Below are 72,089 nucleotides of genomic sequence, written 5' to 3'. Positions count from 1 at the left end.
CGAACGAGATGTAGAGGGACCACGAGATCCTTTCTTTTTAGTTCTACCCTCCATTTGCAATAAAGAAAGCTAGGAATAAAGAGGTTACAAAAGAGATAAAGTGGGTTTCCAATAGATCGGATTTTTGAGAAGAAAACTCCAAAAACTACTATAAATCAAGAAATAACAAAAACTACTATAAATCAAGAAATAAACCACACAAATGATGAAAAGGAAGTGCAAAGGACTTGAATCTACAAGAAAAATGAAAATAATGCACTAACCTTGAAGAAATCGAAGATAGGTTCGACTAGTCGAGGTAGGGCTCGTTGGAGAAGACAACCCAAATGAAGAAAAAGTGATTTTCTCCCAAATAAAAGGCTAAACCCGTGGTTCATGACTAGTCGAGTATGTACTTGACTGGTCGTACACAGACCAAAATGTACAATTTTTCATAAAATTTAAAATTCTAAAAATTTAAAATAACAAATATATACATTATGATACAGAAAAACATGAATTATCAATTCATATTGCACATACTAAGATCAAATTTCAATTTAGCAAACCTGCTTTTGTCGAATAGTTTTGTGAATATGTCAGCTAGTTGATTCTCGATCAGAATATAATCCAAGGAAATTGTCTTGTCTTCCACTAATTCACAAATGTAGTGATATCTAATGCCAATATGCTTGGTTCGTAAATGCTGGATTGGATTTTTAGAGATATTAATTGCGCTTGAATTATCACAATATAAGACCATAGTATCTTGCGCAATTTCGTAATCGCTTAGCATCTTTTTCATCCATACAAGTTGAATACATGCATTACCAGCAGCAATGTATTTAGCCTCAGCAGTTGAGAGCGATACGGAACTTTGTTTCTTACTTAACCAAGAAACTAAACAGTTCCCTACATAAAAACAACCACCACTAGTTGATTTTCAATCATCAATGTTACCAGCCCAATCAGCATCCATATAACCAGCTAATTGCACACTAGTATCATGTGGATACCAGAGACCAAGATTTGCAGAACTAGAGACATATCGTATAGTCCACTTAACAACAATTAAATGTGACTCTTTAGGGTCAGATTGATATCTAGCGCAAATTCCAATGCTAAATGCAATATCAGGTCAACTCGCAGTTAAATAAAGCAAACTACCTATCATACTACGATACAACTTAAGATCCACACTCTTACCTGTAGAGTCTTTTGAGAGTTTTAAAGTAGTACTCATTGGAGTATCAAAATTTTTCCCACTCTCAGATTTGAACTTTTTAACTAAGTTCAATGCATATTTGGTTTGAGAGATAAAAAAACCATCAGGTTGTTGTTTAACTTGCAACCCTAGAAAATAGTTTAATTCTCCAACCATGCTCATTTCAAATTTAGACTTCATAAGATCTATAAACTCAATAGTCATGTTAGCACAGGTAGATCCATAGATAATATCATCAACATAGATTTGCACTATTAGTATGTGATCATTATGTTTCTTTACAAACAATGTCTTATCAACACTTCCCATTATAAAGTTATGACTTAGAAGAAACTTAGTCAACTTTTTGTACCATGCCCTGGGAGCTTATTTCAAACCGTAGAGGGCCTTTTTTAGGCAATAGACATGATGAACATTCTTAGGGTCTTCAAAACCCGTTGGTTGTTCAACATACACTTCTTCATGTAAATCGCCGTTTAAGAACGCACTATTTACATCCATTTGGTATATTTTGAACTTTCCATAGCAAGCAATGGATATAAATAGTCTAATTGATTCAAGACGAGCTACTGGGGCAAAGGACTCATCATAATTGATCCCTTCAATTTGAGTGTACCCTTGTACAACCAGCCTAGCCTTGTTTCTAATAATATTACCAAGTTCATTAGACTAATTTTTAAAAATCCATTTTGTTCCGATAATGTGTTTATCTTTCGATCTTGGAACTAAGTACCAAACATCATTTCTGACAAATTGATTGAGCTCTTCTTGCATCGCTACAATACAGTTTTCATCAGTAAGAGCTTCTTTTACGTTAGCCGATTTTATTTGAGATGTAAAGCACACTTAGTTACACATATCTTCAAGTTGTTTACGAGTGTGCACACCAGTGAGAGGGTTTCTAAGAATTTGATTAGTTCGATGGTCTTTAACTATCCTCAATTTAGGGTTATTTTGACTTGATGAAGAGTCAGGTTTATCAATTAAAAGAACTTCATCATTTTCTGAACTTGTGACAAGTGTATTCAAGTGATCGTCAATAACCACATTAATGGACTCTTGAATTACACCAGTCCTCTTATTAAGAACCCGATACGCTTGACTATTCAGAGCATACCCTAAAAATATCCCTTCATCACTTTTGGTGTCAAACTTACTTAAATTTTCTCAGTCACGTAAAATGTAGATCCATTGCTAGGGAAATTTCTCTAGACCATATGTAGAAAATGGACCTCGAGATGAGCTCCATTGGCCCGAAACGGATGATTTTTGGCTATAACCTAAGTATAGCATAGCCCTTGGGCCATTGACATCAGTTCTGGGCCTATATAAGGGCCTTAACCCACCCCTCTCTCATTCCATACGAATTTCCTAACCCTAGGAGAGAGAAGAGAGAAAAGAGAAGGAAATAGTGAGGAGAAGAGAGAGAGTGTGTGAGATAGTTGCTGGGATTCATTCCCGCCACTCCATGTGCGGAATCACCTCTTCCATGTCGCTATACTAGAGATTTCAATTCCACTTTTGGGTAAAGAATCCTAACCCTAATCTGTTTTGGGTATCCATATAGGTAGATTGGTGAAATAGCTAACCTATTTCATGATTTAGGTAGCCGTTGTGCCTTAGACAAAGGCGTAGCGTTCGAACTGAGTTTGATACAAGTATACCAACGAAAGGTGCGGAATATAAACATTTAGGTTATGATTTTCAAGGCTTTCAATATCAGTTAATGATTTATGACTAACTTAATTGTTATCACATATGCTTAGATGCGATGTTTTCCACGTACTACATATATATATGGACTATGTTGAAATTAATGCATTCTATGTGTTTATTGAAATGTTTGTATGAATATGGAATTATGATTTGTGCTTGCCTTGATTGTTGTTTGGGAATACATGATTGTTGTACTTGTGGCAACTCCCTTGTGAAAGGATTTGCTATAATTTACGTTATAACTAATTTATTACATGTATGTTCATATGTGTAGTCTAAGTGTTTGATAAAATGCCTGAATGAGAAAATGTTTGTTGAAATGTATTTAATGAGGGTGTTATGATAGGATTCTCAATTACCTTATCTATAGCTACAGTTTCCTTTATGTAACATCTTTTACTATTATGTGATTTATGGATGAAATGCCTATGTATGTTAACATGTACACTATGTGTTTGTTAAAATGATCAAATGAGATTTATATTTGAATTAGTTATTACATGCTATTTTTGGCTAGGACATATGAATGTCTATTGTGTTTGAGTATGATTGGGACCGATACGTAGTCCAGGCAATTAATAAGGGTTTACGACAAGTGGCCGAACTAGTTTCTCCACGACAGATACTTCCGATGAATCCGAGTCGTATGGTGATTATCGATAGTGGTTAGGCCACGAAGAGTACGTATGTGCTCCATGTCGATTAATTTAACGTACGTTCATACTTGTCAAGTAACTTAATTGGCCTAATGTATGTTCACCATATATGGACGCTACTGTTTGAATCTAAGGTACCGCTTACCTTTGAAAAACCTGTTTAGCCTTGGTAATATATGATCCGCTAAGACTCATGAGCTAGGCATGGTGGTATGAGACACCGTGGTCGAGCTGTTGGCCTACGCTGGGGTGACGAGCCTCCCCATAGTGTCTAGTGACAAAACCAAACTCGTGAGCCGAATACGGTGGTATGTGACACTGTATTCAAATTATCGGCCTACGCTAAGGTGATGAGCCTTTCCCTCAGTGACCTCGAGTATAAAATAGGCCTACGATCGGGTGATGAGCCCCTCATAGTGACCTCGAGTATGAATTAAGCCTAAGCTGAGGTGACGAGCCTCCTGTAGCAACCTATAGTGTAAACTCACGAACTTGCCTATCATATGTGATTAACTAAGATTAACATCCCTAGATGGACCATTATTTGGGTAACTGATATAAAAGGAGGTACCTTAGCTTCCCGAATCTGCTGTATAAATAAGTCTAATTAAGAACTTGGCTAACACAACCATGCACCGCATTGCATGTGCCTTTGGCATGGGTGTTGAACACAATGGGAGTTTAGCATACACGACCGTGAGATGTCGCAGAGGGAGTGCAGGCAAGGGCATGCATCATTAATACATATCATCCTTATATTAACCAGAGTACTTAGGAATGTTTATTGTATTGCTTTATCATTACTGCTTGACTGAATTGATAATATGTTAACTGTAATAACCCAAAAAATTTCATGCTGAGACCCAAGTACTACCTCTATTTTCCTTAGAAATTATTTGTGGGTTAATTAGTGCTAAACTCGATTGCCTGTGAAATTAGCATCAATCACTTTATATTTGATCTACAGGGAACCTGTAGAATCGTTAGTGCTATGTTACTCTGAAATCTGGGATTCAACACTAAATCCAGTTGCTCATGAAAATTTTTAGAAGCTTTGGATCGGACCTAGACCGCATGTCGAAAGTCCGATAGCGATGATCTCAAACAATTATGGTCACCATGTTGGACTTGACCATCACCTCAAAAATTAAGTCCAGATGATGTCCTGGGTCAATTTGATTGAGTCCGGAGTAAAGAGTGTGAGAACGGTGAGAAATTAAATATAATTTTATGAAATCTGAGTCGTGTCACTTGCGCGATGATTTTAAGCAATCTGACCGTTGGATTCTGACCCAATTTCACCCTCGGATCAGGGAAGATGGCCCAGGCATGTCATGGTGCTTGTGGACCTGATCCAGTTTCGGTGACTGTTGAATTGAGTGTAGTCCGCCGCGGCTGATCCGTAAATTTGATCGGTACGAAAACTCAGCCTGACCTAGATCCATGGTCAGTGAGCTTAAGTCCGATCGCACGTGGAAAAAGGACCACCAGAACTGTTCTGTTGGATCGGAATAGGCCCGATTTGGTTATAACCTAAGTATACCTTGGCCCTGGGGCTATTTTCATCAATGTTAGGCCTATATAAAGACCTTAAAACCCTCACTCTCTTTTCCATACGAATTTCCTAACCCTAGCTAAGAAAGAGAGAGGAAAAGAGAGAGAAAGTGAGAGAGAAGTTGGTGAATCATCTTAAGATTCTTTCCTGTTACTCTACATCCTTAAACCCTCACTTTTGAATCGTTATTCCGGCGATTCTAAGTTCCTTCTTGGGTAAGTTAATCTAACCCTAATCTATTTTAGAGCTTAGAAGAGTTTATGTGTTGTTGTAGCTCATTTTTATTCTTGCCTTAGGCTATCTTGTCGCCGTTGACGAAGACATATCGTCTAAATCAGTTCGGTGCGCTTTTTTTGGTTTAAGGTGCGGACTATATCCGTATAGGTTATGGTTCTCAAGGCTTTCAATGCCAGCTAATGGTTTATTCTTATTATGGATGAAATTTCAAATGCCAAATGCTATGTTTATCTTGCATTCCTGATATGATGTGTTATATTGAGATTTGTGTATTCTATGTGTATGTAGGAAGTATCGTATACGTATAAAATATGAACATGTACTTGCCACGATTATTTGTCGTGTACTTGTGCTTATTGTATGTGTAACAACTCCTTGGCAAAAGGAATTGTCCAAATGCATGTATTCCAACATACGTCATGTATGTTGACCTATGTAGTCTAAGTGTTTGTAGAAATGTCTGAATGGTTTAAAGTGTAATATATTATCCTAATTGCGAGCATTGAAAAGCGATTCTCCACACTTCTATTAGTGTGTATGATTTCCTATGTGCAAGTCGCATTCTTTGTTGTTTAACTTCAAGTATTTCTTATGTTGAAATCCATGTTAAGTTGATATGCTTCAAATACCCACATACTGTATGATTTGAATTGTTGTTCCATTACTATTTCAAGTATTGATATGAATATCTATCATAATGGAATGTGTTTGGGACTATGAAATAGTCCAGGAAATCGATAATCGGCCTTGAGTTCGTGGCTGAGGTTACTTTCGCCACGAAGGACGTGATTTGACGAACCCGAGTCGTATTAGAGTTGTCAGCAGTGGTTTGGCCATACGGAGTGTTTGCACACTCTATGTCGTTCAACCCAACGTGCGCTCTGCTAGTCGAGTTCATCAAGTAACCCGATTGTCCGATGTATGTTCACCATGTATGGACGCTATTGTTTGAATCTAGGGAACAAAACTTACCGATGAAATCCCGTTAACCGTTGTACCTTGATCCACTAAGACTCATGAGCCAGACATGATGGTATGGGACACCGTGGTCGAGCCATCGGCCTACGCTGGGGTGACGAGCCTCCCCGTAGTGACCAGTGAGCACACCAGACTCGTGAGCCGATTATGGTGGTATGGGACACTATATTCGTGCTGTCGGCCTACGTTGATTGGTGACGAGCCCTTTGTAGTGACCTCGAGCATACCTTGATATTGCATTAAGGCGACGAGCCTTAGAGTAGTAACAGAGGTATGATAGGCGTGCACTGATTGGTGACGAGCCCTTTACAGCGACCTAAAATCATATGATCATATGAGATGGCATAGGACTGACGACCCTAGAATGGATCACTGTGTAAAAATTGATATGAGGAAGGTACCTTAGCTTCCCAATCCTGCTGTATGAAAAGGACTAATAACAACTTGTAATCATGTTCATGCACCGTATTTGCATGTGCGTGGAAGTCATTGGCACTGCGGGAGGATGTCATGTGTAACGTGAGATGAAGACGCCGAGGGAGTAAGGCGAGGGCATACATCATTTATACATACATCCTTGTACTAACAAGAGTAATTAGGACATGTTTGTTTGTTCTACTTTATCATTACTGCTTGATTGAATTGATAACATGTTAACCTTTGCTTTATTGTTCCACTGAGTTGATCACTCACTCCCACGTTCTGGGGCGGTGTTTAAGCACCAACCAGACTCTGTCTTAGATGCAGATCTTGATGCGACCCCTGAGGCAGAGCAGGAGTTCGAGGATGTTGAGGCTGCATTTTCTTTTATGTAGTTTACAGGAGGGTTCTTGTGAGCCATGTCATGATGTGTGGAAATTCTAGATTTTCTTTTAGAATAGATAATTTCATTTTGATACTTGTAATTTGAATATAAACACTTGTAAGTATGACCTGGCATGTATACGTATTTCAGGGACTTACACATGTACACTTATGTTTCTTTAAGTCTTCCGCTTGCGTCCTTCACTTATCCCTGAATTATGTTTGCAGTTTGGCTTAATCTATTCCATGTTTTATGTACTCATACACACAACATACATCCATCATTAAATATGTTACATAAGTGATGTTTTGAAACTCGGGAGCTGAGTTATGCTCAACCCCCAAATTTCAGGGCGTTACAAGTTGGTATCAGAGCATGAATTAGATTAAACCGGACCTAGGTTATGGTCACACACCACACGCTGTCACCACCTTAGTGTAGGAGGGTGCGAGTTTATTGTAGAATTTGTGTATGTGTTTTCGTTGTTTCTATCGGCGAAAGTTTACTGAAAACGATCGCCGAGATCGAGTCTGTGCGCACTCCTGATCACACACAACGACCCAAAATCTCTTCTAGATCATCTATTAATGAGTTTAGATGGTTTATCTTCCCATCTCAGCCCTTAAAATGTCAGTAAACCTATGTTTGTATCAGATTTTAACCCGAGTGGCCCGATATGCATCGAATCGGACTAAGGGGCCGATCGGGGCATTTTCAGGGGGACCCCGGGGGGCCCACATCATTTTACACTTAGGGGGCCAGGAGGACCTCGTCCAAATGGCGAGTCATCGCCGGATGGTCTAGAGACCGGCGATGACCTCGCCGGTTCAGCGAGCCCTCGCCACCCAGCGGGTCAGGCCGGCTTGGGCCGACGCCGTTGAGGTCTAGTGTGACCCACTCCTCCATGGTTGCACGATATTAGGTCTTTATAAAACCCCTTTCCTTCATAAACTACCCTCCCAAGCTCTCCTTTTCTTCAAGTTTCTCTCAAAACTCCACCAAAATTTCTTCCTAATCTCCTTCTTCTTCCATTTTCGTGCACACCCATCCAACCCATCTCAAAAATCCATCCCATTACTGTTTTCACTCCCTTTTCTTCTCATTTGAGCTCTCAAATCCTCCTTTGGGATCTCAAGTGTGTGGAAGCCTCACCATTCTTCACATTTCTCCCTTTTCTCTCATTTTCCATGGCCGTGTTTGAGTTTATTACTGCCATATTTTCCATCTCCACCTTTCACTCTTTGATGGGGAAGAAGAGAGGGCTCGTGGATGAAGTCGGGCCTAGCCGTCCAACCCGTGCACGGAGGCCCGTGAGCACGACGGCCACCCGTGAGTTTCAGACCAAGAGGAACCTTGATCCTCAAGCTCCCATTGGAAGAACCTTATTGGCGGAGCTATCTCATGGAGTCTATGAAGGCCGTAGGGTCCTTTTTGAGGCTCATGTAGATCCGCGGCTATTTGGCGAGTTTCTCTTGTTGGAGCGCCTGGAAGGGGCCGGTTGGTGTCCCTTGTTTGAGGGTGAATATCGCTCCAATGCGAGTCTATTCGAGCTTTTTATGCCATCATTCGTGATCCTTCGCTCAAGCCTCTGCAGTTTAAGATCCCTTGTGGAAGCGGTCAGGAGGCCACAGTCAACGTCACTTTGATATCCCGACTCTTGAATGTGCCGCTTAGTGAGGTGCATGCCAGTGAGAAGAATTTGAGCAGTGCGCGTGAGAGGGATCTCCACACGGGGCTCCTGTGTGGTCGTCTGGTCGAATGGCAGCCTAATAGAAGCCTTCTAGCTACCAACATGATGGACAACTTCTGCTTATTTCACCACATGTGTACATTCAATGTTTATCTAAGGTGGAGCAACCGCAGCTAGTGTACATGCCTAATGGTAGATTTTCTATATAGGTGGGGTAAGGAGAGACGTTATGTGTGCCAACGTACATCTTGCGTCAGATTATCCTTATCGCTCGTTCGAATAGGAGGATCGAATCACTCCCATTTGGCTCACTCATTTGTAAGCTTGCGTATGAGTTTGGCTTCAGGCTTGGGGCAGAAAAGCCGGTACCTGTTCGCTACATTAATGAGACAATCCTAAATCAGATGAAAATTGGGCCTCCTCGACGATAAGCCTTAGAAAGTGAGGATGAGACAGAGAGCGATGAGGAAGAGAGTTATGGCGAGGGTGGAGCTGAGATTGAAGAAGAAGAGTATGACGGGGAAGAGGTAAAGGCACAGGATACGAGTGAGAGTTGTCCTCCTATGGCACCAGAGCAGAGTGCAGATTAGGCTGCCAGGGATGCCCGTATCACTCGGCTTGAGGAAGGTCAGGTTGTTCTACGCAAGGATATCATGGATCTTCGAGGACTTGTGAAGTATAAGTTTAAGAAGGTGACTCGAACTCTGAAGTCTATCCTGTGTTGTTTGCAGGATAAGGGTGCCCCACCTCCATCTCCTGATTCTGACGAGTAGCTGCAATTGTAGTCGTCCTTTGCTTTGTTTTGTTGTTTGCCGTTGTTGGCATTGTAGTTGGAAGTTGTTTGTTGTTTAAAGTTTTAGATGTTTTAGTTCACATGCTTTCTTTATCGGATTCATGTAATGTTGTACTTCTTGTATTGTGACAATTTTGTTAAATGAAATGCATGTTGTTTATCGTTGAAGTTGTGCTGTGAATGCTGTGTGGGTGGATTATGTGGATGTTGAATCTTACAGATTGCATCCTCTGTTGAATGTAGGGTATGCCTCCTAAGGGTTCGAAGACTTCGGCCCGTCTCTCTTTAGTGAGTCACTTGTCGGGGTTTCTCCCCTAAGCGATAGTCAGACAGATCCACAGTTGGGCCCATCTCATACTGGTGTTGGGCCGACAACTGTGATTCCACCTATGGCTCCTCCACTCACGCCTTCGATTCTTGAGCCGAACCGTGCATCTGCGTCGATGTCGTATGCATCTTCGTCTGCTCCGCCTCCTGATAGGTTTGAACAGATGATGCTGTTGATGCAGCAGCAGCAGATTCAGTAGCAGTAGCACTAGCAGCAACAGCAGTAGCAGTTTCTGTCTTCCATGGCTGGCATCTTTGCTTAGTCGGTGGGGGCAACTCCACCTACTTCACCTATGCACCCATCTGGGAGCACTAGTGCGAGCGGCACATTTGACCGATTCCATCGCTTACGACCTCCCACATTTACGCGTTCTCATAGACCCGAGGAGGCCGAGTCTGGATTGATCGCATCTCTAAGATGCTGAGACCGCTGCACTGTTCTGAGGTTGAGCAGGTTGAGCTTGCCTCCTTCATGTTTGAGAAGGAGACCAGTTTATGGTGGGACAGTGTTCTTCACACTGTTGAGGAAGGGTATGAGTGGTCGTGGCAGGCGTTTGAGGCATGCTTCCACGAGAAGTATTTTTTAGTTACGTACCGACACGAGAAGGAGAGTGAGTTCTTTCGCCTCCATCAGGGAGGGATGTCGGTGACGGAGTATGAGAACCGATTTACTGAGCTGGGTCGTTATGCTCCTTTGATTCTGAGTGATCAGCCGATGCGGATGCGGCATTTTTCTGAGGGGTTGAGGCCTAAGATCCGATCGAAGATGTGCTGTGTTAGTATATCTTCCTATGCGGAGTTGGTGAGCATGTCCCTGCGAGCTGAGCAGGACGGGGACAGGTCGTCCTGTATACGAACACCTATGGTTCCCAGACCACGACCTGACTTTCAGAGTGCACCATCTCTCGGCAAGAGGCCGCGGGCAGATTCTCCTCCGAGGCATTCAGCGTCGCCCGCTTAGCAGGTGCGAGCTGATTTTCGTTGTTCGTACTGTGGGAAGATGGGGCATTCGGATCGTACTTACTTTTCACGTATGCGGGATAGTGGATTTACTCCACCACAGAGGATCAACCGTCTGATGCCTCAGGTTATATCACCTCCACCTCTTCGTTCAGCGCCAGCTCATCCATCCTTCAGACCTTCTGTACCTAGCTTCAGGCCACCTCAGTGGCCTATGGTTCCTCCGCCGAATCGTCAGCAGTAGGCTCGAGTTCACGCGCTCTCAGCTGAAGCGCCTATGGCTGACTTGGTACCGAGATCCTTCGAGGTTACTGCTCACATCCAAGGTATTCCTGTTTCCATGTTGGTGGATATAGGGTCCACTACCTCTCTTATATCATATGCGGCAGTTAGGCATCTGAATTTGGGCACTGTCACCATGAAGGAAGTGACGCTCACTACCGCTATAGGGATCTCCTCTGCTATGAATAAGCGTTGTATGGATTGTTTGATTGATCTAGGGATTGGATCGATTCTTATTGACCTTTTTGTCGCACCTCTTTACCATTACGATGTCATTATGGGTATGGATTGGCTCACGAGGATGCGGGCAGAGATTGATTGTGAAACTAGGTCGGTGACAATCCATGGACCTGAGGGCGAGACAGTTACTTTCTCAGTTCAGGTCGTTACCCTTTTCGTCTTGGTTATTATACTTTTCTATTGGAGAGTATTTCTAGATCGGCGTTTGAAAGCACGCCTGTAGTTCGGGAGTTTGAAGATGTGTTCGAGTCGATTCCTGGATTACCCCCTCAGCGCGAGATTGATTTTACTATCGATCTCATGCCTAGTGCGGCACCCATTTCTTTGCCCACCTATGGTAGGCCTCCGAGTGAAATGGAGGAATTGAGGAAGCAGATAGATGGCTTGTTGAATTTGGGCTTTATTCAGCCTAGTGTGTCTCCTTGGGGAACACCTGTCCTGTTTGTTAAGAAGAAAGATGGTTCCTTGCGATTATGTATTGATTATCGCAGGTTGAATCTGGTGACTGTGAAGAACAAGTACCCTTTGCCTAGGATCTATGATTTATTTGATCAGTTGAAGGGGGCACGGTACTTTTCGAAGGTTGATCTGCAGTCAGGGTATCACCAGTTGCGCGTCAAGAATGAGGACGTACAGAAGACCGCTTTCAGAACTAGCTTTGGCCACTATGAGTTCCTTGTGATGTCGTTCGGTCTTACGAACGCACCAGCCATGTTCATGGATCTGATGAACAGGGTGTTTCGGCCATTCTTGTTCCGATTCGTCATTGTCTTTATTGATGACATCTTGATATATTCTGCGAGTCGGGAAGAGCACGAGGAGCACTTAAGAGCGGTCTTGGATACTCTTAGGAAGAATCAGCTTTTTGCGCAGTTTAAGAAATGTGATTTCTGAAAAGAGGAAGTCAAGTTCCTAGGACATGTGGTGTCCAAGGAAGGGATAACTGTCGATCTTGCTAAGGTAGCTGCAGTTCAGGACTGGAAGCAGCCTGGTTTAGTTACTGAGGTGAGAAGCTTTCTGGGTCTAGCAGGCTATTATCGACGCTTCATACGAGACTTCTCAAAGATAGCCAGACCGTTGTCTCAGTTGACACGGAAAGATTTGAAGTTTGCTTGGAATGAGAGGGCGGAGATAGCTTTTCAAGAGCGGAAGGACAAGCTGACGTCCGCCCCTATGTTAGTATTGTCAGAGCAAGGGGTTAAGTATACAATATATACTGACGCCTCTCGCATTGTCCTGGGTTGTGTCCTTATGCAGAAGGACAGGGCGATTGCTTATGCTTCGAGACAGTTGAGGAAACACGAAGAAAATTACCCTACACACGACCTGGAGTTGGCAGCTGTCATTTTTGCATTAAAGCTCTGGAGACATTACCTCTATGGAGAGGAGTTCGAGTTCTTTTGTAACCACAAGAGCCTTAAGTATATTTTCACGCAGCGTGACTTGAATATGAGGTAGCGCCGATAAATGGAAACATTGAAAGACTTTAAGTTCGATGTTTCTTACCATCCGGGCAAGGCGAACCTTGTGGCAGACGCGTTGAGTTGTAAGAAGGCTATAGAGTTTGTGGCTCTGCTAGTGATAGCAGAGTGGGACATGTTGGAGTTTGTGCGAGACTTTGAACAGAAGCTTATAGTGGAAGAGCCGTATGAGGTTATCGCACACATTCGTGTACAGCCCCTCATTGACGAGAGGATCGTTGCAGCTCAGGCAGATGATGAGCTTTTGGCGAAGATGAGAAAGCGGGTTGGTACAGATGAGAACTCCGAGTGGAGTATTGGTTCAGATGGGGGCCTACGATTTCGTGGCCGGTTATGTGTCCCAGACATTCCTGACTTGAGACGGGAGGTTCTCGAGTCAGCCCATACTTCTAAGCTTGCGATGCATCCTGGTAGCACGAAGATGTATCAGGATATGAGAAGATTTTATTGGTGGGACAACATGAAGGTTCACATTGCTAAGTTTGTATCTCGTTGTCTCACGTGCCAGCAGGTCAAGACAGAGCATCGCCGACCTCCTTGGCTGCTTCAGCCCATGCCCATAATAGAATGGAAGTGGGACTTCATCTCTATGGATTTTATTTCAGGGTTGCCGAGAACGAGGAAGGGACATGACTCTATTGGGTGATCATTGACCGATTGATGAAGTTGGCTCATTTCTTACCGATCAGAGTCACAAACTCTGCAGACGAGTTGGCTAGATTGTACATCAAGGAGATTGTACGTCTGCATGGAGTTCCCTTGGAGATTGTGTCTGACAGAGACACGCGTTTCACATCTATCTTCTGGACTCGTATCCAGGGAGCGATGGGTGTGAAATTGAAGTTTAGCACCGCGTTTCATCCGCAGACAGATGGGTAGATGGAACATGTGAATCAGATTCTGGAAGACATGTTGCTAGCTTGTGTTTTGGAGTTCAAGGACAGTTGGGATGATTGTCTCCCTTATGCAGAGTTCACATATAATAACAGTTTCCAGGCGAGTATCGGCATGGCTCCTTACGAGGCATTGCAGAGCACCGCATTGCTGGGCAGAAGTTGGCGAGCATAGTTTGATTGGCCCGAAGTTGGTGCAGGCGACTTTAGAGAAAGTTGACATTATTCGACGTCGACTTCTGACAGCCCAAAGCAGGCAGAAGAGTTACGCTGATACGAGGTGGCGACCGCTTGAGTTTGAGGTTGGAGACCATGTATTTCTTAAGGTTTTCCCTATGAAGGGAGTTCTGCGGTTCGGTAAGAAGGGAAAGCTCACGCCAAGATTTATTGGTCCATTTCAAATTCTGGATCGAGTGGGAGCGGTAGCATACCGCCTTGCTTTGCCCACCCCTCTTGCGGGTGTGCATAACGTATTTCATGTTTCTATGTTGAAGAAGTACGTTCCTGATCCTTCGCATATTATCCGTTGGGAGCAGGTGCAGTTGAGCGAGGATGCCACATATGTACTGCGACTGACGTGTATCCTAGACAGGAAGGAGCAGGTATTGCGTAGCAAGGTCATCCCTCTTGTAAAAGTACTATGGAGGCATTATAGTCAAGAAGAGGCTACTTGGGAGACTGAAGCTGAGGTCAGAAAGAGCTACCCTCAGATCCTTGAGGAATATGAGAAGGTACAAATTTTGAGGACAAAATTTTTCTTTAAGGGGGGTAGATTGTAATGACCCGAAAAATTTCATGCTAAGACCCGAGTACTACCTCTATTTTCCTTAGAAATTATTTGTGGGTTAATTAGCGTTAAACTCGATTGCTTGTGAAATTAGCATCAATCACTTTAAATTTAATCTGCAGGGCTCAAAACCTGTAGAATCGTTAGCGCTATGTTACTCTAAAATCTGGGATTCAACGCTAAATCCAGTTGCTCTTGGGAATTTTTAGAAGCTTTGGATTGGACCTGGACCGCGTGTCGAAAGTCTGATAGCGATGATCTTAGACAATTATGGTCACCATGTTGGACTTGACCATCACCTCAAAAATCAAGTCCAGATGATGTCCTGGGTCGATTTGATTGAGTCCGGAGTAAAGAGTGTGAGAACGGTGAGAAATTAAATATAATTTTATGAAATCTGAGTCGTGTCGCTTGCGCGACGATTTTAAGCAATCTGACCGTTGGATTCTAACCCAATTTCACCGTCGGATCAAGGAAGATGGCCCAGGCATGTCATAGTGCTTGTGGACCTGATCCAGTTTCGGTGACCGTTGAATTGAGTGTGGTCCGCCGCGGCTGATCTGTAAATTTGATCGGTACGAAAACTCAGCCTGACCTAGATCCATGGTCAATGAGCTTAAGTCCGACCGCACGTGGAAAAAGGACCACCAGAAGTGTTCCGTTGGATCAGAATAGGCCCGATTTGGTTATAACCTAAGTATACCTTGGCCCTGGGGCTATTTTAGTCAATCTTAGGCCTATATAAAGACCTTAAAACCCTCACTCTCTTTTCCATACGAATTTCCTAACCCTAGCTAAGAAAGAGAGAGGAAAAGAGAGAGAAAGTGAGAGAGAAGTCGGTGAATCATCTTAAGATTCTTTCCTGTTACTCTACATCCTTAAACCATCACTTTTGAATCGTTATTCCAGCGATTCTAAGTTCCTTCTTGGGTAAGTTAATCTAACCCTAATCTGTTTTAGAGCTTAGAAGAGTTTATGTGTTGTTGTAGCTCATTTCTATTCTTGCCTTAGGTTATCTTGTCGCCGTTGACAAAGACATATCATCCGAATCAGTTTAGTGCGCTTTTTTTGGTTTAAGGTGCGGACTATATTCGTAGAGGTTATGGTTTTCAAGGCTTTCAATGCCAGCTAATGGTTTATTCTTGTTATGGATGAAATTTCACATGCCAAATGCTATGTTTATCTTGCGTTCCTGATATGTATGTTTTATATTGAGATTTGTGTATTCTATGTGTATGTAGGAAGTACCGTATATGTATAAAATATGAACATGTACTTGCCATGATTATTTGTCGTGTACTTGTGCTAATTGTATGTGTGACAACTCCTTGGCAAAATGAATTGTCCAAATGTGTGTATTCCAACATACGTCATGTATGTTGACCTATGTAGTCTAAGTGTTTGTAGAAATGTCTGAACGGTCTAAAGTGTAATATATTATCCTAATTGCGGGCATTGAGAAGCAATTCTCCACACTCCTATTAGTGTGTATGATTTCCTACATGCAAGTCGCATTCTTTGTTGTTTAACTTCAAGTATTACTTATGTTGAAATCTATGTTAAGTTGATATGCTTTAAATGCCCACATACTGTATGATTTGAATTGTTGTTCCATTACTGTTTCAAGTATTGATATGAATATCTGTTATAATGGAATGTGTTTGGGACTATAAAATAGTCCAGGAAATCGGTAATTGGCCTTGAGTTCGTGGCTGAGGTTGCTTTTGCCACGAAGGACGTGATTTGACGAACCCGAGTCGTATTAGAGTTGTCGGCAGTGGTTTGGCCACACGGAGTGTTTGCGCACTGTACCTTGATCCGCTAAGACTCATGAGCCGGACATGGTGGTATGGGACACCGTGGTCGAGCTGTCGACCTACGCTGGGGTGACGAGCCTCCCCGTAGTGACCAGTGAGCACACCAGACTCGTGAGCCGATTATGGTGGTATGGGACATTATATTCGTGCTGTCGGCCTACATTGATTGGTGATGAGCCCTTTGTAGTGACCTCGAGCATACCTTGATACTACATTAAGGCGACGAGCCTTAGAGTAGTAACAGAGGTATGATAGGCGTGCACTGATTGGTGACGAGCCCTTTGTAGCGACCTAAAACCATATGATCGTATGAGATGACCTAGGACTGACGACCCTAGAATGGATCACTGTGTGGAAATTGATATGAGGAAGGTACCTTAGCTTCCTAATCCTGCTGTATGAAAAGGACTAATAACAACTTATAATCATGTTCATGCACCGCATTTGCATGTGCATGGAAGTCGTTGGCACTGCGGGAGGATGTCATGTGTAATGTGAGATGAAGACGCCGTGGGAGCAAGGCGAGGGCATGCATCATTTATAAATATATCCTTGCACTAACAAGAGTAATTAGGACATGATTGTTTGTTCTGCTTTATCATTACTGCTTGATTGAATTGATAACATGTTAACCTTTGCTTTATTGTTCCACTGAGTTGATCACTCACTCCCACGTTCTGGGGCGGTGTTTAAACACCAACTAGACTCTGTCTTAGATACAAATCTTGATGCGACCCCTGAGGCAGAGCAGGAGTTCGAGGATGTTGAGGCTACATTTTCTTTTATGCAGTTTTCAGGTGGTTTTTTGTGAGCCATGTCCTGATGTGCGGGAATTCTGAGTTTTCTTTTGGAATAGATAATTTCATTTTGATACTTGTAATTTGAATATAAACACTTGTAAGTATGACCTGGCATGTATACATATTTCAGGGACTTACACATGTACACTTATGTTTCTTTAAGTCTTCCGCTTGCGTCCTTCACTTATCCCTGAATTATGTTTGCAGTTTGACTTAATCTATTCCATGTTTTATGTACTCATACACACAACATACATCCATCATTAAATATGTTGCATAAGTGATGTTTTGAAACTCAGGAGCTGAGTTATGCTCGACCCCCGAATTTCAGGGTGTTACATTAACCTTTGTCTTATAGCTCCACTAAGTTGATCACTCACTCCCACTCTGGGACGGTATTGTAAAACACCAACCAAACTCTGTTGTAGTTTCAGATGATGGCGAGGCTTACGAGTTGGAGTCGGCCTTCTACGACGAGGAGGAGGAGTTCTCCTGCCTGCAACTCTCAGATCAGTCTATATAGACCTGGAGTTGGGTCACCGGGGCTACAAGGATATGGATTAGATGGTTACACTTTATCATTTTGTATATTTTGGAACTATACATGTACTTATTCAGCCTGGTGACATGATCATACTCTGGGGTTTATATCCACTTACACACTTTATATATATATCATAGTCTTTAGCTTGCTTAATTTAATCTCCTCTGGAGTATGATATGTTGATCTGGTATAATCTTACTCATGTTTAATGCACAAATATGGACAACATTTAATCGTCATTATCTATGTTGTATAAGTGATGCGTTGGAACTCGGGAGTTGAGCATCTGCTCAACCCTTAATTTTCAGAGTGTTGTAAGTTAGTATCAAAGTATGATTTGGATTAAAATGGACTTGGGTTATGGTAACATGACGCACTCTGACGTACTTTGACTTAGGAGGGAGGGATAAAAAGTAAACACGATCATAGGATTCCAAGTTTCACCAACAGGCGAAACTGTTTGTTGAAACAGGACCCGTATGCGTCTGTGATCATGTGAGGTGATCCCAGTTCTTTTCTAGACTATCAATCGATGGGTTTAAATGATAATTTAATTTATTCCACACTCAAATAACCTAAAAAATGTGAATGTACGCGAGATAAAATCCGAAACGATTCAAACGAACTCGAGGGCCCAAACAATGCAAATCGGGGGGGACCAAAGTAGACCCTAAAGCCTCGTGGTCCGGTTCGTCGGGGTCTTTGGGCCGCAGTGAGCCAGTCGGGCCAATCCTTGTACACATGTGTGGGGCCCCTTATATCTTTCCCATTTTCTTCTTTTCCTCCATTCCTACCCCTCCAAGCTTTCCAAACCTCTGAAAATCCCATTTTTCTCTCTCTAATCTCCCCTCCATTCTCATATCATCTTCTTCTTCATCACTACATACACACCTCCCACCATTCCTTTCAAACCCATCTCCTATCTCCCTTATTTTCCTCCTATTGGGCACACAAACCCTCCTTGGTGTCTCAAAAATCTTAAGGTCCAACAACCCATCCTATCCCTCCATTTTATTTCACTCTCATGGCTCTTTTTAAGATTGTGGTGACTGTATTTTCACTTTCCACACTTCTTTCTCTCATGAAAAAGAAGAGGGCTTCCACGGATGAAGTCGGGCCTAGTCGCCCTACTCATTCAAGGAGGCAGAAAGGCACCGAGGCTAGCACAAGCGTCGATTGGAAGCTAAGGACAAAGCGGAATCTCGATCCCTAGCTTCCTCTTGGAAGAGCTCTACTAGTGGATATGACACATGAAAGGTTTCAAGGCCGTAAGGTTCTTTTTAAAGCACACGTGGACAAGAAACTATTTAGGCTTTATCTAATGATGGATCTCCTGTTGGACACCAAGTAGGGTCCTATATTTGAGGGCAAGTCTCGTGCGAATGAGGGCGTTGTCCGAGCCTTCTACACCCATATACAAGAGCCACTACTGGAGCCTCTACAGTTCTCTATCCCCATGGGAAGGCGCGAAGCCATTGTCAATGTGAGCTTGATAGCCCAACTCATGGGGATGCCACTTGGTGAGGTTCATGCTAGCGAAAAGAGTCTCAGGAGCATGTGTGAAAGAGATCAACGTACGTGATTCCTTTGTGGACGACTGGTCCACTGGAATCGAGGCAACTGCCTCTCAGCGACCAAAATGACTCACGACTTCCACCTGCTCCACCACATCTTCACGTACAATGTGTATCCCAGGTGGAACAATCGCAGTGAATACACGTGTTTGATGGTAGACTTCTTATACCGAGCTGGGTAAGGAGACAAGTTGTGCCTGCCTACGTATGTACTACTACAGATAGTTTAGACCAAACGCTCTCCTAGGACTGACATTTCACTCCCATTCGGCCAACTTATATGCAAGTTGGCTCGTGAATTCGGCTACAGACTTGGCTCAGAAAGGCTTGTGCCGATCCATTTAATCAACTTCACTACTCTCAACAACATGAATATTGGGCCATGACAACGTCAAGCCCAACTCGGTGAGAGTGAGGATAAGACGGGAAGTGAAGAGGAAGAGAGTGATGAAGAAAGCGGAGATGAGATAGAGGAAGAAAGCGAGGAAGAGGAAGAGCAGGAAGAGGAAGAAGAGGAGGCCTAAGACTCTGATGAGGGCTCTCCACCTGCTACACATGAGCCCCACCATTATCGGGCTGCTATAGAAGCTCGCTTGGCTTAGATCGAGGAGGGCCAGGTCGCTCTACGACAGGAGGTCAGTGAGACTCGGGTCAAGCTTGAAGAGGGTCAGGCCTTCATGAAATGAAAATTCAAGAAAGTGTCTCACACTTTGAAGGCTATCCTGTGCTGTATGCAGGATAAGGGTGCACCTCCATCATCACTAGATTTGGACGACTAGTCCCACATTGTAATCGTCTTTAGGTTTTCCTTATTTTCCTGTTTTCTATATTATAGCCTTGATAGGCTTAGCAATATGGTAGAGTGGTTGGCATGTGTTAGTGTTTAAAAGCTTGTTTAGATTAGCTCACATGCATTTTCTATCATGATCCATGTAAAAACTATGTCTCATGTATTATGACAATTTTGGTTTAATGAAATGCATGCGACACCTTTTGTTATGAAATATGTAGAATGCTTGAGAAATTGAGTTTTGTTATGCTAAATCTTACACGTGTTGCACCCTATGTTGTATATAGGGAATGCCACCTAAGGCTATATGGAGTACGACACGTCTTACACTTGGTGACTTGATTGACGGGGCACCTCGTGTAAGCGATAGACATATGGACCCCAGTTTGGGCCTGAATCACGAGACTATGATGGATTCTCAGCCGGCCACTGGCCCCACAAATGGGCCGACACCTTTTACACTACTGGTTCTAGAGCAAAACCGCGCGTCTACCTCGACGCCACATGTGCCTCAGGCGGGTCCTCCTCCTGATAGGTTGGAGCAAATGATGCTCCTTAGGCAGTAGCAGCAGCAGATTTGGACCACCATAGCAGGGGCCCTTGCCAAGAATATGAGTGTGGTTCCGCTTGCATCACCTATGCACCCTGATGGGAATTTGAGTGCTAGCGGCCTATTTGAGCGATTCCAGCACTTCCGGCCTCCCATGTTTGTGGGTACTCACAGACCCGATGAGGCCGAGTATTGGCTTAACCATATCTCTAAGATGTTGAAGCCCCTGCACAGCACTGAGGAAGAGTAGGTCGAGTTGGTCACCTACATGTTTGAGAAGGAGGCCAGTCTCTGGTGAGACAGCATCCTACGGACAGTTGTTGCTAGTTATGTATGAACATGGGAGGCCTTTCAGACACGCTTTCACAAGAAGTATTTCCCTCTCACCTACTATAATGAGAAGGTGGGAGAGTTCCTTCACCTCCGACAGGGAGGAATGACTGTGGTGGAGTATGAGAACCGGTTCACGGAGCTTGCCAGATACGCTCCTTTGATCCTAGCAAACAAGCTGATGAAGATGCGACAATTCTCTAAGGGTTTGCAGCTTGAGATGTGCTTGCGCTAGCATTAACAACTATGCTGAGCTAGTGAGCATGGCCCTGCGAGCTGAGCAGGATGGGGATAGGCTTCTCATACACGTGTACTTATGATTCCTAACCCTCGACCAGATTTGCTGAGCAGGCCGTTCCTCAGCAAGAGGCCTCGTACAAATTCTCCTCCTTGGCTTACGACTCCATCGACACAGCTGAGGTGACTTAATGTATGGTGTACCTACTACAAGAGGACGGGCCATTCTGACACTTATTGCTTCACCAGGATGAGGGGCAACGGTTCATGCCCCCTCAGAAGATTAACCATCAGATGCCACCAGCTATCTCGGCTCCACCTCTACGTTCAGTACCACCTGCACAACCTTCTTATCGGCCACCTACACCTTGATTTAGGCCACCTCAGTGACCCATGGCACTGCAGCCGAACCGTTCTCAATAAGCTCGTGTGCACTCACTCTCAGCTGAGACATCTGAGACGACAGTTATAGCACCGCTGGCCTTCGAAGTCACATCACATATCCAAGGTATACCAGTCTTCTTATTGGTGGAACCGGGTCCACTATTTCAATCATCTCATCCGCAACAGTCAAGCGACTAGCGTTGGAAATAGCCCCTATGAAGGGGGTGAGAATCCTTACCACCACAGGGACCTTTTCAGACGTTACCAAGATTTGTAAGGATTACTTGATAGACTTAGGAAGCAGGACGGTACTCGTTGACCTGATCGTTGCCCCACTATACCATTACGACGTTATCCTTGGTATGGATTGGCTCACCGAGATGAAGGTAGAGATCAATTGTGATAGCAGAGTGGTGACAGCCCGTGCACCTGAGGGCACGACCTTTACTTTTCCAATTCAGGTCAGTTTGCCCTGCTGCATGAGTTGTTACACTTCCTTACTGGAGAATGTTGATGGTCCGACACTGGGAAACACACCTGTAATCCGAGAGTTCATGGATGTGTTTAGGACGATACCTGGATTACCTCCTCAACGCGAGATTAATTTTACCATCGACTTTTTGCCTAGTGCGACAACCATTTCCATACCAACATATTGCATGCCTCCCTGTGAAATGGAGGAATTGAGGAGACAGATTGATGATCTGCTGGATTCAGGTTTCATACAGCCTAGCGTGTCTCCTTGGGGAGCATCTGTGTTGTTTGTGAAGAAGAAAGATGGATCACTGCGATTGTGTATTGATTATCACAGGTTGAACCAAGTGAGAGTAAAGAACAAGTATCCTTTGCCTAGGATAGATGATCTGTTCGACTAGTTGAAGGGGGCACAGTATTTCTCGAAGAACAACTTGCAGTCAGGGTATCACCAGTTGTATGTGAGGGAAGAGGATGTGTAGAAGCCAACGTTCAGAATCAGCTTTGGGCACTACGAGTTCCTTGTGATGTCGTTTGGACTCATAAATGCACTCGCCGTGTTTATGGACCTGATGAACCGGGTATTTCGGCCATATCTATTCCGATTTGTCATCGTATTTATAGATGACATCCTGATATATTCTAAGAGTCGGAAGGAGCATGAGGAATACCTGTGTGTAGTCTTTAATACTCTCAGGAAGAACTAGTTGTTTGCGCAGTACAAGAAGTGCAACTTCTAGAAGGAAGAAGTCAAGTTCCTGGAACATGTCGTGTCCAAGGAAGGAATAGCTATGGACCTTGCTAAGGTGACTGCAGTTCAGGACTAGGAGCAACCCGGTTCGGTTACAGAAGTGAGGAGTTATTTGGGACTTGTTGGTTACTATCGTTGATTCATTAGGGACTTTTTCGAGATAGCTAGGCCGTTGTCTCAGCTCACTCGGAAGGACCTTAAGTTTGCCTAGAATGAGAAGGCGGAAGAAGCCTTTTAGGAACTAAAGGACAAGTTGACATCCACACCCGTGCTAGTATTACCAAAGCAAGGGGTCAAATATACAATATACACCAACACATCTCGTGTTGATTTGGGTTGTGTTCTGATGCAGAAGAACAGGGTTATTGCCTATGCATTGTGACAGTTGAGGAAACACGAGGAAAACTACCCTACACACGATTTGGAGTTAGCAGCCATCATCTTTACATTAAAGCTCTAGAGAATTACCTCTATGGAGAGGAGTTCGAGCTCTTTTGTGACCACAAGAGCCTCAGGTACATATTTACGCAGAGGGACCTGAATATGAGGCAGTGACGATGGATGGAAACCTTGAAGGACTTCAAGTTCGAGGTCTCCTACCATCCTGATAAGGTTAACCTTGTGGTAGATGCATTGAGTTGTAAGAAGACTATAGCATTTGCAGCTCCGCTAATGTTAAACAAGTGGAACATGGTAGAATTTGTGCGAGACTTTAAGCAGAAACTTACGGTAGAGGAGCTGTTCGAGAGCGTCACACATATTCGTGTATAGCCACTCATTGATGATAGGATTATTATGGCTCAAAAAGACGATGAACTATTGGCAAAGATGAGAGAGTAGGTGAGTGAAAGTGAAAACTCGGAATGGAGAGTTGGTACGGATGGCGGTTTACATTATCGTGGTCGCCTATACGTCCCAAATCTTCATGACTTGAGAAGGGAAGTTCTCGAAGCAGCTCACAATTTGAAGATGGTGATGTATCTTGGTAGTACGAAGATATATTAGACAAAAGCACTCGAACTGGTGGGACAACATGAAGGCCCACATAGCAGACTATGTATCCCATTATCTTACGTGCCAGCAGGTCAAGGCCGAACACTGCCGACCTCCTGGACTGCTTCAGCCCATGCCCATAGTAAAATGGAAATGAGATTTCATTTCTATGGACTTCATCTCAGGGTTACCGAAGACAAGGAAAGGGCATGACTCCATTTTGGTGATCGTAAACTGATTGATGAAATCGGCTCATTTCCTCTCGATTAGAGTCCTAAACTCCATAGACGAGTTGGCCAGGCTGTACATCAAGGAAATAGTACGCTGTATGGAGTGCCTATGGAGATCGTGTCGAATCGAGACACACGATTCACATCTATCTTTTGGAGTCGTATCCAGGAAGCATTGGTGTGAAACTGAAGATCAGTACCGATTTCCACTCACAGACGGAACGGGTGAATCAAGTGTTGGAAGATATGCTGCAAGCTTGTGTACTTGATTTCAAGGACAGTTGGGATGACTGTCTTCCCTATGCTGAGTTCTCTTATAACAACAGCTTTCAGGCGAGTATTGGCATAGCCCCCTACGAAGCACTATATGGGCGTCCATTTAGAGCACCGCATTGTTGGGCAGAGGTTGGTGAGAAGAGTTTGATTGGCCCAGAGTTAGTGCAGGCGACCTCAGAGAAGATTGACATTATTAGGTGTCGAATCCTGACAGCACAGAGCAGACAGAAGAGTTACGCCGATACGAGGCGGCGACCGCTAGAGTTTGAGATTGGGGACCATGTGTTTCTTAAGGTTTCCCCAATGAAGGGAGTCCTTCAGTTTAGCAAGAAGGGGAAGCTCACGCCGTAATTTATTAGTCCATTCCAGATTCTAGATCGAGTGGGTGTGGTAGCATACCGCCTTGCTTTGCCCACCCCACTCGCAGGCATGCACAATGTATTTCATGTATCCATGATGAAGAAATACGTTCCTAATATGTCCCACATTATCAATGTGAGTAGGTACAGTTGAGTGAAGATGCCACTTACATACTGCGATCGACGTGTATCCTAGACAGGAAGGAGTAGGTGCTGCGTAGCAAGGTTATCTCGCTTGTGAACGTACTGTGGATGCACCACAATGAGGAAGAGGCTACTTGGGAAACAGAAGCCGGGTCCGTAAGAACTAGCCTCAGATTCTCGAGTACGAAAAGGTACTAATTTTGAGGACAAAATTTTTCTTTAAGGGGTGTAGATTGTAACATCTCGAAAAAACCTGTGCAAAGACCCGAGTACCACCTCGGGTAAAAACTATTAAGGATCAAATTATGAAGGAATTAATGAAAATTAATTAAGTACTAAACTAAATTACTCGGCGAATTCGCTCGAATCACTTTCTATAGGAACTACAAGACCCAAAAACAGCAGAATCACTAACTCTATATTTCATAAAAACCTAGAATCAATCTCAAAACCCAGTTACTCTCGGGAGCATCTTAAAACTCCGTATCGGACCTGTACCGCGCGTCGAAAGCCCGATTAACATGAAACTATATGATTATGACCGCCTTACTGGGCTTGACAACCATCTCAGAAATCAAGTCCAAATAGTATCCAGAAACGCACAACTTGAGCTCGGAGAAAAGTGTGTGAGAAATGCGAATATCTTCAGGAAATAGACTCAAACTTAAGCGAATTGGGCCGTTCGCTTGCAGGCCAAATATAAGGTTTCAGACCATTAGATTCTGACCCAACCACACCCTTGGATTAGGAAAATTTCCCTACACATGTCAGTGCACTTGTGGCCCTGATCGAATGACGATGACCATTGAGCTTAAGCTAGTCCTCTGCGGTCGATCTATAAACCCGATCGGATTGAAAATTTAACCTGGCATAGATCCATTGCCAAAGAACTTTCTCTGGACTGTATGCAAAAAATAGACCTCCAGATGAGCTTCGTTGGCCTGAAACGGACGACTTTTGGCTATAACCTAAGTATACCATGGCCCTGGGGCCATTGACATCAGTTCTGGGCCTATATAAGGGCTTTAACCTACCCCTCTCTCATTCAATACGAATTTCCTAACCCTAGGAGAAAGAATAGAGAAAAGAGAAGGAAAGAGTGAGGAGAAGACAAAGAGTGTGTGAGATAGTTGCTGGGATTTGTTCCCGCCACTCCACGTGCTGAATCACCTCTTCTGTGTCACTATACAGGTGATTTTAACTCCACTTTTGGTTAAGGAATGCTAACCCTAATATGCTTTGGGTATCCAGATAGGTAGATTGGTAAAATAGCTAACCTATTTCATGATTTAGGTAACCGTTGTGCTGTAGACAAAGGCTTAGCGTTCGAACTGAGTTCGATACGAATATACCGACGAAAGGTGTGAACTATAAATGTTTAGGTTATGGTTTTTAAGGCTTTCAATGTCAGTTAATGATTTATGACTAACTTGATTGTTATCACATATGCTTAGATGCGATGTTTTCCACATACTACATATATATATATGAACTATGTTAAAATTAATGCATTCCATGTGCTTGTTGAAATGTTTGTATGGATATGGAATTATGATTTGTGCTTGCCATAATTGTTGTTTGAGAATACATAATTGTTGTACGTGTGACAAATCCCCTGTGAAAGGATTTGTTATAATATACGTTACTATAATTTATTACATGTATGTTGATATGTGTAGTCTAAGTGTTTGATACAATGCCTGAATGAGAAAATGCTTGTTGAAATGTATTTAATGAGGGTGTTGAGATAGGATTCTCAATTACCTTATATATAGCTACAGTTTTCTTTATGTAACCTCTCTTACTATTATGTTATTTATGGATGAAATACCTATGTATGTTAACATGTGCACTATGTGTTTATTAAAATGTTCAAATGAGATTTATATTGAATTGGTTGTTACATGTCATTTTTGGCTAGCACATATGAATGCCTATTGTGTTTGAGTATGATTGGGACTAATACATAGTCCAGGCAATCGATAACGGTTTACGACAAGTGGTCGAACTAGTTTCACCACGACAGATACGTCATATGAATCCGAGTCATACGGTGATTATTGACAGTGGTTAGGCCACGAGGAGTGCGTATACGCTCCATGTCGATTAATTCAATGTACGCTTGTACCAGTCGAGCTTGTCAAATAACCTGATTGGCCTAATGTATGTTCACCATGTATGGACGCTACTGTTTGAATCTAAGGTACCACTTACCATTGAAAAACCTATTTAATCTTGGTACTACGATCCACTAAGACTCGTGAGCTAAGCATGGTGGTATAGGACACTGTGGTCAAGCTGTTGGCCTACGCTAGGGTGACAAGCCTCCTCGTAGTCTTTAGTGAACAAACGGAACTCGTGAGCCGAATACAGTAGTATGGAACACTGTATTCGAGCTATCAGCCTACGCTAAAGTGACGAGCATTTCCTATAGTGACCTCGAGTATAAAATAGGCCTACGATCGAGTGACGAACCCCTTGTAGTGACATCAAGTGTGAATTAAGCCTACGCTGAGGTGACGAGCCTCCCATAGCAACCCATAGTGTAAACTCGCGAACTTGCCTATCGTATGTGATTAACTAGGATGACGCCCTAGATGAATCATTATTTGGGTAAATGACTAAACCTAGGATGTTCAAGGGCTAGGATTATTCAAACAACTCTCTAAGGAACTTAAAAACATCCGGTATCTATATTTTCAATCTTCCTTAATGCTAAGGGAAATTTACCTAAATTCATGTGAATAAACCTAAAATGTTCAAAGAGGCCTAGGTTCATTTCTAAGTTCTTTGGCCATTCAAACAAGTTTCTAGGGCCTAGAATTTTGAGTTCCTATATTCTTAGTTCCTCCTACCTAGAGGGGAAATTCACATACGTTCAAATGATTACTCTACTAATTTTCAAAGGGACCTAAGTTTGGACTTCTTTATTCTCATTCATTCTTTTAGGTCTAAGGGAAATCTGCCTAGGTTCGAATTTCCAGTTTCAAACATCCTACTTGAGACATTTAAAGTTTGTATAAGGTCATTTCCGAAGGCCAAGTTTGTCCAAACTATGCTCTGATACCAACTGTAACGCCCCGTGTTTTCAGGACCTGAGTATATGACCCGTTTTCCAAAAACCCGAGTGTTAACCTTAAAGGATGGTCAAATTCGAGTATAGTTTTTTTTTTCCATTCATCAGAGTAAGCAGATGAGCGTAGAATGAACAGATCAACATAAAAGAAAATTTCAAATTTCGTTTAGAATATACAAGTGGTTGCCCATAATGACTTATACAAACCAATGTCCCCACAATAACAAATACAAGATAACACACATGAGAAATTTAAAAGCATATGAAACACAAATGAATGCCGCAAGATCGCGCAGCTTCCTTGACAGGTACGACCACGTGTCCTTGACCACCATAACGGCTCCTTATCAGTCTAAACCTGCATATCACTTAAGCCACCTATGCTACCTATACGGCTATATTTTTTATGGATGAGTGGCCAACTCAGTGTGAATTCCCCTCAAGATTACACACCGCCATATTAGGTAAGCATAGTTATAAAATAATAAGTCAATCAAAACAATACATGATGCAGTCTTTTTAAATGCATGGATATGTGAATGCACATCGACTTGGGGATGCACATCCAGTCGGACTTGGGCTCGTCACCCATGCAATCATCGACCTGGGAATGATCATCCGGTCAGAACAAGGGTCGATAGTTGATAGTCTGGGAGCTAGCGAAACGATACCCCAACAACTCTAGGGCACATGCTATAGCATTCAAAATTAGCTATCCGTCATCGCTAATATGCTATGAAAGCATGATTAGCCAAACCATTATTAGTCTAGTTACAATCAACCAATTTAAATAATCTCAAGGTCATTATGGGGGCTTGTCACCAGCGAAGGCTGACAACTTGGGCATAGGTCTCATACCACCATCCCCGGCTCATGAGACTACCATCTTAGGATGTTTAATGAAACCCTGTTGACTAGTGGCCAATCATATTACAATATATAGGGCTTACCATCGCATGTTGCATAATAAAAACATTGAACCCATATAGGAAAAATACTAGAACAAAGCCTCATAGGGCGACACCAAAACAAGCCACGTATGACAATTATCAAACTAGGCCACATAGGGCGAGTATCAAAACCATGCGATAAAAGACCATCCTTGAAAACCACTTAGATAGAACAACCCTGGATGGTAGACCCACATTAATGATCCATCTAGACCACCGCTCAATAACCACTAAATCGAAGGTCCATTTTAGTCACAACCAGTCGAGTTACATTCCAAGTGTGGGTGTACATTTATAAGTGAGGGTTTCCCACTAATGTACCAGTTTAAGTTCCATAAGCAATCCACAAGCATGAACAAATATACAGGATGAACATTAAGCATGTAATATAGCAATTCAAGTTCCACCAGCTAACACGTGATTATAAAAGGGAGATATCAATTACAAGTTAAAATAAAAACTATAACTTAAGCTAATGGGAAGATGAAAAGCTTAAGGGAAAGAATCATCACCTGTAGGGTCGTGTTCTCGTACTTGGTCCAAGTTCTCTTACGGCCCAAAGTCACCTAAGGAATCTCCTAAGATCACAGTTTATATTTGTCAAGTATTCCTACTGTTTTGTCCAACTATCATGAGGGTTCGAAGGGATATAACAACAAGGCCTTTTAGGCTTGCTTTGGAGAGAATGGGTCCGCCATTTTCTTTTTATCCAGCCACGGTGGCTCCATGGATGGGCCCAAGTGAGGGCTTAGGTTACATCATTTTAACAGTTGTAGGTGTAATATGTGTATCACTTGTACACCATTATTTCATGAGGCACATGGCTTGCTGATTGTGCCCAGCATCGTCCACCACAGCCCATGTAAGTCAGCGCTATTCAATATAATTCATGTGAGTCGGCACCGTCCAAATGTAGTTTGTGTAAATCGACAGCTTACAAATATAGATCATGTAATTCAGTGCCATCCAAGTATAGTTTACCACTATCCCAAACATTGTCCAACACCGTCCAGCACAGTCTGGACGGTGTGGATTACATCATGGTGGTCCATCAATGGACGAATGGTTTGGATCTATCACAAACATCATATATGGGCCCACATAGGCTGCTGATGACATACAGCAGCAACGTAACTAGTGTGAGGTATGCCAGCCAGGCAGATCCACCGGCCAACAGTATTGGACGTTGTGGATATTCACATATATCATGGTGGTGTACAAAACATACCTAACGGTAGATCCAGGAAGGTGAGGATATACATAAAACCTGGTGGTCCGGGTTGATGGGGCCCACGTCCAGCTAGACTGGATGACATGGATGAAATACGTGCAGCGTGGTGGCCCACGCACCACTATCCTAGGATGGACAGTGTGCATAAAATACATACATCACATTGCTTCCCTCCCTTATCGTCCAGCCTATCTGGACGGTTGAGATACAACATATACCTCGTGGGCGTGGCCCACCAGGGATATGAACCTGCCTCTTAGATGGTGTGGATGCACCGCACGCACATGACAAATGGGGCCTACGATATGGACAGTTGAGAGGTAATACATACCTTAAGATGGCTCCCCAACTTACTAAGGGCCCACCGTCCCTTGGACGGTCAGGATGCAAGGTTAAATAATGGTGGCCCCACAGATCCTGCTGACGTCAGTCAACAGTGAAATCCACTATTCAAAAAAGAAAACGGACGGATAGCAGAGATATAATACTTACATCCATGGGGTCCCATGCCCGTTCCACGTGGGGAAACAGATGAACGGCTAGATGAATTCACGTGTGGGTGGATCCCACAGTTGTATATCTACATACGTATTATATTTTAAAATAAAATATTATTTTATTTTTTTATTATTGTTCTTATTATTTTTGAAAACACGTACAGGGGGGGGTCTGTTGTCCGTTTGGGACGGCCCAAGATGTGCAGCCAAATTGATGTTGAGTGAGGTCCACCTGCGATTTTCAAGGCCCACGTTGGCAGGGTGGCCCACTGTGATTTATATGGGGTGGCCCACCTAGTATGAAAAAGGGAACAGGTGTAGCTCCTGTGCTGTTGCAGGGTGCGGCCCACCTGCAATTTGGTGAGGCCCAAACTGCCATGAAACAGGCCTTGCACACGCCCACTGACATAGCTATTATGGCTGGTTTTCTCAGCCACTTCTCAATCCAGGGAGAGCCCTTTGCATGGCCCGCTGGTGAGGCTGATTTCGGCCTCAAATCCCAGCTCTTACAGGGACGCTTTCTGCCCCATTTTCAGCTCCAGGAATGGCCAGGACTTAGCCCGTTTTCTGGCCTGTTAACGGTCTAGGTTGGTAGTTTGGTTGGGGTGCTGTGTCAGCCTGCAAACGCGGCTGGAATCTACCTAGAAAGGAGGGAAAAAGGGAGGCGGTTAGGCCATTACCTGGCTGGACCTGCAAGGTGGTTGACGCCTCCACCAACACTCTCTTTCTTTTTCTTTCTTACTTTCTCTCTTTCTCCCTCTCTTTTCTCTTTGTTTCGTTTGTTTCCTTCTCTCTTTTCTTCTCTTTCTGTGTGGAACTTGAAGGGGGCTGCACCCTTTTTATAGGCAGGAAGAGGGGTGACCGACGGTTGGCAATTGTCCCCCACTTCGAACGGTTTGGATTTTGTGGCCAAACGTGCATGGGGCCCATCTGTGCATGGGGATGCGCTGCTGGCACTCTTGGCTTCCTAAAGATACATTTTCCAGGCCTAGTGGGGTCCATCTCGTGATCGTGTCTGGATGGGTCATTGGGGAAGATGACCCATCCGTCAATGGTGGATTGCTGCCCATTGGGTTTTGGGACGATATGGACTGTTTGAACGGTCTAGATAGGGCCCACAAGCGGTTTGGGGTCCACTTTTTGGATCACAGATGGGTATCTTGATCCATCTAATGAGAAAACCCCGTTTTCTCCTCTCCTTCTCATGAGATGAGAATTTCCTTCATCTCCTCTCGTACCTTCCATGCAGGAGGGCTGTGATGAAGCCACATGGCCCATCGGACGATCACAAGTGTTACAGCCACCATTATCCAAAAGAAGAAAATCAGAAAATCTTCTTTTTCTCCTTTCTTAATTTCCTAACCGTTTTTGGGCTGTGAGAGGATTCCTCTCAGCTGGAAAGGGGGAGGGCTGTAACCCTTTGGTCCATAGGATGTTGGCTTGCCCAACAAGTCTATTGATGATCCCTCTCATCGGATCTCAGCCCCACATGAAGGGAGTGGACGGCTGGGACCGTTCTTTCTCGTTCCTATGCAGGGGTCAAAAACCCTATACGGCTTTCATCAGGGGACTCCCGTGAGTGAAATGGACGGTTTGGATCGTCTGAAAAGTCTCTCAGATGGCCCACTTTGAGCCCTCAAGTCTTCCACTTTCAAATTCTTAAAACGGGCGGGAGAAATCTCATTTTTTGCAAGTAGTATCGGTCAAATGCGGGTTAACCATTAGGCTAGGTCCAGAGCACATCGTGCACACTACCTTTAAGGTGTACATGCACCGCGTGTGGGGGTCGTTGTAATGTTTATGTTAAATCCACTCCGTCCAATTGGCATGGGGGTCCCTATTTTGGGCCCTGGCCCAGTTTGGTTAACATGTGTGGCCCAGGTGGGCCCCATGACTTGATTCGAGTCTCATTTATGGATTTCCCGTTGATTTGTTGGTCGGATCAGCCCAAAATTGAACGCTAACGGTTAAAACGGTCCAAGGGACTATTTAGCCTAAAACCCAATGGTCAGATTACGTATATATGGCCTGTTCTGATTTTATAACACTAAATATTATGTTTTACTACATTTAATAATATTATTTACTATTATAATTATTATTTTTACTATTATTATTATTATTACCAGTATTATTATTATTTTCACTATCATTTTATTATTATTATTAGTATTATTATAAATTAAATTTCTAGGGCCTACCTCTAGTTTAGAATTATTCCTCTTGGTGAGTAGATCGCTTCGAGTTATGTACCTCATCCTTCGACTAATTTTAACTATTAAATGAGCCGCACCAAGTGAACATCCACTTATTACTTTCAATATCCTCATGATCCAATTATTTCAACGGCTGGATTTAGGCTAGAATGTACGTGAACGTTTGCTTAAGCTAGACTTGTATTAGATTACATGGAAACACTCAAGTACTGGAAAGTATGGGGTGTTACAACCGTGAGCTCAACTGGGTCACGATCAAGAACAAGTACCCGCTGCCCAGGATCGATGATTTGTTTGATTAACTGTAGGAGGCGTAATTCTTTTTGAAGATAGACTTGCGGTCCGGTTATCATCAGGTTCGGGTCCAAGATGAGGATATCCCAAAGATAGCCTTTAGGACGTGCTATATTCATTTTGAGTTCCAGGTTATGTCCTTCAGATTGACCAATGCGCCCGCAGTATTCATGCAGTTGATGAACAAGGTCTTCCGTCCATATCTCGATCAGTTTGTTGTGGTGTTCATCGACAACATTCTGATATATTCGAGGACCTGTGAGGAGCATGAGCAACATCTGGAGATTACCTTGCAGACCTTTTGTGCACACCAGCTTTACGCGAAGCTAGAGAAGTGCAAGTTCTGTCAAGAGGAGATGAAGTTTCTCGGTCATGTGGTGACGAGGCAGGGCGTCACAGTGAACCCCTCGAAGATTGATGCTATACGTCAGTGGGGCCAACCCACGAACGCGTCCGAGATCCGCAGTTTTCTTAGTTTGGCGGGCTACTACCGACGTTTCATTGAGGAATTTTCTCATATTGCAGTCCCGTTGACCAGGTTGACCCGGAAGGGCGCCGAGTTCATTTAGAGTGACACTTGTGAGCAGAAATTTATGGAGCTGAAGGACCACCTCACGTCCACTCCTTTCCTCACTATTCCCTCTGGGAGTGATGGATTTGTTGTATTTACCGATGCCTTATGAGTTGGCTTGGGTGCTATCCTGATGCAGCATGGGAAGCTGGTGGCTTATGCCTCTTGCCAGCTCAAGGTCCATGAGCTGAACTACCCAAAGCATGATTTGGAGCTAATAGCAGTTGTCTTTATACTGAAGGTGTGAATGCACTATCTCTATGGGGTGAGGTTCGAGCTCTTCTCCGACTACAAGAGCTTGAAGTATCTATTCTCTCAGTCTGAGCTGAACATGAGGCAGAGGCGTTGGATGAAGCTCCTAAAGGACTATGATTTTGATCTTCAGTACCATCCGGGCAAGGCGAACGTGATGGCGAATGCCCTCAGCCGTCAGCCAAGAGGCCTGGTGGTGCACATGATGATGTAGGAGTGGAAGATGCTTAAGGATGTGTTAACATTTGACTTCGAGATTGGCTTGCAGTCTTCTATTATGCAGTTATCGAGCTTGTCGATTCAACCCTCTCTTGTCGCAACGGTTATCGAGGCTCAGCAGGCGGATGAGTCAGTACAGAGTTATCAAGCAGAGGCAACATCTGAGAGTCAGTCAGATTGGTAGATTGGTTCTGATGGACTTAGCTTCAGAGGCCGATTATGTGTTCCGAATATTCCTGAGTTGCGTAGAGATCTTATAACTGATGCACATCGATCGCAATTTTCTATCCACCTTGGCTCGACCAAGATGTATCGCGATATGAGGCGTCAGTATTTTTGGGCGGGGATAAAGCACTAGATAACCAGTTTTGTGGCTGAGTGTGACACGTACCAGTGCGTCAAGGCCAATCATCAGAGACCCCCGGGCCCCGGGTCCCTTGCAGCCGTTGAGTGTCCCGTTGTGGAAGTGGGAGCATGTATCCATCAATTTTATCATGGGTTTGCCGAGGACTCAACGCAGTCATGACACCATCTCGGTTGCCATCGATCGTCTGATGAAGTCAGCACATTTTCTTGCGATTCGTGCGACCCGGACTTTGGACCGGCTTGCGAGGTTATTCATTGAGGAGATTGTGAGACTACACAACATTGCACTTTTGATCATTTCAGACCGAGACCTGAGGTTCACATCTCAGTTTTGGAGGAGCTTCTAGACAACAATGGGGTCTGTTTTGCAGCTCAGCACCGCATATCATCCACAGACCGATGGGCAGACCGAGAGGGTCAATCAGATCCTTAAGGATATGCTTCGGGCTTGCGTGATTGATTTCTCGAGTAGTTGGGACGAGCACTTGTAATTGGCTGAGTTTGCGTACAACAATAGCTATCAGGCGACCATTGGTATGGCTCCTTTTGAGGCATTATACGGTAGACTGTGCAGATCTCTAAGTTGTTGGACTGAGGTTGGAGAGCAGTGTCTCCTATATCCCGAGCTTGTGCAGCAGACATCAGAGATTATCGACATCATCAGGCAGAGGATGCGCATAGCTAAGAGCCGGCAGAAGAATTTTGCTGATCATCGGTGTCGTCCCTTGGAGTTTGCCATTGGAGACCATGTGTATCTCAAGGTCTCACCCATGAAGGGTGTGGTTCATTTTAGATCAAAGGGCAAGCTTGCCCTGAGATTCATGGGACCTTTTGAGATCACCGGGAGCATTAGTGTCATGGCCTATCGGCTTGCCTTGCCATCTCAGTTGTCTGGCGTCCACAATATTTTTCATGTCTCTATGTTGAGGAAGTGTGGGTCAGACATCATTCCCATTATTGATTGGTAGCAGTTGGAGGTTCGTGAGGACGTTTCTTACATTAAGTAGCCAGTTCGTATCCTCAACCGAAAGGAGCAGGTCCTCGGGACCAAGGTCATTCCCTTGGTGAAGGTACAGTGGGGCCATCATAGTGTGGATGAGGCATCTTGGGAGCGCGAGGCAGAGATTCGAGAGCGCTATCCCCATCTCTTTTTTATGTTTAATTATATGTTGTATTGTGTTTTGATTATATATGATGTTATGATTTCTATTCCCTTATGAGTTATTTTTAGTTAGAATAGTAGTGTAAATTTTGAGGATGAAATTTTTATTAGGTGGGGAGAGCTAGAAGGCCTGTATACTAATTCGTACTGTTCCATAGACTACCGCGATCCTCCCCATCGAATTTCAGTAATCCGTGACCTATAATCGATGTTTGTGTATGACCTTGAGTCGTATCCCGTAGATCTGAGTCAGCTTAATCCGAGACTTGTACCATTGCGACCACACCATCGCCGTGGTTCCAACACCACGTCTTACACACCGATTCGATACCCTAGTTAGGAGATGTGGGCTCGTATTTATCTTGAAGAAACGCCGTGCATTTTCGAACCCAAGAGAATCTCTACAACCCATCCCATCAATCCATCAATTAATCAATAAAGTACACAACCCATGCTTTCTTTCTTCCCAAGTCAAGCAATCTACCCTAAGTCAATTCTCAAGTCAAGTACATCTATCAACTCACATCCATCACTTACAACCATCACCTCTCTCTTACAACCACTAATTCTATCTCTCTTTCTCTACACATTTTTCAAGTAATAAAGAAGAAAAAATGTGCATGTCTAAGCACTTCTAAGGAGAGAAAAAGAGCATATTGTGTATGGCCCACTTCTTACCCCAAGATCCATTATCCTAGCCCTTCAATTCTCATCATCTTCTATCAAAGTAAGGCACAAAAAGTTCGGTGTTTCATCAGACCAAGAAGATCGAACAGTGGGTGTTTTATAGGCCTAGAATTAATGTTTTGATGATGGGCCAAGTGGGGCCTACCGATTGATGGTATGGATCTCACTTTAGACCCTAGATGTGGTCGATGGCCTACGTTGATTCTCATGATTATTCCATGATGAGGCCATTATCCATGGACCCTATCATGATGTTTATTTTCCTTGCATGAACAGGGTCATCTAGACCTTGCATTTTGGTGGAGAAAGGATCTCTAGCGTTGATTTTGATCGGTGGGCCCACATATAATGAGACCCACTTGATGTATGTTGTAATGTATGGAAGAGAGGGCCCATAGTGCCAGGGTCCCTCCATCACTCGATCTTCCTCTCTCTCTGTCTCTCTCTCTCTCTCTCTCTCTCCCTTGTTGATGGCCCCATTATGTATGTAACTTATCCATGTCATCCACCTTCGTGGGACCCACTTGATGGATGTGTTGGATCTACACCGTCCAGGCCATGTGGGCCCTACCTTAATGGTGATGGGAAAACACGGATACCAGATTGATCCAAACCAAGTGGGCCACGTCTATGTGGGACCCACCTTGATAAATATATTCACACCGTTTGTCAAGCGTCCCTGGACGCTGGATGTGGTTTGGTGAAGTGTGAACAGACAGTGGGATGTACTAGCAGCAATATATATATATATATATATATATATATATATATATATATATATATATATATATATATATATATATATGTATATATATATATATATATATCAAATTGATTTAAGGCTTGTGGGTGGGTTGCTCATATAGGCCTCACCTTGATGTATGAATTTAATCCACGCCGTCCATCCTATCTCTCAGCTCATTTTAGGCGTTGAGTTGAAAAATGAAGCCAATCTGATTATTTGGCGGGCCATATCATAGAAAACAGCTATATTGACTGTTAAAAGATGTTAGTACCCACTTTAATATTTCTACATACCAAAACATGCTGAATATTGGGGTTGTTTGGTCTGTTATGAGCCATAGAGTCCAACCAGTGGGGTGGATCCTCCTAATGCGGGCCCCACCTAGGAAAAATCGTAGAAAAATAAAAAAAAATAAAAATAAAAAAAAGGGTACAGCAGGCACTGCTACTGCTCATCCAGAGGATTCTGCAGCAGCGTCCTGTTGCCACGCTACTCCAATGGGCAAGGACGTGGGTCCCAACCGTAGGCCCCATCGTGATGTGTGTGGAACATCAACACCATGCATTTGATGGGGCCCCTTCTAGTTGTGGGCCACCCCAAAAATCAGTCGTGCATGGAACGAACTCAGGTGGACCACACTACAAGGAATAGTGGGATTGAATGGCTACCATTGAAACCCTGTTTGGGTCACAAAAGTTTTGGATCGTTATGAAATTTGTTTTTTTTCTCTTTATTCTGCTCTTTGTGACCTTATTAACAGATTAGATGGAAGATAAACATTATGGTGGGCCCCACATGCGACCCACCTACAACAGGATTGGATGGTGTACACATACAGCAGCATAATAGCTGTTGTATTGACGTCCCAAGGCATGTGGGCCACATGCACGAGGTATGTGCTATATCTATGTCGTCCATCTGTTCTTCCAGCTGGACCGTCCACCCATGTGGACCCTACCATGATGTATGCTTTGTGTAGCCACATCCTCCAAACCTTGGACGGCGGGACCCTACCATGATGCATGTGTTGCATCCAAACCGCCCATCCATTTGGTGGACTCGTCTTAAGGCTTGAGACTAAAAATGAGACAGATCCAGTTATCAGGTGGACCACATTTCAGAAAAATAGTGGGTCTGAACGTCCACCATTAAAGCCCTTGGGCTACCAAGTTTAGACCAATATGATATTTGTTTTTCCTCGAAATCTGGGTCTTTGTGATCTTATGAATAGGCTGGATGGGAAATAAACCCTATGATGGGGCCCGCTGGAATTTAACCGTGGAAATCATTATCATCACGATTAGATATATTGTGGTCCAATTGATCTTTTGATATGATTCATTTTTATATAATAATCTATATTGATTTCTAAAAATAGATGCATTGTGCTCGGCCCATTCGACTTGGCCGATTTGATTCAGCCCGTTTGATAAGGCCCGATGTGATATATGAGGCCCGTTGTTGAGGCCCACCTTGATGTGTATGAGGCCCGTTATTGAGGCCCACCTTGATATATATATGAGGCCCATGTGATGTGACTCATTTGATGTATTTGAGGACCATGGGTTGAGTTCCAATGGGATGTATATAAGGTTCATTGCAATGTGTGATTCCACAGTGGTGTATATAATGATGTTTATGGCGGGTCATGCCTTGGGAGCAATGATGGTTTGACGTTCACATTGTAAGAATAATGTTGATTAAATATCGACATTATAACTCTCCCTAGGGCTCATTGATAAGCCTATACTTGTTGTGTGTAGACTGTCTCAACCCATCTTCATTGTGAGGATAGTTCATCACCATATAACATACTTAGTATGATTCCATGACTCATGCCATATGCATCATATGTATGCTTGATATGAGTACTGACTAATCATAGCATATGCCATTAGGAAGATTATTTATGGGACTCATTGATAGGAGTTACCCACATGAGCGTGTGGTATGCGCAAGATTACTACATGACTGATGGTGTGACTCATGCATCTCACATATGTGTGACATGATCATTATACGCCCTAGCGACATCAGGGTCGTGGCCTCCACAAGCACATCGTGGATGACCGCATTGGATACTGAAAATATTGGCTCTAGCACTATGGGCACATAGGATGTCCTTGGGTGAAAATCCCAGAACCTTTTTGGTACCAAGAGATGCTCTAATGTCTAGACCGAGTGGATATACGAGCGCACGAGTGCCGAATACTAGTAGGCCACATCTCCCACTATATCATGGTTGGTTGGAAGGGGGTGTGGCCTTATCCACCCGAGTGAGGGGGTTGTAAGGTAGGCTGAGTTTGACTAGCTTGCAAATGAGTCTGCTATCGACGAGTTGGGTAGGCATTGACAAACTACTGGTCAGGCAGATAGTGTGGTCTCTTCCACTCGCTGGGCTATGCGGCTAGGGAGGCAGCAGTCAGTGTGGAGTGTACTAGACCCCGGTAATATCTCAGAGGGAAACTGTACTGATATATGTACTTAATGAGGATTGACATGCCTGTATTGCATCTCGCATATGACATTTGGCTATGTAGGCCTCGCATTGCATGGCTTTGGTATGACCGATAGCATTTCATGCCTTGCATCGCATAGCTTTAGTACGACTGATAGTATTCATGGACTTACCAGCATATTTCCTCATTACACTGATATTGCATACTTGGCACTTGCCTTGCGCATGCACTTACACCACCCTCTAAGCTTTTGTAAGCTTATGCACGACTGTTGCATGCAGGTGGTGTTGGATCACAGCAGCGCTGAGGTAGGAGCATGCATCAGATTATTTTGGAGCTTTTTGATCACCTTATATTTCCCTTTCCGTATTATACTTAAAGCTTTTAATATAGTGATATGTGGTGATGTTGTTTTGTGACTTGGTTATGCTTGTGGTTATGCTCCATTAAAAAAAATCATATTAAAAATCCTCTTTGTAGGATCCTAGGATCAGAATCTGGCATATGAATGCCGAGAGCCGAGAATGGGACACTATGGAGGCTGTCAGCATCGGATTCGGCGATCGGGAATTTTGTGAGCCCGTTTTCTGAGTTTGGGGTGTGATAATTGGAAAAGCCTAAAATTCCTTCTTCAGGTACTATCTTCCTTTTACTTCCCTTTTTCTTTTCGTTGCCTCTTTTACATTACATGCTTATTTCTTTTAAATTGAAGACAATGTAGATTTTAGGTTAGGGATTGGAGATTAGGTAAACTAATCAGTTGTTTTCTTAGTCTTTGAGCAAAAATCGGGAAATTTAAAAATAAAATAAAATTTGAAGTTTATGATGCTTAATATTGATGATTTATATCTATTGGATTCAGTTACTTGGAGATTTCAAAGTAAGTTCAAATTATTACTCCATGATTAGGAGTTTTAAACATTGATCGAGTCATGATGTCATATGTCACATCTAGTTATCACATTAAAGCTTTAGTCAACGTTAAATTATTAACTTGGTGATTATTTAGCATGAAAGGAACCAACCTAGGAAATTTGTCCATCATGTTAAAAAAAAACAATAATACCCAGCTACAAAAAACAGTTTTCTTCGAAAAGGCCACCCATTAAAAATCTTTAAAAAGGTTGACATAATGTGAAAGCCATCAATAGAAAAATCAAAAGTTGGAGGAATAAAAGGGGAATTAAAAGATGAACTTTAAGGCAAGTTTCGTTTTAGGTTTTAGTTGTTCTGAATGCTCTTTTGATTATCAATGTTATCATGAAAATGAAGAATTGAACCTTTGATTGTGATAAGTCTGGACTTCATTATGCACCTATGAAACTCAATGTTTGGAATTGTTCTAAATGGAGGATTAATGCTTTGAACTTGATTATGAAATTTACCGAGTGCTAGAGTTTATGAGAGAATAATGCTCAACATTGATATATTTTAAAACTCTATTATCTAGATTGTTTTTAAAACCTCTTGAGCTTATGAAAATTATACAATAGTTTCGAAATATTTTTTGCATACTTTACTCAGGACTAACAAAATGCTAGTTAGGGATTGTATTGAGGGTCAAATATTGCATATTATCCCCCATTTATATCTTGGTTTTATGAACATGATAATGCTTAATGTCCTATTTTACTCATGTTTGTGTTGCAAGGTGAATTTAAGAGCTTGGATTGGAAAAGGTGCTAAAAGCATGAATTTGATGCTCAAAGATCACCAAGACAAGGGATGGATCTTAGGAGACCAAGATTGAAGAATTTACATGCCAAAGATCTAAGGAAACCAAGTGATGAAGGAAGAGATCGAAGACTTGAAGTAAAGAAAAGGAATCTTGAAAATTGTCCTGAAAACAGATTTCGGGACCAGAAAAATCTAATTCTGAAAAACTACTAGAATAGACTTCGATTCTATCAAAGACTGTTAGATAGTATCGAAGAACATATTGAAAACACTTTAATAGAATCAAGAATTTTAGGATTTCAGACCAAACTCACTAGGCAGTTCTGGACCAATCTTCGATTCAATTGAAGACTGTTCAATAGAATCGAAGGACATATCGAAGATACTTCGATAGAATCGAAAATGTGTAAATTTGAGGTGGTTTGTAGATTTTTTCAAGTCGGTGCGAAAGGAGGTGTTGTACAACTATAAATAGGAGTCACTAGGGCATCCCTGGGCATCATCTAGGGTTTGGAGGAGTAAAGAACAAGGGTGGAGAGCCGTCGCCAAGTGTTTTTCTTCTTTCTTAATTAGTTTTTCATGCTTTCTTCTAAGGTTGTAGATCCAATCATGTCTAAGGTTGGTTAAACCTCTTAGATAGGTTTAAGAGGTGAAGCTTGTAGTGTAATGAGTTGTTTTTATTTCTTTAATACATGTTTATGTTGAACTTACTTTGATTCTAGTTTGATATTTAAGGAATACTTTTAGTTTTTAATGGTTTATTGTGACTTAAATTACAATAGATCCGCAATAGCTTTGAGTATATTCTTTTCATGCTTTGAGATTATGAAATTAAGAAATCCTGTTGTTCACCATCGTCATGGTTGGATGATGGAATCCCTTCTAATCTTCATAATTCTCCTATGTTTGTGGAATTGGTATATCCTGTTGTTTGCCATTCTCTCCAGGGCATGGCTAAGTGATGGAATCACTTCCAATCCTCACAACTCTCATCCATTGAGAATTAGGTTAAAGGAAGCTCAGTTTTGGTTTTATTGTTATACCTTCCAATTGGATAAGATAGGACTCTGATTCCAGTTATGTCCTTAAATCAAGCATAGTATCACCCTGATTGCTACAAGTGGATCCTTAGAAACCCTAGTTCCCACTTTTGAATTTCTTAAGTTTCTAATTAAATCTCTCACAATTACTTCATTTTATTTCAGATTTAGATTCACATCTTCTTCTAGTTTTACTTCTACTTGCTTTTAGAATATACACAAGATTAGTCCCTGTGGATTCGACCTCAGTCTTACCGAGATTATTACTACATCGCGACCCTACACTTGGGGTTGTGAACATCGAGCATGCCCTCGAGGGAGGTAGTAGACTTGGAGTCATCTCCTGCCCATGTTGAGGAGGAACGGGCAGAGGCTGCTACTGGGGGTGTTTTTGAGCACCAAATCTTTGCCCTCGAGGGGGCTACGGGTGCAGGGGCATTGAGTACAATAATCAATGTGATTCTCCAGGGACATATGGCCATTCTGGGAATGTTGTGAGGAATAAGGCTAGACTAGTTGTACAAGGATACTCACAGATTGAGGGCATTAATTTTGATGAAATATTTGCCCCAATAGCATGACTAGAGTCTATTAGAATCCTTATGTCAATTGCTTATGATCTGAAATTTAAACTATTCCAAATGGATGTAAAGTGTGACTTTTTGAATGGTGTACGTGAGAAAGTGTAATGACCCGAAAAATTTCGTGCCAAGACCCGAGTACTACCTTTATTTTCCTTAGAAGCTATTTGTAGGGTAATTAGCGCTAAACTCGATTGCTTGTGAAATTAGCATCAATCACTTTAAATTTGATCTGCATGACTCAAAACCTGTAGAATAGTTAGCGCTATGTTACTCTGAAATCTGGGATTCAACGCTAAATCTAGTTGCTCTTGAAAATTTTTAGAAGTTCTGGATCGGATCTGGACCGCGTGTTGAAAGTCCGATAGCGATGATCTTAGACAATTGTGGTCACCATGTTGGACTTGACTATCACCTCAAAAATCAAGTCCAGATGATGTCCTGGGTCGATTTGATTGAGTCCGGAGTGAAGAGTGTGAGAACGGTGAGAAATTAAATGTGATTTTATGAAATCTGAGTCGTGTCGCTTGCGCAACGATTTTAAGCAATCTGACCGTTGGATTCTGACCCAATTTCACCCTCGGATCAGGGAAGGTGGCCCAGGCATGTCATTATGCTTGTGGACCTGATCAAGATTCGGTGACCGTTGAATTGAGTGTGGTCCGCCATGGCTGATCTGTAAATCCGATCGGTACGAAAACTCAGTTTGACCTAGATCCATGGTCAGTGAGCTTAAGTCCGACCGCATGTGGGAAAAGGACCACCAGAAGTGCTCCGGTGGATCGAGAGAAGCCTGTTTTGGTTATAACCTAAGTATACCTTGGCCCTGGGGTTATTTTCATCGATGTTAGGCCTATATATAGACCTTAAAACCCTCAGTCTCTTTTCCATACGAATTTCCTAAACCCTAGCTAAGAAAGAGAGAGGAAAAGAGAGAGAAAGTGAGAGAGAAGTTGGTGAATCATCTTCAGATTTTTTCCTGTTATTCTACATCCTTAAATCATCACTTTGAATTGTTATTCCGGCGATTCTAAGTTCCTTCTTGGGTAAGTTAATCTAACCCTAATTTGTTTTAGAGCTTAGAATAGTTTATGTATTGTTGTAGCTCATTTCTATTCTTGCTTTAGGTTATCTAGTCGCCGTTGACGAAGACATATCGTCTAAATCAGTTTGGTGTGCTTTTTTTAGTTTAAGGTGCGGACTATATTCGTATAGGTTATGGTTTTTAAGGCTTTCAATGTCAGATAATGGTTTATTCTTGTTGTGGGTGCAATTTCACATGCCAAATGCTATGTTTATTTTACGTTCCTGATATGCATGTGTTATATTGAGATTTGTGTATTCTATGTATATGTAGAAAGTACCGTATACGTATAAAATATGAACATGTACTTATCATGATTATCTGTCATGTACTTATGCTAATTGTATGTGTGACAACTCCTTGGTAAAAGGAATTGTTCAAATGTGTGTATTCCAACATACGTCATGTATGTTGACCTATGTGGTCTAAGTGTTTGTAGAAATGTCTGAATGGTCTAAAGGGTAATATATTAACCTAATTGCGGGCGTTGAGAAGCGATTCTCAACACTCCTATTGATGTGTATGATTTCCTACATGCAAGTCACATTCTTTGTTGTTTAACTTCAAGTATTACTTATGTTTAAATCCATGTTAAGTTGATATTCTTCAAATGCTCACATACTACATGATTTGAGTTGTTGTTCCATTACTATTCTAAATTGTCGATATGAATATCTATTATAATGGAATGTGTTTGGGACTATGGAATAGTCTAGGAAATCGGTAATTGGCCTTGAGTTCGTGGCTTAGATTGCTTTCGCCACGTAGGACGTGATTTGATGAACCTGAGTCGTATTAGAGTGTCGGCAGTGGTTTGGCCACACGGAGTGTTTGCGCACTTTATGTCGTTCAACCCAACGTGCGCTCGTGCTAGTCGAGTTCGTCAAGTAACCCGATTGTCCGATGTATGTTCACCATGTATGGACGCTATTGTTTGAATCTAGGGTACCAAACTTACCGATGAAATTTCGTTAACCATTGTACCTTGATCCGCTAAGACTCATGAGCCGGACATGGTGGTATGGGACACCGTGGTCAAGCTGTCAGCCTATGCTGGGGTGACGAGCCTCCCTGTAGTGACCAGTGAGCAACCAAACTCGTGAGCCGATCATGGTGGTATGAGACACTATATTCGTGCTGTCGGCCTACACTGATTGGTGACGAGCCCTTTGTAGTGACCTCGAGCATGCTTGGATATCGCATTGAGGTGACGAGCCTTATTGTAGTAACGAAGGTATAATAGGCGTGCATTGATTGGTGACGAGCCCTTTGCAATGACTTAAAACCATATGATCGTATGAGATTGTCTAGGACTGACGACCCTAGAATGGATCACTGTTTGGAAATTGATATGAGGAAGGCACCTTAGCTTCCCAATCCTGCTGTATGAAAAGGACTAATAACAACTTGATAATCATGTTCATGCACTGCATTGCATGTGCCTGGAAGAGGTGGAGCACTTGAGGTGATGTCATGCATAGCGTAAGATGAAGACGCTGAGGGTGTACGCGCGAGGGCACGCATCATTCTACATACATCCTTGCACTAACAAGAGTAATTAGGATATGTTTGATTGTTCTGCTTTATCATTACTGCTTGATTGAATTGATAACATGTTAACCTTTACTTTATTGTTCCACTGAGTTGATCACCCACTCACACGTTCTGGGACGGTGTTTAAACACCCACCAGACTCTGTCTTAGATGCATATATTGATGCGACCCCTGAGGCAGAGCAGGAGTTCGAGGATGATGAGGCTGCATTTTCTTTCATGCAGTTTTCAGGCGGGTTCTTGTGAGCCATGTCCTGATGTGCGGGAATTCTGGATTTTCTTTTGGGAATAGATAATGTCATTTAATACTTGTATTTTTGATAGCAATACTTGTATTATGACCTGGTATGTATATGTGTTTCAGGGGCTTGCACACGTACACCTATGTTTCTTTAAGTCTTCCGCTTGCGTCTATCACTTATCCCTGAATTATTTTTGCAGTTTGGCTTAATCTATTCCATGTTTTATGTACTCACACAGACAACATACATCCATCATTAAATATGTTGCATAAGTGATGTTTTGAAACTCGGGAGCTGAGTTATACTCGACCCGCGAATTTCAGGGCGTTATAGAAAGAAGTGTATGTCGAACAACATAAGGGATTAGTTGATCCCAAACATCATCACCAAGTATACAGATTGAGGAAAGCACTGTACGGTCTCAAACAAGCTCCTCGTGAATGGTATGAATGATTAACATAAAATTTTATTAGCCCCAAATTTGTTAGGGGGAGTGTTGATAAAACTCTTTTTTATTCAAAAGACTAGAAATGCCTTGCTCGTTGCCTAAATTTATGTGGATGATATAGTATTTGGTTCCACATTTGAGGATATGGCTCATGCGTTCGCTCACTTATTGTAATCAGAATTTGAGATGAGCATGGTCAGAGAACTAAACTTTTTTCTGGGATTGTAAGTTAAATAGCTCCAAAATGGAATTTTTATTATCCACGACAAGTGTCACACCCCAAACTTAGGAACCAGACTCACAAAATTTCCGATCGTCGAATCCAGTGTCGACAGCCTCCGTATTACCCCATTCTCGGCTCCTAGCTCCCATCCACTGGTTTCCAATCCTGGAATCCTATAAGGAGGATTTTAAAGGTAATTTTTTTATAAGGGAGCATAACCACAAGTATACCCAAGTCACAAAACACCATCACCACATATCTACTAATATAATCTTTAAGTATAATGTTGAAAGGGAAATACATGATATAAAAAAATTCCAAAAGATCAGGCACATGCTCTTGCTTCACTGTTGTTGCGGTCTAGCATAACCTGCACGTAAACAATGTGCATAAGATTACTACGAAGCTTAGAGTGTGTGTGTACGCAATACATGTGCCAAGCATACAAAAATCAAAGTAAGCGAAAATGATGGAGCGCATAACTGTCAAGTCTATAAAGGCTATCAACCATACCCAGGCTATGCGATGCATAGGCCTACATGGCCAAATGTCATATGCTAAATATGCAATGCAATGTACCAATCCTCCACTAGTCCACATGTCAGAATAATTCTCAATTGGATCATCATCGGGGTTAAGTACACTTTCGACACTAATTGCTGCCCATCGCGCGTAAGACCAAGCGAGTGAAAAAGACCTCACTATCCACCTTGTCAGTGTTACACAAAAACCACTCGATCCGTCAATAGTGAACTTATTTTATGAGTTGGTCAAACTCAACCTAGCATATGTCACTCTACATATGGGAGAGTAAGGTCAAACCCCCTTCCAACCCACCCCAACACAGTGGGAGATGCGGCCTACCGGCATTCAGCCATCGTGCGCTCATGAATCTACTTGATTTAGATATTTTAGCATCTTACTGGTACCATAGGGTTTAGTGACTTTCACTTAAGGATGCCTGTGACACCCTGTAACCTCAGTAATTTCCAGTGTCCATCATCTGCCAGCCACAACAAGGCTACGGGACCGCCTCCCTAGTGTCTCTAGAAAGTAGATGTACGTGTCACACATAGTGCAGAATACATAAATCACACTATCCAAGGCATGCACTAAACCTACACATATCGCACAAATCATGCGAGGTGACCCTGTCTCATATAAAGTCCCCTAAGTGCCTCAAGCCGAACGACATATACTATGAACAATCATCATCCACAACAGGCATACAAATGATACGTATGGGCATATAATTAGGCATGATATCTGAAAGTTCCCTTGTTTGTCAATTAATGTGATGAGTAAGTCATAGAGTCCAGTGAGCCCCACATGAAGACTATATGATGAAACTCAACAAAGTGGATGTGATCAAAGATCTCTAAAGGTAAATCAAAAAAATGTCACATCCCATGACCAAAACACCTTAGGTAATAATCACCTTAAAAATGTTCTAATATGTCCCAAAATCAACAGGAAAACATCTTTGGTTGATTAGAAAACAGAAAACCAAGATGCAAGAGCATATGAAAATTTACAACTTCTGCAACTGACGATGACATCGAACATTGATTCGATGACATAAAAAATGTGCCCAAATATGTCTAGCAACCAAACCACATGACTAAAGAATTATTCAATGCAATCAAACACCATTCGATGTCATTGAAATTCAAACTTCGACGACATTGAGGTAGGCTCGGTGACATCGAAAAATAGGTTCCATATGTCCAGCAAGTTCAATAAGAAAATCACGAATTATTCGATGTAATCAAACTGCATTGGATGACATCGAATTTCAAACTTGAACGACATCGAAAACACAATTCGTTGACAAAACCATTCAATGACATCAAAATTGGGACTAATCTGTCCAGAGAGTTTTTGAAGGAAAACATGAATTATTCGATGCGATGGAACTCCATTCGATATCAACAAAATTTAAACTTCGATGACATCGAATTTTAAATCCCGATGACATCGGAGTAAGTTCGAGTCATCAAAGGAAATTTCGATGACATCGAATGCAGACAGACTTCTGCCTATTTTTCTTTACCATTTGGACTTTATTGCCTATTTAAAGAGGGTTACTTCTTAGGTTCCATGTTGAGAAAAAAAGAGAGATTTAAGAAGAGTTATTGCTATAGTTGATTCACCTACCATCTTAAATCTCATTTCTTATGGGAGTTCATCCTTCAATCCCTTCTTAAATACAATCATTGTTAAATCAAAAGATTATATTGAAGAATGAACTCCACCATTCAAGGATCCTTCGGAAACACTTTTAATGCCAAATCATTAAGCTAGAATCCTTTGAATGATTAATATTCTAGAATCTCTCCTTCACTTAAAGACCAGCATTTAATATAGAAGATTTCATATAATACCTTGACCCAACACTGGCGACTTGTATTAGAGCATCTACAGCTATTGCAGATCAAGGGAGCTGAAGACACTTCATCAACAAGGTCATCTTCAGCATGCACTAACAACGGGGCTTACCTACTTACAAGTAAGACATTGTCGAGTATCAAATATTACATATTTTCTCCATTTATATCTTGGTTTTAAGAATATGATACTACTTAATGGCATACTTTATACATGTTTTTGTTACAAGGTGAGTTTAAGAGCTTGGATTGAAAAGAATGTTAAAAGCATGAATTGAAGGCTCAAGAATTGCCAAGGTAAAGAATAGATCTTTGTAGACCAAGATTGAAGATTTCAAGACCCCAAGATTCAAAAAAACCAAGTGAAGAAGGAAGGAAGTTGAAAGAACAAAGTGTTAAAACTCATTTCACTTTGTGTTATCGACTACAGTTCGATGACATCGAAGCCATTGTTCAATGACATCGAACACAGATCGATGACATCGAATTTTTACATGAAAATCAAGTTGGTTGCTGGATATGTTGGATGAATTATCGATGAATTGAACTCATGTTCGATGGCTCGAAGCAGATGCTCGATGACATCGAAGTCTATTCGATGGCATCGAATTTATTAAAGAATTTCAAAGCAACTCACTAGACTGTTTTGGACACATTCTCGATGGATCGAAGACCCTTCGATGGCATCTTAGGACTTCTCGATGACATCGAAGGAAGGTTCAATGACACAAGAACTTACACAGTGCGAAAAATTTACACAGTGCGTAAAAGCGTTCGGAATTTAAAGTACATTCGATGACATCGAAGGTTGTTCGATGTCATTGAACGCGTTATATAGAGTTACACAGACTACATAAATCGAGGCGGTTTTGCGATCTTACGTGAATTAGGCTATAAATATGGGTTTCATATGGACTTCTTGAGATATCTAGGGTTTTTTAGAGCAGATCGAAGGGGTGGAGTCGTCATCCAAGAGTTTCTTCTTCTTTTCTTCCTAATTTTTAATGCTTTGTTTTAGGGTTTTAATTCCAATCATGTCTATGGTTGGCTAAACCTCTTAGCTAGGGCTAAGAGGTGAAGCTTGTAGTATTTTTGAGATTTTTTCTTCTTTGATTCTTGTTGAACTTCTTTGATTCTAATTTGATATTTAAGGAATACTTTTAGTTTTTAATGGTTTATTGTGACTCAAATTACAATAGATCTGTAATAGCTTTGAGTATCTTCTTTTCCTTATTTTGATATTGTGGGATTGGTAAATCCTGTTGTTAGCCATCATCTTCAGGGCATGGTTTGGTGATGGAATCCCTTTCAAACCTCACAGTTCTCCTTCATTGAGAATTAGGTCAATGAAAGTTCAAATTTGATTCTATTAATATATCTTCCAATTGGTTTGGATAGGACTCAAAATCCAATTGTGTTCCTTGAATCGAATAAGGAAACATCCTGATAGTTACAAGTGGATCCTTGGAACCCTAGTTGCCTTTAGATTGTTGAAATTCCTTTCACCATTACTTCTTTATTTCCATATTTCCAATTTAGATCTTTCTCTAGTTCTAATTTAGTTACCTTTGAAATACATACAAGATTAGTCCCTGTGGATTTGACCTTGGTCTTACCGAGATTATTACCACATCATGACCCTACACTTGGGGTTGTGAACAAGTTTTTAGCACTATTGTTGTGAACTAACATTTACGTTTTTCTGAGATTAATTAGTTTTAAAATTAGGTTAAGATTAGGACTTATTTACCTTCTATTTTTAGGTTAGGATTTTCCTGATTTATTTTTAGAAAATAACTTGTTTTTCTGTTTTGTAGGATTTAACATAGAAATTTCCAATCTGGTAACCTCTTTCCAATTCTCTCTCTTTTTTTTGTTCTAGCTTTCTTATTTGCTTTAGTTTACTTCTCTTTTAGATTTAGGTTTAGTTTCCTAACTTTAGGGCTGAGAGTGTTTCATGCCCAAGTGGGTCTGTGACAACACTCGACGTCTCTTAAGTGAAGGAGGATTGATCAAAGGGTTGCCTATCCATCACCGGATTAGACACCACCCAAGATCCTCAGAGTTAACTGAAGTCATGACTGTAAATCAACCTGTAAATCCTCTAAATCCTCCTCAACCTCTAGTTGAGGAAGCCCAGGATGAGTATGAGGTGCATCAAGCACCCCAACCTCAAATTTTACGAGATTATTTACAACCGGCGGGGGTGAGCATGCCTTCCTATATGATTTTTTTAGAGAATGCAGGAAATATGGATATTAAGCCAAGAGTGATCCAGCTCCTTCCAAAACTTCATGGATTTGAATTTGAAAGTCCATATCTACACTTGAAGGAGTTTTATGAGATTATAGCCATTTTATATTTTCCTAATGTGACTAAAGACACATTTAGGCTGAAACTCATTCCCTTTTCTTTGAAAGAAAAGGCTAAGACGTGGTTACATTCACCACGTCCACGATCTATTGGTAGATGGAATGACATGACAAGGGAGTTCATAAAGAAATTCTTTCCATACCATTAAACGAACACCCTCGGAAAGTCAATCATGAACTTCACCCAAAAGGAAGATGAAACATTCTTCCAATGTTGGGAGCGATTCAAGGATCTTGTCGGTTCATGCCCACAACACGGTTTTGAAACGTGGCGCATAACAAATTTTTCTATGATGGATCGACATCTTCCATACGCCAATTGGCCAAGACAATGTGTAATGGGGAATTCATGGACAAGAATGTCGATGATGTGTGGGATTATTTTGACAAACTTGATGAAAATGCACAATCATGGGACATCTCCCCAAAACCCAATACCACTTCTAAGCTAGCTCAACCAAAGGAGAGGGACAGAATGTATGCTCTGAAAGAGGAAGATAATATAAATGCTAAAGTGGCTAATCTCATAAGAAAACTCGAGGCCATGAAACTTAAGAACGACAAGGCTAAGGAAGTAGTTTGCAGTATTTGTGCTTGCAACATGCGTACTACTGAAAATTGCCTAACTATACCTGCTTTTGAAGAAATTCTGAATGAGTAATCGAATGCCATAAACAACTATCAGAGGGCTTTCAAAGGGACCACCTCTAATACATACAACTCTAGCTGGAGAAACCATCTAAATTTCAGTTGGAGGAATGGTCAAACCACTACACCTTAAGGAATCCTTAACCAATTTTTGGAACAAAGGAAACCTCAGGAGGATCCAGTTTCAAAACACATCTAAATTTAAGAGCTTTTCAATCAAGTCACATTACAAGTCTTCCAAGACCTCACCAAAGCCATTCAACGGATTGAATCACATTTAACGACTGGGGAGAAAGGGGTGCTTCCGGCCCAACCTCTCCCCAATCCTAAACCATAATGTGAAATTAGTGACCCAAGCTCATCAAATCAAATAGAGCAAGTTAAATCCATCACCACTCTTAAGAGTGGGAAGATAATTGACAAAACTATTTCAATAAGGGCTGAAAAGCCTAAGGATCCGGAAGTAGATGAGAATGATGGACCTAGCACTGCTCCACATGGGTTAGAACCAAAACCTTAAGGAAAACAAATTGCTCCATTCCTTAAATAGTTAATCGCACCAAAACTTTTGTCTAACTATTGGGATATTCTAGAGGTGCTTAAGCAAGTGAAGGTCAACATCCCTCTACTGAATGCCATTAAAAAAATTCCTTCATACGTCAAATTCCTGAAAGATCTATGCACTATCAAAAGACGGCAAAACATACAAAAGAAGATCTTTTTAACAGAAAAAGTGAGTGCCATCCTAAAGCTAAATGTGCCACAAAAATACAAGGATCCCGGTAGCCCAACCATTGCTTGGATAATTGGGAAATACCAGATTGAGCATGCACTTCTTGATTTGGGAGTGAGCGTAAACCTGATTCCTTATTCGATGTACGATAAACTAGGCCTTGGTGAACTAGAACACACTAAAACTACATTGCAACTTGCTGATCGCTCAGTTCGTGTGCCGAGAGAGATAATAGAATATGCGTTGGTCTAGGTTGACAAATTCTACTATCCAATAGATTTTATCATCTCGGACACTCAACCCATCATGAACATGAGCACTCAAATTCCTGTAATACTTGGTTGTCCGTTCCTTGCCACATCAAATGCAATTATTAATTGTAGGAATGGGGTCATAAGAATATCTTTCGGGAATATGACATTAGAGCTGAATATATTTTTCAATACGGGCAAACAGTCAGAGGATGATGATGTGCTTGTCCACTCCCCCGATGTAGTTGATGATATGATTAGGGAGATGGATTCCTTGCTTGATGCTGCGCCGGTACTTGAAGTTAACCGGTGGAGGCCACAATTTGAAAAATTACCCCAAACTAATGTAGTGCCTCTACCGTCTAGCTTCAGAGCGCTGAAGCTTGACCTAAAACCTTTGCTCGCTGATTTGAAATATGTCTATTTAAGTCAAGATGAGACGTACTCGGTGGTGATTTCATCTCACTTTGAGCAAGAACAAGAGAGTATGCTCATCTCTACTTTTATTGAGCATAAAGGAGCCGTTGGATGATTGATTGCAGACATCAAGGGAATTGACCTATTGATATGTACTCACCGCATTCATCTTGAGGATAATACGAAGACCTCCCGATAACCACAATGTAGATTAAATCAAAACGTGAAGGAAGTGGTTAAGGCTGAGGTTCTTAAGCTATTGGATGTGGGTATCATATACCCTAATATCAAATAGTCAATGGGTGAGTCTAACTCAGGTGGTTCCTAAGAAGTCCGGAGTCACCATCGTACCCAATGCCGACAATGAACTCATGCCAACTAGAGTTACTACTGGCTGGAGAATGTTCATTGATTACAAGAAGTTGAATATCGTTATGAGGAAGGACCACTTTTCTTTGCCTTTCATTAATCAAATTTTGGAAAGGCTAGCTAGTCACTCCTATTATTGCTTCCTTGATAGATATTCGGGATATAATCAGATAGACATAACCCTTAAAGATCAAGAAAAAACCACTTCAACATGTCTCTTTGGCACCTTTGCTTACTGAAAGATGTCATTCGGACTGTGTAATGCCCTAGCCACTTTTCAACGATGCATGTTAAGTATCTTCTCTAACATGGTGGGGCAATATATAGAGGTCTTCATGGATGATTTCTCTGTCATTGGTCCATCCTTCAGCGAATGTTTAGAAAATCTAAAAATGTACTGAAGCGATGTGAGGAAAAGAATTTGGTACTAAATTGGGAGAAGTATCATTTCATGGTTCGTAAGGGAATTGTTCTTGAGCATATCATCTCGTTTAAGGAATTTGAGATAGATAAGGCTAAAATTGATCTTATCTCTAACCTACCTCCACCCAAGAGCATATGAGACGTGCGATCCTTCTTAGGACATGCTACATTCTACAGGAGATTCATAAAGGACTTTAGTCACCTCTCTCGTTCTTTATGCAATCTACGTCAAAAGGATGTACCATATAAGTGAACTGAGCAATGCCAGGAAGCTTTTTCTAAGTTCAAAGGCATGTTAACCACTGCACCTATCATGCAACCACCTGATTGGAGCATTCCTTTTGAGATTATGTGCCATGCGTCAAATTATGCTTTTGAGGCGGTGTTAGGCCAGAGAAAAGAGAAGAAGCCCTGCATTATATATTATGCAAGTAGAACTCTAAATCCCGCCCAAGTGAATTACTCTACTACGGAGAAGGAACTCTTAGTAGTAGTATTTACTTTGGACAAATTTAGATCCTACTTAATTGGATCCAAGATCATCATCTACATTAATCATGCAGCACTCAAGTATCTTCTTTCCAAGAACGATGTTAAGCCCCGTTTGATAAGATGGATCCTTCTACTCTAAGAATTTGACTTGGAAATAAAAGATAAAAAGGGAATAGAGAACGTAGTGGCTGATCATCTTTCACGACTTGTATGACTTGTTTTGCCTGATTCCCTTGAGACAACACTCATAAATGACATGTTCCCTGACAAACAATTGTTTAAAGTCTCCCACTTACCTTGGTTTGCTGATATTGCTAATTATCTTGCCATAGGTTTCACGCCAACACATAAGACTGCACAAGATAAGAAAAAATTCTTCACCGAGGTACACAAATTTTTCTGCGATGATCCTTATTTGTTCAAATATTGCCCAGACCAAATTCTAAGGAGATATGTGCCAGACAATGAACACCAAAGTGTCATCTCCTTTTCTGTTAATTTTCTGTGGTGGTCAATTTTCTGTTAAAAAGGCCACGATAAAATTCTGCAGTGTGGCTTTTACTGGTCCACTATGTTCAAGGAAGCTCATGAGTTTTACAAAGCTTGTGAGTATCGTCAAAAATTGGGTGCATTGTCCCATTGAAATATGATGCCTCTAAACCTAATTATTATCATTGAAGCATTTGATTATTGGGGCATCGATTTCATAGGACCATTCCCCCAATCCTTTAGGAATTTATATATTTTGCTAGCAGTAGACTATGTCACTAAATGGGTTGAAGCGATCTCGTGCCGGAATAATGACCATCAAACGGTCATTAAATTCTTAAAAGAAAACATCCTTTCCCGGTTCAAAACTCCTCAGGCCATCATTAGTGATGGAGGCTCACATTTCTGTAATAGGCCATTCAAAAATTTAATGAAGAAATATGGCATCTCTCATAAGGTGAGCACTCCATATCACCCACAAACAAGTGGGCAACCTAAGATTTCCAATAGGAAAATTAAACACATTATGGAGAAAACGGTTAACCTTGATCATAAGGATTGGTCAATTCGATTGACTGATGCTTTATAGGCTTACAGTATAGCCTTTAAGACTCCCATTGGAATGTCTCCCTTTAGACTCATTTGTGTGAAAGCTTGCCAATTGCCTGTAGAATTGGAACGTAGAACCTACTAGGCTGTTAAAAATCTGAACTTCAATTTGGACAACACTGGCTCACTACATAAACTTTAGTTAAATGAACTCAAGAAAATCTAGAATGATGCATACGAGAACTCGAGAATTTACAAGGACAGGATAAAGGTGTTCCATGATAGGAACGTCCTTCGAAAATCATTCTTGACTAGTCAAAAAGTCCTTTTGTACAATTCTCGGTTACATCTTTTTTCAGGTAAACTCCGATCTTGTTGAACTAACCCTTTCACTGTTACTAATGTCTATCCTCATGGAGCTGTCGAGATAAAGAATCTAATAAATGGTAATGCTTTCAAAGTAAACAGACATCGGTTAAAGCCGTTTGTTGAGATATTTTATTTAGAGGATATGTCTATGCCTCTAACTGATCCTGTTTACCAGGATTGATCTCCTAGTTTGATAGAGGTGTAGTTAGGTTTATTGCTTTCATAATATTTAGGACTAAGGTAGCTTACTTCCAGTCTGTTTAGTTTTTTTTGTGTATGTTAACCCATTTCATGCTGAGATTTTTGAAAAAGCTTCAAATTTCTTTCCTCCAGGTACTATCCTTCCATCACCATTCCCTTTCTTTTTGTTGCCTCTGTGCATTACATGCTTATTTCTTTTACATTGAGGGCAATGTAGATTTTAGGTTGGGGGTGTGGATTAGGTAAACTACTCAGTATATTCTTCGTTTTGAGCAAAATTGTGGAAATTTTTGAAATTTTCAAACTAAAAACCTATTTTGAAAGCAATAGTTATGTGCTTAAGGATGTTTTGATTATGATGATAAGGTAGAAGGTGAAATTTGAATTGTTGGAGTTTGATCAACTAAGTAATCTATCACATAAAGTTCTTGCATTTAATTGACTATGAAGAAGTTTGATATCATGTTAATCTAAATCACAAGACCCATGTAATTTAGCTTCTACAAGTCATGTTAGAATTTCTGATTATTAGTATGTGAATCATTGACAGATGTTGAGAAACAAGTCTAGATAATTTTATCCATCTTAAAAGAAGAAAAGAACCGGTTAAAAAATAGTGAGATCTACAAAGAGGTCATGAAAAAGAATAGAAAAAGAATGAAAATTCTGGAAAAAAAAAGAGCAGAAATGAAAAGAATGAATGAATACAAATGACCATGGATATTGAAATTACGGCAAGGACCGCTATAGTAGAAGTAGGAATATGTCAAAGTGTCCCAGAGGGGGGGTGAATAGGGCTTTTATAAAATTTTATGCCAATTTGAAATCCTATTAACCTAATCTTGATATAATATGCAACCATCAAGATATACTCATTTCAACTCTAATGGCTTCCAAGCCAGGTAGAGGATCCAATCACATGACTGCTCAATATTTAAACAAGATATAACAATTAGTTTATGATGATGGATGAACTATGTGAAAGTGTGTGGGATGTGATTCTTATCAGTTCTAGATAATCATGTTGCATGCTTCATGTGAACATTCAAAGTAAGCACGGTAAAAGAAAATGCAAGTAGTAATCCCAAACACAGTCGTTTAGAATGGTTCAGCTATGTGCCTACTCCACTCCCAGTGGACGCACTCATCCCTTGAGTGTACCGGATTTTACTAACAGAGGTTTCAAATCAGGTTCACCTCAAACCTTTACAACCTATACAAGGTTGACTCTATGACTTACACAAGGTACCTAAACATGCTTACACAAGGCAAACATTTATGTCCTACATAAGAGTAAAGGTTCTACATGAAGCACCTAGGTTTTATGCCCTACACAAGATCAAATGATCCACACAAGGAACCTAGGTTTTATGCCCTACACAAGAGCAAAGGATCCACACAAGGAACTTAGGTTTAGATCACACAAGTCAAGGATCCACACATGGACCCTAGTTTAGGCCACACAGGCCAAGGACCTATATAAAGGACCTGAGTTTATGCCCTACACAAAAGCAAAGATCCTACACTAAGAACCTAAACGTACTCTCCTGTAGGAGGCCTCCTATGAGGGCTTGTAAGGGGTGGGATGTACCTGTAACCCTGTAACATCCCAAAAATTCTTGGCCAGAGTTTATACTCTTGCCCAAGAAAATCTGGTGTTAATAATGTATAAACCTGGATGCCTTAAAATTGCACAGTATTTTTTTTCCATTTAGTGTACATCCAAATACATTCGAGAAGGTAACATTCACAAGAATAGAAACAACTGTTTTGATTATATCTCATTAGAGTAAAAGAATAATCAAATGTCCTCTCAATGAGAGCTTATCACATTTGTCGAGTTCGTAATGGATGTATAAAGTTAATTAAACAAACTGTCTTCATATTCTTTTAGTGTTGTCTTCTATAGGGAGATTGTTCTTTAGGTCTTCAATCTGTACGTCACCTACATAGTTGGGAGAGGGTCAATGTCCTACTCATAGTGATGGTTATCCTTTAAGATTAACAGTAATTCAAGAGAGTCATAAAACAATGTAAAGGTTCTGATACGTCAAGTAGTCCACAACTACAAAAGGTATCAATGCACAAGCAATCTACATGAGATGTGAAGACCCGTATTCTAGATCGTACTATTCTGTAGGCTTTCACAGTCCTCCCAGTCAAATTTTGGCAACCCACGATTTGTTATCGGCCTTTGCACATGATCCTAAGTCGTATCCCATATTCCAGAGTCGGTTCGACCCGAGACTTGTACCCTTGTGACTACGCCATTGCCGCAGTTCTGATGTTGCATCGTGCGCGCCGAGGCGATACCCTAGCCAAGAGATGTGGACCAGCGTTTAATTTGAAGAAAACACCACGCGTTGCAAAATCCAGGATAATCTTTCAAATCAATCACATCACATACCATCAATCAATCTCATCAGTCACATCACATGTCAAGTACAACACCCCATCCCCAAACAACCCCAAAGTCAAAGTAACCCACCCCTTACATGTCAAAGTACAGATCACCCATCACTCTCTCTCTCTTTCTCACATCCCATCCTCTCTCTCTCTCATTTTCTCCATTTTTCAAGAAAACCCCAAGCAACCCACGTCCAAGTAAGAGAGCTCCATGAGAGGAGCTGCAGTGTCGCCCACTTCCTACCCTCTCATCTCCTATCTCAACCCTCCATTTTTCATCATCTTCCTTCAAGATCGAAACCAAGGAGTTCAGCGTTCCATCAGACCAAGAAGAAGAGAACGGTGGGTGATGTTGGACCCACATTCCTACTTTTTATGATTTAAGGGTCCACTTGTTGTAGGACCGACTTGATGTATGTATTGTTCATGGGAGGGCCTAATAGTGGCGGGGTCCCTCCCCTACACGTTCTTCTCTCTCTTTCTCTCTCTTTGTGTGATGGATCTTGGCCTACCTTGATGCATGATCTTATCCATGCTGTCCATCCAACCTACAACAGTAAGCTAGCTACTGTATTGACAAATCCCAAGTCGTGAGCCCCACCATGAGATATGTGTTTTATCTAACCATCCATCCATTTGCGTGGGACCTACCCCAAACGTGTGATACATGTGAGGGTGGGGCCCATCATATGTATGTGACTTATTCTCGGCCATCCATCCAGCAGGGTTGGGACGGTAGGCCACATGATGTATGTTTTGTGTCCAGTCATCCATCTGGACGCTGGACGTTTCTGTCTTGCTCAGTTGTATTGTATTATATAATATAATATGTATATATTATTATATATATATGATTTATATATATATACAATATAAATACATACATATATGTATTGTATGTGTGGGCCACACCACGTGGACCCACATGAGGCGTGTAGTCCATCCACTCCGTCCGTCCCTGGCCACAGGCTAGGGACTGATGTAGGTCCAAATCTTTAGTGGGCCACACCACTTCGACCTCACCAGGCCACATGTGTTTCATCTACACCGTCCATCTGGATGGTGCCATGCACAACACCTCCCCCTAGTGGTGGGACCCATCTGTCCCACTGACGTCAACAAGTTTTGTGGGTCCCATGTGATGTATATGAACATCCAAGCTGCTCAGATGGTGGGATCCATTTGCTGACAGATGTCAGCAAGTTCTGTGGGTCCCACATGATGTACATGCATGTCCCAGCCATCCTGATGGTGGGACCCGCTATTAGACAATGTTTGGATGGTGCCGAGTTACATGGATAATATTTGAGTGGTGCTCATTTATGTGAAAAATGTTTGGTTGGTGCCAATTTACCTGGGCAATGTTTGGACCATGTTGATCATCATTAGTGGGCCATGTGCCCCATGGACTGATAGTGTATAGTGATATACATGTTACACTTATAACTGTTGAAATGATTTTTGGTGTGGTCCAAGCCCACTTGAGGCTCATTAGCATGGCCCATCCATGAGACCCATCATTATGTATTTTTGGCCCATGTACAGAGTCCACCTGTTTGTATTGTTAGGCCCATGTCGTGTGGCCCATTTGATGCACATGAGGCCCAAACTATGTGGCCCACTTGTGGTATACGAGGCCCACGTATGAGTCCCATGGTGATGCATTTACGGCCCATTTGATGAGGCTCATTGTGATAGATTGGAGGCATATGGGATGAGGCCCATTGTGATATATCCGAGGCCCATGGGTGCGGCCCATTGAGATGTATTCAGGGCCTATAGGTGAGACCCAATGTGATGTATTCAAGGCTCATGGGCAAGGCCCATTATGATGTATTCGAAGTCCGTGGGCATGGCCCATTATGATACATTTGAAGCCCCTATATGAAGCCCAATGTTATGTATGTGAGGCCCATGAGGGAGGCCCAAGGTAATGTATGTGTGGTCGTTACATTGTGTATGAATCCCTTATGTGGGCCACTCCTTGGGAGTAATGTTGGTTAGATGTCCACATTGATGGGCAATGATGGTTAGATGTCCTCATTGTGACCTTTCCTTAGGTCTTGTTAGGCCCATTTTCATCATTCTCTTAGTGGGTTAACCCAAATAAGTGGGCCCCATTCATCATAGACGGATGGCTCCGTACTATCGGATTTGATATAACCAAGGCCAATGGCCGATCTTGATATTATGGTTTAATCGGCCGTTCATATATAGATCTCATCGTGTATATAAGCTGATTGTATAGGCCAATTTCGATTGTCAAGGATGATTGTTGAGGCCAATTCTGATTCTGATTGTTGAGGCCGATTATTGAGGCCAATTCTGATTTTAATTATTGAGGCTGAGTATCGATTTCGATTTCGATTGTCGAGGCTGAGTATCGAGGCCGATTTCGATTGTCAAGGTCGATTTTGATTCTCGAGGTCAATTCAGATTTGTGATTCTAATGTCGAGATCGAGAATCGAGGCTGATTCCGATTGTTGAGGCCAATTATAAAGGTCGATTCCGATTGTCGAGGCTGAGTATCTAAGCTGATTCCAATTTGTCGAGGCCAATTATATAAGCCGATTCTGATTATCGAGGCCAAGTATTTAGGCCGATTTCGATTGTCGAGGTCCAGTATTGAGGCCGATTCTGATTGTTGAGGTCGAGTATTGAGGATGATTCTGATTGTATAGGCTGATTCTAATTGTCGAGGCCGATTGTATAGGCTGACTCCGATTGTCGAGGTCAAGTATCGAGGCCGATTCCAATTGTCGAGGCTAATTATACAGGCCGATTCTGATTATTGAGGCCTAGTATTTAGGCCGATTTTAATTTTTTGAGGCCAATTTTATAGACCGATTCTAATTGTCAAGACCGAGTATTGAGGTCAATTTCGATTGTCGAGGCTGAGCCTCGAGGCTAATTCCCATTTGTCGAGGCCAATTCTGATTGTCAAGGCCACATATCGAGGCTGATTCTGATTGTCGAGGTCGAGTATCGAGGTTGATTCTAATTGTATAGGCTAATTCTGATTGTCGAGGCTGAGTATCGAGGTCGATTGTATAGGCCGAATCTGATTGTTGAGGTCGAGTATTAAGGCTGATTTCGATTATCGAGGTCGATTGTATAGGCCGATTCCGATTGTCGAGGCCAAGTATCTAGGAAGATTCTGATTTGTCGAGGCCGATTGTATAGGTCGATTCTGATTGTCGAGGCTGAGTATCAAGGCCAATTTTGATTTGTCGAGGCCGATTGTATAGGCCAATTCTATTTGTCGAGGCCAAGTATCGAGGCCGATTCCGATTGTCAAGGCTAATTATATAGGCCGATTTCGATTGTCGAGGCCGAGTATTGAGGCCGATTCCGATTGTCAAGGCCAATTGTATAGGTCGATTCCGATTGTCAAGGTCGAGTATCGAGGCTGATTCTGAGTGTCGATTCCGATTGTTGAGACCGATTTCGATTGTCAAGGCCAGTTTCGATTGCCAAGGCCAATTATCGAGACCTATGTGATGTATATGCAGCCCGTGTTTAAGGCATAATGTGATGAATATGAGGTCTATGTGATGAGACCCATTATGATGCATTTGAGGGCTAGGCGATGGAGTCCATTGTGATGTATATTAGGCCCACGTGAGAGGCCCATTGTAATCTGTATTAAGCTCTTGAGTGAGGCCCATGGTGTTATATATTAGGTCCTTGTGTGAGGCCATGGGTCCACTATATGTTAGGCTCTATGTGGGTCATTCCTTGGGGCAATGTTGGTTAAATGTCGACATTGTCGAGGCTGATTGTTGATGCTGGCTATTGATACCGATTATGAGTATATGACAACATAGCATCATGATACATGCTTATACGCATCATCTCCATGTTTATTGTGAGATGTGATTCACCCTTACATACACCATAGTATAAATGGTTTATAAGACTCCCTGATAGGTGGAGTTATCCCACATGAGCGTACGGTGTGCGTAGTATTGATGCATGATTGGACTACATGACTCATGCATCTTACATTATGTGATTGTGATTACTGTACGCCCTAGCGACATCAGGGCTGTGACCCCCACAGGCATGTTGTGGATGTCCAGATGGGACATAAAAATGTTTAGTTCGAGCATTTGGGCATTTTAGATGTCCGTGGGTGAAAGTCCCTAAACCTCCGAGGCCAGGAGATGCCCCAATGTCTAGACCGAGTGGATACATGAGCGCCCGAGTGCCAATTACCAGTAGGCTGTCTCTCCCATTGTGTCGTGATTGGTTGGGAGGAGGTGTGGCCTTATCCGCCCGAGTGAGGGAGCTGTAAGCTAGGCTGAGTTTGACCAGCTCCTAAATGGGTCTGCTATCGATGAGCTGGGTGGACATTGGTATACTACTGACAGGCTGTCGGCTGGGGCTGTAGCCAACTTGGAGTGTACTAGACCCCAGTGATGATCCAAGAGATGTATAGTACTGATTTGTGGAGCAGGAGTTGCATACTCATTCATTCATTCATTCACCATCCACTCGGGCTGGTGGTGCACAACTATTTGTTACGTGTACCTTCGCAATGGCCAGGTTTTCGGTTGGGGCGCGTGACTAACTTGAGATTAGGAGTTTACCACATTAAGTCTGACTATCCAAATTTAGGTATGAGACTGGTTTAGATAGAAGTCCCTTGTGATGGACATCATAGCCAACGATACTACATACTACTATCCCAACTTCACACTCTGGCATAGTCATTCCATTCGCATCGCATATTGCATTACATCCGCGGCATATTGCATTTTGGGTTGCTATGTTTCTGCATTTATATGATCTAGATACGGCTGATGGTATTCGTGAACTCATCAAGAATTGTATATTGCATCCTCGGCATCTGATATTTGACTCTTTATGACTCCTCATTTGCATAGCTGATTATATTACATACTCTGATATTGTTTGACTCATAGACTTGTAAGTATTTTCTCTTACTCTGATATGGTATGATTCATGATCTTATCAGTATTTTCACTTATCTGTGACATTGTATGATTATGGCATTGTATTGAATACTTGACACTTATCTTGTGCACACACCTACACCACCCTCTAAGCTTTCTATAAGCTTATGCAAGATAGATGCGTGCAGGTGGCGTTAGGTTGCAGCAGAGTTGAGCATGGAGCGTGTAGCGATCTTCTAGAGCTTTGATTTTTGACATATGTATTTTCCTTTTCAGCACTATATACAAATGTTTATATTAGTGGATATGTGATGATGATGTTGCCTTTGTAATTTGGGTAAACTTATGGTTATACTTATTATGAGTTAAATATACATTGAAAAAATACTCCTTGTAGGATCCCAATATCGGAATCTGGCATATGGATGCTGGGAGCCGAGAATGGGGTATTATGGAGGATGTCGGCACTGAATTCGACGATCGAGAATTTTGTGAGCCCGATTTCTGAGTTTGGGGCATGACAGAAGTTGGTATCAGAGCATAACTTGGGAATACCCAAGGATAACATTGCATATCTATTGATAGCTACCCTACACTCTATGATTGTTGAGAACTTAGAATGGTTAGATCCCCGAGTTCGGATAACTTAGAGATTTTTTGATATAGCTCCCTACCGTTGAAATTGTGAGGCTGCATAGTATTTCATCTTCGATTGTCTCTGACCAGGATCCGTAGATCAGTAGGGCCAACATTCTGTTGACGAGGCATCTTGGGAGCGCAAGGTTAAGATTCGTGAGCGTTACCCCCATCTCTTAGGTGTTTGATTATTATATCTATAGTAGTAGAATTTTCCTCCTTTGGTGAGCTCTGTATTGGTTATGTTGTGTTTTAAATTTCGAGGATAAAATTTTTATTAGGGGGGAGAGTTGTTAGACCCATATCCTAAATCATACTGTTCTGTAGGCTTCCGCGGTCCTCCCAGTCGAATTTTGGTAACCCACGATCTATTATCGGTGTTTGCGCGTGATCTTAAGTCATATCACGTATTTTAGAGTCGGTTCGACCCAAGACTTGTACCCTTGGGACCGCACCGTCATCGGGGTTCCAATGCTGGGTCTCGCGGTTCCAATGCTGAGAAAAACACCACGCATTGTAAAACCCAAGAAATCTTTCAAATCAATCACATCATATCCCATCAATCAATCTCATTAATCACCTCACATGTCAAGTACAACACTCCATCCCCAAGAAACCCGAAAGTCAAAGCAACCCATTCCTTACATGTCAAAGTACACATCACCCATCACTTACTCACCTATCCCTCTCTCTCTCTTACATCCCATCCTCTCTCTCTCTCTCATTTTCTCCCATTTTCAAGAAAACCCCAAGCAACCCACGTCTAAGCAAGAGAGCTTCATGAGAGGAGTTTTAGTGCCACCCACTTCCTACCCTCTCATCTCCCATTTCAACCCTCCATTTTTCATTATCTTCCATCAAGATCGAAGCCAAGGAGTTCGGTGTTCCATTGGACCAAGAAGAAGAGGATGGTGGGTGATCTTAGACCCACATTCTTACTTTTTGTGATTTAAGGGTCCACTTGTTTTGGACCCACTTGATGTATGTATTGTTCAAGGGAGGGCCCAATAGTGGCGGGGTCCCTCCCCTACACGTTCTTCTCTCTCTCTCTCTCTCTCTTTGTGTGATGGATCATGGCGCACCTTGATGCATGATCTTATCCATGTCGTCCATCCAACCTACAACAGCAAGGCGGCTGCTGTATTGACACCGCTCAAGTCGTGAGCCCCACCATGAGATATGTGTTTATCTGACCATCCATCCATTTGTGTGGGACCTACCCCACACGTGTGATGCGTGTGAGGGTGGGGCCCACCAGATGTACGTGACTTATTCTCAGCCATCCGTCCAGCAGGGCTGGGACGGTAGGCCTCATGATGTATGTGTTGTGTCCAGTTGTCCATCTGGACGCTAGACATTTCTGTCCTACTCAGGTGTATTGTATTATATAATATAATATGTATATATTATATTATATATATGATATATATATATATATATAAATACATACATATATGTATTGTATGTGTGGGCCACACCATGTGGACCCACATGAGGCGTGTAGCCCATCCACTCCTTCCGGTAGGTCCAAATCTTTGGTGGGCCACACCACGTGGACCTCACCAGGCCACAGGTGTTTCATCTGCACCATCCAGCTAGACGGTGCCATGCATAGCCCCTCCCCTTGGCATATTTCATGATGCCGTCCATCCATTTTGATGGTGGGACCCATCTGTCCCACTGATGTCAGCAAGTTTTGTGGGTCCCACATGATGTATATGAATGTCCAAGCTGCTCCAACGGTGGGACCCATTTACTGACTGACGTCTGCAAGTTCTGTGGGTCCCACGTGATGTACATGTACGTCCTAACCATCTTGATGGTGGGACCCGCTGTTGGACAATGTTTGGATGGTGCCAGGTTACATGGACAATATTTGAGTGGTGCTGATTTACATGGAAAATGTTTGGTTGGTGCCAATTTACCTGGGTAATGTTTGGACCATGTTGATCATCATTAGTGGGCCATGTGCCCCATGGACTGATAGTGTACAGTGATACACATGTTACACCTACAACTGTTGAAATGATTTTTGGTGTGGTCCAAGCCCACTTGAGGCTCATTGGCACGACCCATCCATGAGGCCCATCATGATGTATTTTTGGCTCATGTGCGGGGTCCACCTGTTTGTATTGTTAGGCCCATGTCGTGTGGCCCATTTGATGCACATGAGGCCCAAGCTGTGCGGCCCACTTGTGGTATACGAGGCCCACATATGAGGCCCATGGTGATACGTTTACGGCCCATTTGATGAGGCACATTGCGATAGATTGGAGGCCCATGGGACGAGGCCCATTGTGATATATCTGAGGCCCATGGGCGAGACCCATTGAGATGTATTCAGGGCCCATGGGTGAGACCCAATGTGATGTATTCAAGGCTCATGAGCGAGGCCCATTGTGATGTATTCGAAGTCCGTGGGCGTGGCCCATTGTGATACATTTGAAGCCCCTGTATGAAGCCCAATGCTATGTATATGAGGCCCATGAGGGAGGCCTAAGGTAATGTATGTGTGGTCGTTACATTGTGTATGAATCCCTTATGTGGGCCATTCCTTGGGAGCAATGTTAGTTGGATGTCCACATTGATGGGCAATGATGGTTAGATGTCCTCATTGCAACGTTCCCTTAGGCCTTGTTACGCCCATTCTCATTATTCTCTTAGTGAGTTAACCCAAATAAGTGGGCCCCATTCATCGTAGACAGATGGCTCCGTAATATCGAATTTGATATAACCATGGCCGAGGACCAATCTTTATAATATGATTTGATCGGCCATTCATATATGGATCCCACCGTGTATATAGGCCGATTAAAGTGGTCAATTCCGATTGTCAAGGCTGATTACGATTCTGACTGTTGAGGCCGATTCTGATTTCGATTGTCGAGGCCGAGTATCGAGGCCGATTCCGATTGTTGAGGCCGATTCCAATTGTCGGGTCGAGTATCGATGTCGATTCCAATTTGTTGAGGGCGATTGTATAGGCCGATTCTGATTGTCGAGGTCAAGTATCTAGGCTGATTCCAATTGTCGAGGCTGATTGTATAGGCTGATTCCGATTGTTGAAGCTGAGTATCTGGGCCGATTCTGATTTGTCGAGGCTGAGTATCGAGGCCGATTCCGATTGTCAAGGCCAAGTATCGAGGCCAATTCCGATTGTCGAGGTGGAGTATATAGGCCGATTTCTATTGTTGAGGCCGATTGTATAGGTCGATTTCGATTGTCAAGGCCGAGTATCTAGGCCGATTCTGATTTGTCGAGGCCGATTATATAGGCCAATTCCGATTGTCGAGGCCGATTCCGATTGCGAGGCCAAGTATCGTGGCTGATTTCGATTTATCGAGGCCGATTATATAGGACGATTCTGATTGTCAAGTCCAAGTATCGAGGATGATTTTGATTGTCGAGGTTGAGTATCAAGGCTGATTCTGATTTTATTGGCCAACTTCGATTGTTGAGGCTGATTCCGATTGCGAGGCCAAGTATCATGGCCGATTCCGATTTGTCGAGGTCGATTATATAGGATGATTCTGATTGTCGAGTCTGAGTATCAAGGATGATTCCGATTGTCGAGGTTGAGTATCAAGGCCGATTCCAATTTTATTAGTTGATTTCAATTGTCGAGGTCGAGTATCGAGGCTGATTTCAATTTGTCGAGGCCGATTGTAAAGGCCGATTCTGATTGTCGAGGTCGAGTATCGAGGCTGATTCAGATTGTCGAGGATGATTGTATAGGCCAATTCTGACTGTCGAGGCTGATTCTGATTTGTAGAGGTCGATTCTGATTGTAAAGGCCGATTCTGATTTGTCGAGGCTAATTCCGATTATCGAGGCTGAGTATCGAAGCCGATTCCGATTGTCGAGGCCAATTTCGATTGTCAAGGCCGAGTATTGAGGCTGATTCCGATTTGTCGAGGCCGATTGTCTAAGCTGATTCCGATTGTCGAGGCCGAGTATTGAGGCCAATTCTGATTGTCGAGGCCGATTGTATAGGCCGATTTCGATTGTCGAGGCCGAGTATCCAGGCTGATTCTGATTGTCAAGGCTGATTGTATAGGCTGATTCCAATTGTCGTGGCCGAGTATCAAGGTCGATTCCGATTGTCAATTCTGATTGTTGAGGCTGATTTCAATTGCCAAGGCTGATTGTCGAGACCTATGTGATGTATTGCAGCCCGTCTTTAAGGCATAATGTGATGAATATGAGGTCTATGTGATGAGGCCCATTGTGATACATTTGAGGGCCAGGCATGGAGTCCATTGTGATGTATATTATGTCCATGTGAGAGGCCCATCGTGATGTATATTAAGCTTTTGAGTGAGGCCCATCGTGTTGTATATTAGGTCCTTGTGTGAGGCCATGAGTCCATTATATGTTAGGCTCTATGTCAGCCATTCCTTGGGGGCAATGTTGGTTAAATGTCCACATTGTCGAGGCCGATTGTTGATGCCGATTTTTTATACCGATTATGAGTATGTGATAGCATAGCATCATGATACATGCTCATACATATCATCTGCATGTTTATTGTGAAATGTGATTGACCCTTGCATATGCCATAGTACAGATGATTTATGAGACTTCCTGATATGTGGAGTTATCTAACATGAGCACATGGTAGCATAGGATTGATGCATGATTGGACTACATGACTCATGCATCTTACATTGTGTGATTGTGATTACTGTATGCCCTAGTAACATCAGGGCTGTGACATCCATGGGCATGTTGTAGATGGCCAGATGGGCACTAAAAATATTTGGTTTGAGCATTTGGGCACTTTGGATGTCCGTGGGTGAAAGTCTCTAAACCTTCAAGGACAGGAGACGCCCCAACATCTAGACTGAGTGGATACATGAGCGCCCAAGTGCCGAATACTAGTAGGCCGCGTCTCCCACTGTGTCGTGGTCGGTTGGGAGGGGGTGTGGCCTTATCCGCCTGAGTGAGGGGTCTATAAGCTAGTCTGAGTTTGACCAGCTCCCAAATAGGTTCGCTATCGATGAGCTGGCTAGGCATTAGTATACTACCGATAGGCAGGTAGTGAGGTTTTTTTCACTCACTAGGCTACGTGGCCAGCTGGGGTGGTAGCTAGCTTGGAGTGTACTAGACCCCGGTGATGATCCTAGAGATGTACAATACTGATTTATGGAGCAAGAGTTGCATACTCATTCATTCATTCATTCACTATCCACTCGGGCTGGTGGTGCGCAACTATTTGTTACGTGTACCTTCGCAATGGCTAGGATTTCGGTTGGGGCGCGCAACTAACCTGAGATCAGGAGTTTACCACATTGAGTCTGACTATCCAAATTTAGGTATGGGACTGGTTTAGATAGAAGTTCCTTGTGATGGACCCCATAGCCTACGATACTACGTACTATCATCCCGACTTTATACTCCGGCATGGTCATTCCATTCGCACCGCATATTGCATTACATCCACGACATATGGCATTTTAGGTTACTGTGTTTTTACATTTATATGGTCTAGATATGGCTGACGGTATTCGTTAACTCATTAGGAATTATATATTGCATCATCGGCATCTAATATTTGTCTCCTTATGTCTCCTCATTTGCATAGTTGATCTGTATTGCGTACTCTGATATTGTTTGACTCATGGACTTGTTAGTATTTTCGCTTACTTTGATATCGTATTATTCATGATCTTATCAGTATTTTCGCTTATCTCCGACATTGTATGATTATGGCATTATATTGAATAATTGGCACTTATCTTGTGCACACACCTACACCACCCTTTAAGCTTTTTATAAGATTATGCACGATAGATGTGTGCAGATGGCGTTAGGTTGTAGCAGAGTTGAGCATGGAGCATGCAACGGTCTTCTGAAGCTTTGATTTTTAACATATGTATTTCCCTTTTCATCACTGTATTCAAATGTTTATATTAGTGGATATGTGATGATGATGTTGGCTTTGTAATTTGGGTAAACTTATGGTTATGCTTATTACGAGTTAAAAGTACATTGAAAAAAATCCTCCTTGTAGGATCCTAGGATCGGAATTTAGCGTATGGACACTGGGAGCCGAGAATGGGGTACTACGGAGGATGTCAACATCGGATTCGGCGATCGGGAATTTTGTGAGCCCATTTTCTAAGTTTGGGGCATGACAAGATGCACGCCTAGTAAGCATATGCGGATATCACACCTAGCGATCGCCATAATGTGGAATACGTTTATAGTTATCTAACTCGACCCGCATCCCATACTAGGATATTTGCCGGCGTGTCCTACGTTTAACATGGTTTTACGCGGTTGTCTCAAGCGAACACCACACATGATCAGGTGAATCTCGCAACCCAGATTGGAGTGATTAAAGCGACAACCTACCCCCAAAAGACCAAAAAAGGAGCGACTAAGCGACATCCAGCTCGCCAAGAAAAATCGGATTGGAGCGACTAAGCGACATTCAACCCCCAAAACTGGAAAAGGAGCGACTAAGTGACATCCAACCCCCAAAACTGGAAAAGGAGCGACTAAGTGATATCCAGTTCCCCAACCTGATGTGTCACATATATATAACGATTTACACACACCAGCTATTGCACTCTCACCCGAGAAACATGGAATTACATGTCGCCCCAGGGCCACTGCTGAAAATGTATTACGTCCATGATATTTAATCGATCGCTAGAGGAGGGATTCCCAACTTAATACTTGCAGCAAGGAAATGTAAACTAAATCATATAGGATATAAACTGAATCATTAAGAATATAATCTGAATCATGGAGGCTCTGGAATAGCAAGACACATGCACAAGCATTAAAGAAAGACAGCGTGAGGCCAACGTAATAAAGAGAAGAGTGACAATGGTCAATTCAACAAAAATGGCAATGGCCACATAAAAGAAAAGGCGAGTGGTAGATGTAAGTGCTAAGGTTTCTAGCTCCTAAATTGTCAAATTTTGTAGTGCCAAAACCTCTGTTGGAATCTGTGTCTTGTGTAGCTCATCTACATAATGAAGTCTATGTATCTCTCAAAAGCAAGGCTCTTGTGTTCAAGAACTTCAAAGGCAAGTGTACTAGTTCATGTTTATGTACAACGTCAATAGTGAATTCAAGCTTTCAAGATTCAAGAGTTCAAAAAGTTTAAAGCTTCGTACAAGTCAAGACAATGTTCCTAGACTTTAATACTCAATTTCAAGCTTTAATGTTAGTCAATTTCAAGCTTCAAGACTCTCAAGTCAAGCTTTATACTATGACAAAATATCAAGCTTCGCCAACTTCAAAGAACGACTATCAACTTAAAGAAAAAGAAGCTCAATGTTCATACATTACTTTTAAGGTATGAATGACCTTAGATTGACCTTAAGGCAGGTCATTTTGAATACATAATTCAATTAGATCATTTTATAAGTGAATAGACTGTTTCTCGACTAGTCCTGGACTCTGTTTGACTAGTCCTAGCACTGGCTAAACCAGTCTAAGAAATTTCACGACCAGTCCTAAGTTTGTTATAAATTTTCAGAATTTTTTGTTAAGCCACAACCAATCCTGGAGACTACTCGACCGGTCGTGTGAACAGTGCTCAACTTGTTCACGACCAGTCCTGTAGCTATGACTCAAAGTTCAGCAACTATTCCAGGTTCCACATGACCAGTCGCGGACAGGTCACGACCAGTCGTGGAGGTCCCTCGACCGGACGTGAAGGTCCTACGACCAGTTGTTGAACGACTTTATCCGATCGCGCTCAAAATTTTAAAAATCAGTTGGTCTTACAACCAGTCGTTGTGTCCACAGGACTAGTCGTGAATGCGATTTCTTCACTTATAAATAGACGACGAATTTCAGAGTTTTTCATTGAATTCAAGCTAAATCAGTACGCCACTCTGAGAGATAAGTTAGTCATTATTTTAAGCTATATTGTGCTCATTTAATATTCTCTTTTAATAGCTTTCTTTGCATTTGATTTTGAATTTTCACATTCCAATTTTATTTGAAGGAGGGACTATAGTATTCCCATTTCTTGG

General features: G+C 42.2%; 1 non-coding gene across 1 annotated transcript; it reads right to left on the bottom strand.

Moving 5' to 3' along the window:
* Window positions 1-51,344: 51,344 nt before the first annotated feature.
* Window positions 51,345-51,451, bottom strand: LOC131244741 (small nucleolar RNA R71). The gene has a single exon (XR_009170518.1). It is a non-coding gene; the product is annotated as a small nucleolar RNA R71 (small nucleolar RNA).
* Window positions 51,452-72,089: the final 20,638 nt, after the last annotated feature.

Source organism: Magnolia sinica, chromosome 4 (assembly GCF_029962835.1).
Source record: "Magnolia sinica isolate HGM2019 chromosome 4, MsV1, whole genome shotgun sequence".
NCBI lineage: Eukaryota > Viridiplantae > Streptophyta > Magnoliopsida > Magnoliales > Magnoliaceae > Magnolia > Magnolia sinica.
Note: the sequence above shows the minus strand (reverse complement) of the source record. Positions and strands in the feature narration are given on the sequence as shown.